The sequence below is a fragment of the Pelodiscus sinensis genome, chromosome 24, assembly GCF_052426305.1.
Source record: "Pelodiscus sinensis isolate ZL-2025 chromosome 24, ASM5242630v1, whole genome shotgun sequence".
Lineage (NCBI taxonomy): Eukaryota > Metazoa > Chordata > Testudines > Trionychidae > Pelodiscus > Pelodiscus sinensis.
Window position 1 is genome coordinate 10,296,847 of NC_143075.1, and position 52,932 is coordinate 10,349,778.

At 42.9% G+C, this 52,932-nt stretch overlaps 2 protein-coding genes across 5 annotated transcripts; one reads left to right on the forward strand and one right to left on the reverse strand.

Annotated features, from left to right (window-relative positions):
• Positions 1–225: 225 nt before the first annotated feature.
• B3GALT6 (beta-1,3-galactosyltransferase 6) lies at positions 226–4,351 on the reverse strand. Its single transcript, XM_006127141.5, has one exon. It carries the CDS (start codon positions 3,860–3,862, stop codon positions 2,822–2,824), a length of 1,041 nt encoding a protein of 346 aa, XP_006127203.3. The 5' UTR covers positions 3,863–4,351; the 3' UTR covers positions 226–2,821.
• Positions 4,352–7,517: 3,166 nt separating this feature from the next.
• Positions 7,518–52,285, forward strand: SDF4 (stromal cell derived factor 4). Of its 4 annotated transcripts, none has more exons than XM_075906596.2 (7): positions 7,518–7,693; positions 13,239–13,604; positions 25,474–25,610; positions 30,274–30,387; positions 41,296–41,454; positions 44,625–44,800; positions 50,647–52,285. In XM_075906596.2, the coding sequence occupies exons 2-7, from the start codon at positions 13,297–13,299 to the stop codon at positions 50,821–50,823; spliced, it is 1,071 nt and encodes a 356-aa protein (XP_075762711.1). In that variant the 5' UTR covers positions 7,518–7,693; positions 13,239–13,296; the 3' UTR covers positions 50,824–52,285. The 4 variants fall into 4 exon arrangements, with proteins under 4 accessions (XP_075762711.1, XP_075762710.1, XP_075762709.1 ...); XM_075906595.2 differs by lacking the exon at positions 7,518–7,693 and adding an exon at positions 7,732–7,924; XM_075906594.2 differs by lacking the exon at positions 7,518–7,693 and adding an exon at positions 7,918–8,053.
• Positions 52,286–52,932: the final 647 nt, after the last annotated feature.

The window sequence follows — 52,932 nt, forward strand, 5'->3', positions numbered from 1 at the left end:
ACTCAGATGTTTAAGAAAGTGTTTTGCAGGATGAAGATCTATATTCTTGAAACTCAGGGACATGCAAGGAGCTCAGCATTCTACAAAAATGCTAATCAGTATATGTGTATATGCACATGTGTGTTTTCTATGAGGCAGATGTCACATGGAATATGACAATTTTTCATTCTGAAGCTCAAATCCCTTCAAAAAACAAAAAAAAAGAAAAAGAAGCGACAATGCCCGTGACTTACATAAACATTGATATTTAGACAAATGGGTGATTAGTACATTCTTATCAGGTTAAGAGTCATGCAGCAGATTTTTGGATCTACAACTCAGACCCTGATTATTTAAATTATGAACTGTACATCAAGAAATTCAAGCATTTGACAAATACTTGTGAAATTTAACACTTTCTTAAATAGTTTTAAAATAAGATGACAGCTATCTTAAATGTTTAACAATACATAGTACATTTACAATATTTAAATAAATAAATAATCACAATTACAAACACCAAATGTTATATGTACAATACTCATTTACCCCAAGACTAAAAGAGACATACAGACTTTAAAAGTATTACTGAAGCCACTATAATTTCTCACAACCAGGTGAAGTCAAACCTTTTATTAATCAGGAATATATTCCACTGAAGGGCATACCTGCAGTAAGCATCACTATGTCAAGGTGCAATAGACTGGATGCATCAGATCAGATAAGTTACTTTTTTGATATCTTAATTTTGTTTTTAGAAGGAAAGTTACAGAATATATTGTTGAAATACTCAATGTAAATAAGGAGTTATTTTCCTTTCCAAAGAAGTCTTTCCCCCCGACTTAATACTCTCAAGATGTTATTTAAAAGTACAGATCAGGATTTCAAGAGAAAAAATGCACTTGATTTCTTTGAAATGAATTACTAAATTGTGTTTGAAAAGCAAAAAGCTTTGTCTACACTGCCGCTTGAATGACAAACTTGTGTCACTCACGGGTGCTTAAAAAAAGCTTCCCTTCCTCCCTGACCCTTCTCCCCTCAAAGACAAAAGTTGTGCTATGGGAAGTGGCAGTGTCAACAGCTACTTGTGGGCAAAAGAACTCTCCTGTCAAAAAGGCAAATCCTGCTTGTAAGGGGTGGAAGCATTTTGCTGGCAAACAGAGTTTACACTACAAGACTTTTAGCAACTCGGACATGTTGCCTAAAACAGTGCAGTGTAGACAAAGCCTAACAGTTATTATGATTGCACCTGCTCTTATTATGTAAAGTTTAATGTCTCCCTCCAACATGAGGTGTACCATCCACAGAAAAAGAAATACAGTAATAACAACAACAACATGAAAGTGCACTGTGCAACAAACAATAAGCAAGATTGAAGAGTGTGGACATGCCCTTTAGGCATCAACTTTAAAGCTCTGTCTTTACTAGAAAAGCAATCTGTTGCTGACAAGGGTTTTCAGAAATGAGTCCCCCAGAACCAGCATGGACAAAGATGCAATTGTGCACACAGATGGAACCATTTTCAACACTATTATAGGATTATTCAAAATCACACAGCTAAAAGTTTTCACAGAAAATGCTAGAATACATTAAGCTCTCAAATAATTATATTGTTGTGCTAAAAGTGGCACATTTATATTCTTGGTTAAACATTCCTGGTAACTTTTGTCAGCAATGGAGTCCTCTAGTGTAGACAGGACAATAGAAAAGTGAAAAAATAAACCTCAGTCATTTATACGCCATATTAGTGTCTGAAATAGCCTATTAAGATTTTTTTTTTACAGAATTACTACTTTTTATTTTAAAAATCTAATCCAGATAATTTAATGTAGTTTTGTACTTCTAGTTTGAGACATTATAGGTCCAATCCTGCTCTTACTAATGTAAGTAGTCCTATCGTTTGCATAATCAGAGTATTACTTCTCAGTGGGATCATTTTTTGTAAAAAATTAGGAAGATTTCTTTATACACAATGCACTTGAAGAATACAAGAGCAGCATCTAATCCCAATAACTGAGTGCTAGGAGTATAGCATAAATGTTTGCTTCCAAATCAAGATACAGTAGTTGAGAACCTACCCTAATATTGCAATATGGCATAACACATACACCTTCCTAAATTCAGACCTATTTAGTAGCTGCCAGATAATCCAGATTACACAATACATTACAAATTATTTAAAGATTATTGAAGATTTAAATTCAGAGATATTACCCAAGACCTTTTACAATTAAATCAGAATACTTTCCAAAGACTAGACACTCCTTCTCCCCCTTCAGTGGGAATATAAAGTAACAAGTGCAAAAATCCAACACTTTCCTTCATTTAGATGCCAGTAGTTCTAAGGAGCCACTTATTCCTACTGACACAAGCAACTGATTTGCTAGCTCTTTATTACAATCTTCAAAACTTGCCAACATGGTTCGCCAAAGTGATATTTTTCCCTGCAAAAATTGAACAGCAGACATTTTCACAATTTTGGGGATGGCGTGAAGACATGACACGTTCTTAACCAAGCTCTTGAATTTGAGACATCTTCCAACCTGCTCTTCATCCAAATTATTTTAAAAAGTTTGTTTTTTCCCCCTTTGCACTAAGTTCCATCATATAATTTTTCTCATTTCCCCCCTTTATTCCTGTATGTTTTGTATCTGTAGACAAATCACAGCACTTCAGTAACTCTTCTGAATTATGGTGCTATGCTGATCCTGCACAGTCTTGACACACAAATCGTGCAAAATCTCAGAATTTTTAAACCCTATTTACAGGGAGTGTGCCCATACGATACTAATCCAGCTCAGAGTTCTCCTTTCACACTTTGCCCTTTCTCTTCCCTCAGCGTTCAGGGGATGCCATCTTTCCTTTGGCAGCACTGTGAAGGAGGCACTCCCCAGTCATACATGTAAGACAGCCTGAGCTTAACCTCCTCCTTGCAGAGCTTCCCTTCTTTGGCCAAAGTCTGATGCTTTTCTAACATGTCCTCAATGCTCTGCTTGTGAGTGACGATATACTTATTGTTGCAGCCCCGTGACTTATATTCAGTGTCAAAACGTGGGTCATGCACCCTCTTCACATCCACAGGAGCCAACCAAGCACCCAAAGAGACATCCTCACTCTGCCACATGTTGAAATAGTCTTGGCTGAGTTGCAGATAATGCACCAGATCTGCAGAGAGTACATAGCCACCACCCAGAGCGTAAGGCAAGTAGTAGTCACATAGAAGCCAAGTGCTCTCTTTCCACTTGCCACCTGACTTCACTCGGCCACGACCAGAAAAGAAGCCCCAGTAAAGACGACGTGGCTCTTTGGCCCTTAGCTCTTCCACAAGTACATCCAGACGTACAAAGGTGTCATCATCTGCCTTGAGGACAAATCGGAAGTCCAAGTGCAGATCAAGCCAGACATACATTGCCAGGACCTTGGCAGTCAGGTTCTCATATGAGTCACGAAGCTCGGGCAGCAACAGCAAGTCCCGGTGACGGCTCTGCTCCAACTCTAAGCTGTGAAGCTCCTCCCCAGTTAGACCACCTGTGCCTATCACAAAACGACACCAGATGTCATCCTGAGGGGGCCGGCCCGCCCCAGAGAGCCAGGTGCTGCGGATGATGCTGCGGCGTTCCGTGTACTTGGGGCCGCTGGCAACGAGGACGGCCAGAAAAGCCTTCTCCTCCGGGGGTGGTGGGGCTGCCGGTGGGGGTGGCCCAGCACCTGCTCCGCCATGGGGCGGCCGCAGGAGCTGGTGGTGGGGCAGGCCCCTCCCCGGCAAGGGCCTGAGGCTCTCAGAGGTGCACTTGGCCAGATAGAGCAGAACCACAGCGAAGAGCACCAGGCCCCCCAGGCCCAGCGCCGTCTTGTGGCGGCACAGGAGTCGCAGCAGCTTCATGGTGGCAGGGAGAGAAGCTGACGGGCAGCAGGCCCCAGGCAGCTGAGAGCAGCCCCTCCTTAGGGCAGCTCCAAAGCAGGCCCAGCCCTCACCCCTTCCTCCTCTTGGGTGGGCAGCGCAGGTTTGGGCGCCAGCCCCTCAGCCACACCCACCCTCAGCGCCTCGCACAGCCCTGAAGATTAGGCGGGAATCGAAGCGACCCCGCCCCTTTCCCACAGAATGTCCCGGATGGAAACGGCTACGGGTCGCGGGCTGGGACACAATTCCCCTGCTGGCTCAGTGAAGAGAGCGCCGCGACTCCCCTCAGCGGCGGCTTCATGCCCCGGTCCCTCCGCTGCTTTCTCTTCGATGGCGGAGCCGCGGCGACAGAGCAGATCCGTCGCTGCCGAGTCAGCGTGATCAGCACCCGCAGCTGTCGGCCGCCCGGCCCTGTGCAAGAGACACAGAAGGGGGAGGGGGCTGAGACTAGCGTCACGTGACTACACAGTTCGTCCTCCTGGACTCAGCCCCCATATCGCGCCAGGGCAAGCGAGGCTGAAAGAGTCGCCATCTTGTGTGAGGTCAACCGGCCGGTGGGAGGAGGTCCGAAAGGACGCCATATTGGATCTTGGCAAACTAGGTCGATCAGCAGCCATCTTGTGTGAGGGCAAGCGGGGGGAGAGGAGGAGAGATCGCCATATTGGATCAAGGCAAAGGAAGTCGAATCAACCTCCATTTTGAATTAGGGCAGGTTGGGGGTGCCCTTGGCTCAGGTTAAGTGTCACAGAGCTATTTAAGTGCCTTAGGGTACTACACAGCATGCTTATTTCGAAATAAGCGATTTGGGATTTTTATTTCCAAACTAAAGTATTTCAAAATTGCATGTCTACACTACAGCAAAGCCTCAAAATTAGTCCGAGGCAGGCTTCCCTAATGTGGATGTGCTACCTCGATTTAGAGCCCCAGGAGGCACTGAGGAGTAATGACTTTGAATGGCCCCGGGGGAGGAGCTATTTTGAAATAGAAGCAGTGGAGTGTCCACGCGACTGCTATTCCGAAATAGCTATTTCTAAACAAGTATTATTCCTCATGCAATTAAGGTTTGCAGATTTTGAAATAATATATGTTATTTCAGAATAACGGAATTGCTGTAGACACTTGTATTGTTATTTCAAAATAACTGCTGTGTAGATGCACCCTTACTGCAGCTTATGCACATTGCAGCACATATGGGAGTGAAGGGCACAAGCACAATGCACAAGCATTGTGTAAGTTCTAGGGATGTAAAATCACGTTTAAAATGTTAACCATTTAAACTGTATGTTTAACCAGTTAACCAGCCCACAGCACAGTGCACCTAAGATAGGGGGGCTGCTCCAGCCAGGCCAGGCACTGGTTAACTGTTTACCTCAGTAAGCATGCCAGTACATCCATAGAAACTACTGCGTTACTTTACTTAGTAATCTTTACGTCTCTAGTAACTACTGAGAACCTCAGGCCCTCCCCTAGAGGAACCCTGGCATGAGTAACCCCAGCCCTACATTGAACAGCCAAAGCTATCTCAGCTGTGAGCAGGGGTACACAGCCCCAGCTGCAGACCCTGCTGCAAGGAGGGGACTCAGGGCTGAGGCAGGAATCTGGGGCATTGAAACGAGTCCTGAGAGAGTTTGGGTGTGGAAGAGGCTCAGGGTTGGGGATTAGGACGTGGGAGGGAGTGCATGCTCCAGGTGGCACTTACTTCAGGTGCCTTCTCAAGAAGCAGTGACATCTTCCCCTGGGTCTTTGGCGGAGGTGTCACCACCACAATTCCCATTGACCGCAGTTCCTGGCCAATAGGGGATGGACAGCTAGCACTCATGGTGGGAGTATGCATGCAGTGTCCTCTTGGCCATCTCTGTGTCAAAGAGCCAGCCAGATAAAGATGTTGCTGTTTCCAAGTAGCTGCACAGAACAAAGTAGAGCGCTTGCCAGCTTTGTGTCAAATATCTGGGCAAATGGCATCCTAATCATGCATTGGTCAGGATGTGGGACAATGAGTTAATTATCAAAAGAGTTTCAATTTTATAGGGACATCTGGTCACCCTATCTGAGTCTGCTTCTGGGCCCTTTTCATAAAAGACCAATGTAAAAACTCACAGACTCTGTTGCTGGGGCTGTCTTGGTGGAAGAAGGGCATGAAGCTGGGTGCTGACGTAGGGCCTTTATATATAGGTTAATCTGAACGCCAAGGACCAGATCCTCAAAGATACTGAGGTGCCTAACTCCCATTCCCATAGACATCAGCGGAAATTAGGCATGTCAGGACCCATGTGACATAAGTTAGAAACGATTAGCTTGCTCTTCCCAGTCAGGGCTTTATGGTGGCTCGGTGGAATAGCAATTTTTTGGAGACTTCCATGTTATACTTCAGAAACTAAACTTTTTTTTAATTAACCCTCTTGTCCTTATACAGGCAAAGATTACCTATACATTGTGAACTAAGCATGACACAGTGAGGTTTACCTGGCTCAGTAGACAACCTATACAATAACTCTGAGAACTGACCAAGGCCTGGAGAATGGTGTAACTTTGTTAAGGTACCAATTTAATAGAAAAGTTGTCACATTCTTGCAAAACAAAGATTTGATTGTATTATATTTATGTATTCTATTGAGATTCCATACTATTTTAACTTTTTAGTATCATAAGTAGTAAACAACTATTTATATGATCAGAGTGGTAGCTGAGTTAGTCTGTAACTAGAAAAACTTAAACAACAACGAATAGTCTGGCAGCACCTTAAAGACTAACAAAACATGTAGATGGTATCACGAGCTTTCGTGGATACAACCCACTTCTTCAGATGAAGACTCGAACCCATGAAAGCTCATGATACCATCTACATGTTTTGTTAGTCTTTAAGGTGCTGCTAGACTATTCATTGTTTTTTAAGTTTTTCTATTTATATTATGGTAGCCTTTAAGTCCCTATCTGGGATTGAGGTCTGATTGCACTGCACATAAATAAGAGAGGCTGTGTCTAGACTGGACAGTTTTTCCGGAAAATCAGTTGCTTTTCCAGAAAAACTTGCCAGCTGTCTACACTGGCCGCTTGAATTTCTGCAAAAGCACTGACTTCCTACTGTAAGAAATCAGTGCTTTTTGCGGAAATACTATGTTACTCCCGTTTGGGCAAAAGTCCCTTTTGCGCAAAACTTCTGCGCAAAAGGACCAATGTAGACAGCTGAGATTTGTTTTCCGCAAAAAAGCCCCGATCGCAAAAATGGAGATTGGGGCTTTTTTGCGGAAAAGCGCGTCTAGATTGGCACGGACGCTTTTCTGCAAAAAGTGCTTTTGCGGAAAAGCGTCCGTGCCAATCTAGGCGCTCTGTTCCGAAAATGCTTTTAACGGATAACTTTTCCATTAAAAGCATTTCCGGAAAATCATGCCAGTCTAGGTCGCCAGACTGTTTTAAAGAAACAGAGCAGACAAGAGGTAAAGGGTGGGGCTATCACATGGAAATAAATTAATAAAAGAGTTTTGTAAATGCCTCTGCTGTTTTGTTGTTACTTTGGGGTAGAGGAAGGATGAGGAGCAGTAGGAATGGGGATGTTACAGAGAGTAAGGGAACTGGTAAATTCCATTTCTTAATATTTCTATTTTATATAGTTAACATCTCAGCTTGAGCAGTGTCACCTAGTAGTCGCCTGGAGGATACTCTGGTCCTAATCAAGGGTGGCTGCCAACAGTATCCAGGTAACATTTGCTTCTCCGCCCCAATCAAAGATGGCCACCCACGGCCACCAAACGAAATAGGTACTAGCTATAGCGGGCTCTTTGCCCCACACAAAGATGGCCGCCTACTACAGCCAAGGTAAATATGGCGCACTCTCTCTTCCCTCATCCAAGATGGCCTCTCGCTCTGCGGTCCCCTTTTCGTAGGCAGGCTGGCGGTGCCTGCTTTGACCTCACGCTTTCTTCCCGCTGCTCGGGTGTCCGTTCCTCCCAGCAGCGAGACGTCTCTGTGCGTTTGGTCCCCGCCCCTGCGCTGTGGCTCCTTTCCGCCACTCAGGCGGTCGGGAAGCCCCGGGGCCTGGCGTTAGTGGTGAGTGGCACTTCCGGTTTCCTGTCACCCCTCAGCGGCTGCTGCCGAGGGGCTTTCGGAGAAGCGCCGGGAGGGGGCGGGGGCCAGCGGCGCGGAGGGGCATGAGGAGCCTGGCCTTATCCCGCAGAGGTACTGCCCGGAGATGCCTACCGCGAAGCGGGGGGGAGCCGCGCCCTTCTACCCCTCGTCTGGGCTTCGGGCGCGCGGGAGGGGCACAGGCGAGACCCCCCCACCTGTGCTTGGAGGCGCCGGGGGGGGGGGATGAGGGGTACAGCCGAGACCCTCACCTGGGCTTGTGGGCACTGGGCGGAGGAGCCTAGACACTGGGGCAGAGCTGGGAACTTGACACAGCTGGTGGGCGGAGGGAGGCTTGAGAGTCTGGAGCTGGCTATGTGAGTTGGAGGTGGGGGGCACTATGGGACCAGGAGTTGTCAGGGGGTTACTTTCCCCCCCCTTGTTGCTTGACCAGCCTCGTCCATTCCTTTCAGCTCCCTGTCCCCAGGTTCTTATTCTCTCTCACACTGACACTCACACTCTCTGTCTCTCACTCTGCATGTGGCTGTCACCCCTGGGGGAATTCTGTGACAAAGCAATTAAAAATTCCCTGTACTCTTAAATCCTGCTCATTTTATTTGTCAAATGAACACTATAATCACACCAGTTTGAATTGTGTTGGTAATTTATTTCAAAATACTTGTCACCATACAGATGACAAAAAAATTCCCCCAGGAGTATAGCGTTAAAACTCTACAACAGCCCAGTTCCTGTTTCTCTGGCCTTTCTCACCTAGAGCAGCTGGACACGCAGTGCTTAATTTGTAATGAATGAGGTGCCAAAGCTCAAGCAATTTTTTTACTTTCATAACTGATGCTGCAAGCTCAGAGGTATGAGTGACTATATTAGGGATGTTAAATATTAGTTAATAGAATAGTCGATTAACCTTATTGTTTGTTTGACTATTCCATAGTCCTTGTGAGTGGGACCAGCAGCACCCTGCCACTCTGTGCTGCTGCCTCTGTACCCGGCATGAGCTGGAACTGAGCTGGACAGACTGACTGCCTGCCTGGCTCCTAATACACTTTAAATGCAGAGCCATAGCAGGGGTAGGTCCTGGACCCAGTGCAAGCCAGGAGTGAGATGGCCTGCTGGCCAGCCTGCTAAAAAATTTGCTCTCAGAGGGTGGGGGTGGAAATGCATGTACAGGCAGTCCCCGGGTTACGTACAAGATAGGGACTGTAGGTTTGTTCTTAAGTTGAATCTGTATGTAAGTCGGAACTGGCGTCCAGATTCAGACACTGCTGAAACTGACCGCCAGTTCTGACTTACATACAGAATCAACTTAAGAACCCCAGGCGTCCCCAAGTCAGCTGCTGCTGAAACTGATCAGCAGCTGATTCCAGGAAGCCCGGGGCACAGCAACTCTGCCTGGGGCTTCCTGTAGTCAGCGCTGGTCAGTTTCAGCAGAAGCTGACTTGGGGACGCCTGGGGCAGAGCAGCTGGGGTGCTGCCGGGTTGGTCCAGTAGTGCCCAGAGCGGCGCTGCAGGACCAATCGGCAGCACCCCAGCTGCTCTGCCCCAGAGTCCAAAACAAAAGCCTGGTCTGCTGGGGGGGGGGAAGCACACTAGCTGCGCCCCCCCCCCCCAGCAGACCAGGGACACGGGGAGCAGAGCCGCAGCGGCAGCGGGGTGCTGCGCCTCTGAGGCTTTGCTCTGGCAAAGCCTCAGAGGCGCGGGACCCCCCCGCGGCTGCGGCTTCAGTCCGGGTGCCTGTGGTCTGCTGGGGATGGTCCCCAGCAGACCACAGGCACCCAGACTGAAGCGGCAGCAGCGGCGGTTCCCCGCGCTTCTGAGGCTTTGCTCTGGCAAAGCCTCAGAAGCGCGGGAACCCGCCCGGTGCCCCTGGTCTGCTGGAGATGGTCTCCAGCAGACCAGGGGCACCGGAGCAGCTTACGAACGGGGCTTTCTCGCCCCGACCTCCGGGGCGAGAAAGCCCCGTTCGTAAGTGCGGATCCGAGGTAAGTCGGATCCGCGTAAGTCGGGGACTGCCTGTAGTTGTTCCCAACCTTTTTCATAGTGAGGACCACCAACTCACTCAAAAACAGTTGGTGGACCTGCACTTAAACATTTGCATATTCATTTTGATAATTTACATATTCAATACAGTAATTTTAAATACTTCTTATTTTTATAAGAATAGAGAACTAAACATTTCTGCTAAAATAGAAATATTCCTCCAGCTGGAATACTAGTCAATTCACACCTTAGTAAAGATTCTTTGAGCTTTTAAGAGCTGCATGTGAAGATAATGAAGGATAACAGTGCTTTGCGTGGTAAATCTTGGTTTCTCTTTGGCTAGGTGATTAAGAGTTAATGATTTCTTAGTAATTCATTTTGGGTAAAAGTTGTTTGTGGTGATTTATATTAAATAGCTTAAGCCAGCACATTTGCTTCAGTTTCACTTATTAATGCATGAATGTAAGTTTCAGCATACTTCAGTATTTTTAAAGTGGGTAGTGAGGAGAACGGGATTTTGGGGGCAGCCACTTTCCCCCTGGTGCTTGGCCCTGCTGGTCGAGGCAGCTGCTTTCCCCCGGCACTTGGCCCCGCTGGCTGGGCACATAGCGGCCACTGGAGCTGGAACTGGGGCCACAGTGAGGCTGCCCCAGTAGGAACAGCCTCACCAGGTCCTGGCTCCAGTCGCAGCACACCCAGCTGCCACCTTACCACTCACTCTGCTGCTGCCTGGGGATGTGGGTGGGAAGGGAATTCCCTGGAAACCCCCCCAGGGGGCAGGACTAAAAAAAAAAGCTGGGGGCGTGGCCTACTAGACGGGTTCAAAGCCTGCCGCTGGTCTTTGGCATTAACCTATAAACTTTTGCTTATTGGTGAATCGACATCTCTATAAACCACCAAGTCTACATGTGCAGAATTCCCCCAGGAGTAGGTGGCTGTGTATGTTAGAAAAGGTGATCCAGAGGCGGATGGAGTAGATGGGCTTCTTTATTGCTGACTCTTACTTTTCCTCAGACCTCCCCCCGCCCCCAACCCTGATCCAAGTGAGCAATAAATTAACCACAGGTTCATTCTTTTATCTATTACAACTTCCCTTAACGCCTTATTTAGTAATATATAACACCCATATAATGAATAGTAATAACTGTAATGAATATAATTATTCCTGGCCCTGTTTACAGCACTTTTAGTTGAAGCATGCAATTCTCACACTACAAACTTCCTTAATCAGCAATTTACAGCAGAGAGCAGGAGGGTTGGGAATGTGACCCTGAATATATATTTTATGTGTCTGGAAAGGGGAAGATAACATTACTTTTACACACAGAGTATTCATTAGAAAGTTACATTTCTTGTACAGCTGCATGCTCTTATCAACCCTAACTAGCAGGAAGGGAAAGGGTAGTAAATGTTGTCTATCAAGTAGAAGAAATACCATGGTAACACTAACCTCAGTTAACCCTTACATACTTACAGCTTTTCCTCAAGTTGCTGCTGTACAGTTGAGCTATGGGTGAGTAAGATAGGGAAGGCAAACGTTCAGAGTTCGATAGAACGTGGTGTTAGCTTACAAAAAGGGAAACTTGAAATGAACTTGTTCAGTTCAGCCTTGTAAAAATTATAATGAAAATGTATCAGCCCAAACAGAATTTGATTAAATTTACCATGATGATGGGACTATCTGGTAGGGATGTAAAAGGTTAACCGGTAAGAGCTGGATCAGCTCCCTACCCATCCCAGTTACATGAATACATTTTGGAATGCATTTTACATCCCTGCTATCTGGTAAGGTTTTTTCATTTTTGACTAAAAAAAGAGTGCCCTCTAAGTAGCTTTCCCGTGTAGATAGCTATATTCTTAAATCCTCCCTCAGTGGCGACTACTGTGCGTTTCATAGATGCTGTATAATGTTCCTCCACCACTTATCCCTTTAAAAAAATCTTTTGCATCATATTTGCTAAAACTTTTAATACTGTTACAACTCTACCAGGATTCTGTCTGAAACTTCATTTAGTAATTGGCTAAATCTCCTTTTACCATGATGCTCTAGTAAAGACAGATTTAAAATGCGGTATTAGTCTGAAAAATTACTTAATGCATTATGATAATCCTTCTTTGTTTCCAACTAATTCTTTCTGCTACCCCTAGAAATATTTTTTGGTAATTTGGTCATGCGTTGCCCTCAAAAAGTCTTGAAATCTGTTGGCACACACCCTAGGTTTAGAATCAGTACTCTCTTTCAGTGCTGAACTGAATTGAGAATGCTAACTGAAATAGGAAGGAATAAAACCTTAATTTAGGTCCTGATTTTACAAATACTTGTCCATTGAAGCACTTCTGACTGTTTGAAGCTGGGAGAGAATGATAGGGAATGGACCACTTGGTGGAGATTGGATCATCGGTCTGATACTGAGGCCCTTCTTACGTTGCATATACATGTGTTTGCAAGATTGGGACCTTAGGCCGTAGTTCTTCAGTGAGTTTTATGCCCGTGCAGTGCCTCATTTGACTGCAAGTGATGTTCTGTGCAAACACAAACATCTGCCTATATCAGCATTCCTCAAAGTGAGCCATAGGCCTGCTTTGGGAAAGCTGCAAACGAGCCCGCACCACTTTGTTTACCATTAGGGTCCGTAGCCAGGGAGCCTTGTGACTCCTATGGGCTCCAGTTTGCCATTTCCAGCCAAGGGGAGCTGTGGGAAGAAGCACATCATGGCCAGTGCAAGATAGGGAGGAGGCGGGGGAGCTTAGAGGCAAGCTGTCGAGACTCTCTATCAAGGAATGAGATCTCTTAAAAAGACAATTTTCAGAGCAAAACCAAATGTTAGAACTGTTTTCTCTGGTTGTAGAATGTAGCTTCATATTTCCCTAAACTTGTCTGATGTATGCTAGAATTATGCTGGTAATGTAACATTTTTGCCTCAGCCTTTGTCATCTGATCCTTGCATGTGCTCTTGTGAAATAGATGCATGTATATTGAACTTCATGACATTCCCTACAATCAGATTTTACTCTCCTCCCTTTTTTCTTTTAATAGCTGGAACTGCTTTTGCACTAAATTGCACTAAACTTCTTTGCTAAACTCTAGTTACTTTTAGAGTTACTTTCATACTCTAGTTACTTTTAGAATAAGTTGAATTTTGTAAGTGCAAAACAGCTTTGTCTTTTTTAAGATAAGCTTTTAAATGTTGACCAACAGAATATGCTGGGTTTTTACTTTTAGAATGGCGCTTAAAGTAAAATTGTGACTTTACAATGTTGGGTTCCTTATTTCTACTTCTTTCCCTCCCCCTATCTCCAGGTCATTTAATCTTTCACCATAATTTAACTTGTTAATATTTTGGACAAGAAGAACAACAATGATGTCAAAGCAGGCATTCCTCTGCAGTTTGGGTTCTCTCTATTTGTCCCTCCTGCTTGTGTTCCTGCTGATGGATGTCTATGCCAGGCCTGCAAACAATTCTGCCTTAAAAGAGAAAGTGGTTGACAGCAAAGATGAGAATGAAATCTTGCCTCCAGACCACCTAAATGGGGTCAAAATGGAGATGGATGGACATCTTAACAAGGAGTTTCATCAAGAGGTTTTTCTAGGAAAAGAGATGGAAGAGTTTGATGAAGATTCTGAGCCAAGAAGGAACAGAAGGAAGCTTATGGCCATATTTTCAAAGTAAGTTATGTCATAGAAGGACTGATGCACATTGTTCTTGACAGACTGTGTTCATTTTTTTTGACTCTATAATTCTTTCTCTACCTTCATTACACTTCTTTGAAAGGGTTTTTTTTTGGGGGGGGAGGGAGATCACAGTAAGAGGAATGATCAAATTTGCCTAAAGCATTACATACAACTAACTTAAGTCCCAACCCTTTAAACTAAACAGTGGGACTTAACGTGTGAGGTTCTCCCCACCTCCAGTGCCTGTGCAGAACCACATTAATCAGCTTTCAGGATTGGAGCATTAGATTGTTAGTAAAATCCCCCACAGAAAATGAAATTCTCACGTGTAAACACATACTGTTGAATAACTGCTTGGATTACTAAAATTTGAAAGATTTAGGAGTGTTTTTTCCCCCTTCCAAGCTTCTTTACTTTTTGAGTGCTTTGGGTATAGTCAGGCTCACTTTCTCCTTTCATGCATTAGTGCAGCACAGCTTTCCAAAGGACAGGGCACTTTAAATTGGAAAATGTGAGTTCTGTTCTAGATTCCGCACCTGGAGCTGCATTGTGGCTGTGGGCAATTCAGTTCATTTTTTGTGTTGCTCAGTTTGTTTAGAGCTGCTATTGGGCCTGGACATACTTCCCTTCAGATATGATCCACAGAAATACTAGCAAGGGAAAAGAAAATATTGCTGATAAAATCTGGACAAAAAAGATGAACTCCACAAAAAGCTCACTTTTCCATTGCACATGGTCACTTTCTGTTCAAAAGCCCTTGAGTTGATAGTATGTCAAACTCTATTTAAATATATAAAAGAAAAAAAAAACCTTAAATTACTCCTGACACCTTAGTATCTTGGTCTATCCCCAAGCCTTTAAAAATTGAAATCATTTCTCAATTTTTTTTTCATTCTTCATGTGTTCTGGGAGAGTGTACAGAATTCTGTTGCTGCAGCAGTTAAATATATGTTGTACACAATGTCCGACAGCTTAAAAAGGGAAGTATAAGGAAAGAGAAGGTATAACATTTAATTTGTGACATACTAAATATCCGTACTTCAAGTTTCTCAGAGTAGTTGAACATTTGTTCTAATATAACAATTCCCCCTCTCCCATGTTAAACATAAAATTTGCCCACTTTTTGTATATGTTTAAAAAGCACCTTTTGTTCTGTTAGGAGAAACTTCTTCAAATCAATAATTAGATAAATTCTTATTTTAGCAGACCAGGAAATCAGTGAATTTAAATGCACTTGTGTGAATTTTAAGACTAGAACATACGAAGAATAAAAACACAGTGAATTGTCATAACCACTAGGTGGTAGAGTTGCTTCTCTTTTTGTTTTGCATCCCTGGTTTTATTGATTATAACACTGTAGACTGAGTTGGTACTTCTAACTTTATTCTAATGGCAGTAAAAAAAGATCTTGAATGTGATTCTCCCCCCCCCCCCCCCCCATTGGTTTCTTCTAAGGTATTCATTTAGCATTCACTTCCCTAACCAAACAGCATCTACTCATGAAATGTCTGATTTGTAGTTGTTGGGGGCAGGATAATTCTGTGGTGTGTTGTAACAACACCATGCCTATTATTAGAGCCCTGGACAGATGAAAATTTTTTATCCACAGCTGAGCTAAAAAAATGGCCTGCAAAACTTTGTCTCTTTAGCCACTGCAACACACTCAGCTCTGAAAACATAACTTACTAATGAAAAACACTGGAATATCTTATTTATTTTCAACATCAGTTGTCAAAGGGTTAAAACAAAGTGTATTTTTCAAATACTAACAAATTTATGTAGTTATGGTAGTTACCGTGGCTTATCCTTCTATACTTAAACTAAAATAATTTGCTAATCTGTTGTCCAATCCTTCTCTCCACTTAGTTTGTTTACAAAGTAAGGATTTATTGTTGACTGTATTAAATAACTGGCAATAATGAAACTGAAAGTTGATTAGTACATTCAGTTGTTGATCAGTGATTCATGCAAGTCACAAATTGCAGTCTCCTTTTGGTTTTATCTGTTTGTTGTAATGAAGGCTGCCTTGGCAGGTCAAAAAACAGTTTGACTGCCATTGTCCTGAGCTTAGAAATGATTGACCTAATTAAAGTTCTTTTCCAGTGTTCCCTCATGAGATCAGAGTAGAAGCTTCGCCAAATTCTTTGGGGAATTAAGAAGCAGCTTGTCTTCTGGATGTACTCCTAAAGATTGTTTTATAAAAATGACCTTCCTTTATCCACTGGTAAAGAGACATTGAGGAGAAGGAAAATGCCTCTGTTAAAGATGTCTAAAAAATGCATTTCTCTTTTAATGAGCAGCAGCTAAGATTCCGGGATCTGTTTACATGTCACTTGAAATGATGCCTTCAAAGTGTAGTGTATTATCTAGTAAGGTGATTAGGAAAAAAGGTGAGACACTACAGGTTGAACCTCTCTAGTCTGGATCCCGCGGGACCTGACCAGTTCTGAATGAGAGAATTTTCTGGACCATGGGAGGTCAATATTATAAGCAGTGGAAGCTGCTAGACTGTACTGTTAGAGGTCATTTAGGGGTAAATTAGAGCTAAATAACAGCACAAAACACTGAGAGCAAGGACTGGTGGACATAAACAGACTTTATGGGATTGTGGGAAACTTGGCCACGCCCACAAAAAGTGGACATCCAGCTAACTAAAATCATTCTGGATGACGCATGTTTCTGGATGAGAGAGTTCTGAATTAGAGGTTCAACCTGTACTCCTTTACTTGAAAAGGCAACTCAGAGTTAGAGATTTTTATTCTGTCCACATTCTTCTGGATAAATTAGTAACTATTGGATCTTTTAAGCCCTTATCAAAATGGGCATGTTTTTAAACCTAAAGTCTGAGATAGAAATTTGAAACTCTGAGACAAATGAGTAAAAGCAGTTGCTGTACGAGGGAGTAGTCTTGTATAGGTCCAGTCTTACATGGAGATTAGGAGTACTTTAATTCCCCCCGTCCCATCTCTTGTACGATTGGGGGATGTTGTCTTTTTAAATAGATAACTTGACCCAGTAGCCAGATATTTAACTAGTGTTGCCCTTGAACAACAACAGGGCTGAAATGACCAGAGGTCAGGGAAATAGAAATTTTTTTCTTCAACTTTGAGCCTGGAATTTCTTGTATCTTACAAAGTACTACTAAAGCCCCTTTAATGGACTGGTGTTTAGAGTAAACTTAGCCAAAGCAGATCTGCCAAATGTATTCTGCAGACAACTCTTGTTAAATCTGTTAAAATAATTGTTATATTGTCATGTTTTACATGATTTTTCCCATCTCAGAAAATTTGGTTAGCCTTGTTTCAATTATTCTCTAGTGTTACTCTTCTCAAAGTGTGCTTTGTCAAGTTAATAAGGGAAGCAGCCTTTCTTTCATACAAAAGAGTAGCTGACATTTTTGTGGTCTGTAATTAATGTGTTTTTGATCAAGTCCAGTTTGTCTTGTGAGGTAAGCTCAATGATGTAATGAGCTGAGTATCTCTAATTGGAATTTAAAATGTAACTTTCACTTTTGAAATGATTTTGCACATCAGTCATCAAATAGACCTAGGGAGTAAGAAATTGTGCCTAGGCAATATCTGTTGAAACATTCATACATTATATAACCATTACAAATTATGGGGACAAGAGGCAAAATATGGTAAGTTCTGTGTTCAATGCAGCACAGCCCTTTTTGTTCCATTGTATTTTAACAATTCCTCAGCTCATGTTAGCCTGTACAGCCTTCTAAAGCTGTGTTCCGTACTATACAGTTTACATTTCCTTGAATTGTATTCATAAACTTCTTTTTCTTCTCTAAGATTTTAGAAATCCTGAAATAAATAAGATTGTGTAATTGTCAAGAGTAGGGGTCATATACAAAGTGGAAACTCAGTCAAATTACAAGTGTTGACTATAAGCAAACAACACAGGCAGGAGTGGCTCCAGGAGAACTGCTGGCAACTGGCGCCTTGGGCGGAATGTGCGTTCGGCACCCCCGCCTCCATAGCCCTCAATGCCGTGATGTCATCATTGGGCACCGCGTTAAATGTGGCGGCCTAGGCAACTGTCGAGGTTGCCTACATTTACGGGCTGCCCCTGAACACAGGTATGTAGGGGCAAGATTAGAAAGGTAAAGGCACAAAATAAGCTAATCTAAGTAGAGACATAAAGGGTAACAAGATATTCTACAAGTATATTAGAAGCAAGAGGAAGACTAAGGAAGGGTAGGCCCATTGCTCAGTGAAGAGGGAGAAACAATAACAGGAAACTTGGAAATGGCAGAGGTGCTTAATGATTTCTTAGTTTTGGTTTTCGTCAAGAAGATGGATGGTGACAGGATGTCTAACATAGTGAATGTTAGTGGAAATGGGGTAGATTTAGAAGTTAAAATAAAAAAGTTAAAAATTACTTAGAAAAGTCAGATGTCTTCAAGTCACCAGGGTCTAATGAAGTGCATCCTAGAATACTCAAGGAGCTGATAGAGGAGGTATCTGAGTCTTTAGTTATCTTTGAAAAATCATGGAAGTCAGGAGAGATTCCAGTAGACTGGAAAAGGACAAATATAGTGTCCATCTATAAAAAGGGAAATAAGAACAACCCAGGAAACTACAGACTAGTTAGTTACTTCTATGCTAGGGAAGATAATGGAGTGAATAATTAAGGAATCTATCTGTGAACACCTGGAAGATAATAAGGTGACAGCCAGAATGAATTTGTAAAGAACAAATCATGTCAAACCAATCTGATAGTTTTCTTTGATAGGATATCAAGCTTTGTGGATAAGGGACAAGCGGTGGACATGTTATACCTAGACTTTAGTAAGGCATCTGACATGGTCTTACATGACCTACTTATCAGTAAACTAGGGAAATGCAACCTAGATGGGGGCTACTAGAAAGTGAGTGCATAACTGACTGGGTAACCATTCTCAGAGACTAGTTATTAACGGTTCACAATCATGCTGGAAGGACATAACAATTGGGATTGCGCAGGGGTCTCGTTTTGGACCAGTTCTGTTCAATATCTTCATCAGTGATTTAGATGGCAGCAAGTACACATATTAAGTTTGCAGATGATACCAAGTTCCTTGGGGTTGCAAGTGTTTTGGAGGATAGGGTCAAAATTGAAAATGATCTGAACAAACTAGAGAAATGGTCTGGACCACAAGCTAAATATGAGTCAACAGTGTGACACTGTTTCAAAAAAAAAGTTGGGTTGTCAATTAATGGGCATTAACGCCTGCGATTAACGCAGGGTAGAATTAACCCGTTAAAAAAATTAATGCACATTAATCGCAGAGGGTGGCAAACCAGCATGAGCTGCTCTGGAGACCATCTCTGATAAGGCGCAGTAATGCAAACCAGAGGGCGCATGGAAAAAAGAAGTGTCGAGAGAGGGAAAAAAACCTGAAGGTGTCCCAACTCCAATGGAGAAGTAAACAAAAAGTAAAAACCCTGACACCTGTCCCTCTCCCCTCCCAGGTGACCATATTTTTTTGAAATAAAACAGCCTGGAGGGGCTTGTCAGGGTGTTGCAAAGAGGAGGGAGAAAAATGGTTTTCTTTGACTTCTGATGGTAGGACAAGAAGCAATGGGCTTAAATTGCAGCAAGAGAGGGTTTAGGTTGGATATTAGGAAAAACTTCCTAACTATCACGGTGGTTAAACACTGGGATAAATTGCCTAGGGAGGTTGTGGAATCTCCATCACTAATGATGTTTAAGAGCAGGTTGGATAGACAACTACCAAGGATGATCTAGGTGGTGCTTGGCCCCGCCATGAGGGCAGTGAACTGGACTCAGTGACCTCTCAAGGTCCCTTCCAGTTCTGACTCTAGGGTACTTGTCATAATCTTGGATTCTGTTTGATGCTAATCTCACTTAGTGGAGACAAGATAAACCTCCAGCATAAAACCATTCTAAATGTACTGACTAAATAGGTATTAAATAGACCATTCCAGTACTTTTACACTGGGTGGTGGGGGTTATTGGGTTTTTTTGGTTTTGGGGGATGTTGGATATGGTGCTAAGGTATTAAAGATTCTTTTCTCTTTTCTGTCCAGTTATTGAGAGAGGAAACAGAGGTGCAGCAAACTTCAGTTTCTCCCTGTGATAAGAGCAAAATTATTTTTAATTGTGATTAAAAATGAAGTTTATCAGGTTCTACGGGGGAATTAACTAATAATTTATGATCTTCAAGCTTCAGACTAGGGATGTTAAAATGCACATGAGCCACTGCTGAAAATTTCAGCTGTTACTCATGGGGTGTTGGGTGCCTCCCCAGTAGCCAGTGCACGTGCGGAGACAGCTTTTTAAGACTGCTCTCCATGCATACTGGCTCCCACCTGCTCCCCCGCGCTGCTGCATCAGATACTGACGCAGGGCAGCAGGCAGCTCTCCGAGAGCCATTGAGTGCTGGGAGCCTGTGTGTATCCGTGAACGTTAACCGATGAGCTCAGGCTCATCAGTTAACCATATACACATTTACATTTTCACATCCCTAATTCAGATACTCCAATGGGTTAATTGTTTTAAACAGTAAATTGCCTATTGTAAAAACTTGAGGTTTTCATGAACTCTGAGAGCTGGTTGCTAAATGAAATCTTTCTTTTAACAAACTACTTTAATTTTTTGTTATGGAAAACGTATGCTAAATTGAATTTCTGTGTTAAAGCCAAAAACCCCATATTTGTTTCTCTAAAACAAAAGTAAAAAAAAAATCCCTGAACTGTGTCCTGGTAGAATTATACTAGGATACGGGTTAATTTTGTCATGACATCTGTCACTGGACTCTTGGCCAAAATGATCACTTTATGCAAAAATTCGTGATGCATATCTAGTTATTTTTTAATATTTCCTTTGAGAAGGTGAGTATTTTTGCACGTGATGGGCCAAAAAGTGTGTTAAGATATATGCAGTATGTAATATGTGGCCATACCATGAATTATTATAGAGGGCCAGGGTTTTCAAAATTCTGACAACAACAAATTACTACATGACCCTCAGAAGTAGGGACTGAAAAATGAGCCTGTCAGAACCCCACTACCCTAAGGGGCAGGGAGTGGCCAAAGCCCAACCCCCATCACCTTGGTTGCAGGGGTGTAAAGCCATGGATTTCAGCCCCAGGTTGGGGGCCTACAACCTGAACCCCACCCTCCAACTTCAACATCGGGGATGATCCAGTAACTTTGACATCAGGTGGTGGGTCTTGGGCTTTGAATTTGGCTTTTGGACCAGACCCCAGCAAGTCTAAAGCCAGCCCAGGCAGCCCCATTAAAATGGGGTCCCGACCCACAGTTAAGAGAACTGCCATAGACTAGACTGCTAAAATTGAAACCACAAATCTCAGTTGTGAAGGGTGGGATTTCTTGGTTAATTAAAAACTAAATCTGTTTGAATTTAATAATTCCATTTCATTATTGTAGTACATGTGGTTTCCAGTCAGGATGTCTTTGTGGTAATGGACCTCCCACTACGTGTGTGTCTGAAAAATGAGTATTTAGCTTCTAGCTGCTCAAATTTTGCTAATATTTCCTGCCCATTTATATGCACACACAGTTGGCAATTGAGTGCAAATCCTTGACAAATTGTTCATGAGGTGACTAGCCAGAGCACTTTCATCCTGTTTGCTTTTAGTGTAGGGGTCAGGTTTTCTCTTTCTCCTGTGAAACACCTGAGCTAGATCCTTTTCGAGGCAGAGCAAATGGGGTTCTTCCAAGCACTAAAAGAGTAAAGGCTGAATGCCAGTGATGCTTTAAACCTGGCATTTGATATTATTTTTGTCATGCAGAATAGTAGTGCAGTGATTATGTTGGCGGATTGCCAAACGCAAAGGAGTGTTTTGATATACTAATGAAAAGGAGCATAGTTTGGGAATAATGTTGAAGTAATTCTAATATACCAAAGTACAGTTTTCACTTAGAATACCATCACTTATCCTTTATGCAAGGGAAGGCAGATGAGACTGTCCATAGCAGTGGTAGATGTTGACAATTATACCAGTGGTTCTCAAACTTTTTGGCCCATGGCCCCACTTAGTTCAATGCAAACCTTTCTGGTGACCACCAGTTGCGAATGTAAACTCACTGTTAATTACACCCGAGCCATTTTGCTAGTGCTGCAACTAGGGAGAACAGTTTAATTTACCAGTAAGAAAGGAAATATTAATTTAAATAATTAAATAGATTAAGCACTTTAACTTTCTCATGTTAGTTTATCAAACTTAATTTTAAATAAAGTAAAATATTAATTTATGTCCAAAACAAAATGTTCCCATATTTTCTTTACTTATGGCTGGGGTGGGAAACCCTTTTTGGGATCGGGGCTACTGACCCACAGAAAAATCAGTTGGGGACCATACCATCTTCCCCCCCTCCAAAAATCCCCAAACCTCATGGATGTGGCCCCCAACTGAGATTCTTCACTTCCCTGGCACTCTAGTTCTACTCAGGGATGGGGAGGAACAGGGAGGATTGAGATTCAGGGCTTCCCATAGGCCAGATTACCTCTTCTGGGGTTCCAGGGTTAGGGATTTTGTGGACCTTCTGGGGTTGGGACAAAAATGAGGGTTTCGGTGAGCAGGAAAGGGCTGCCAGTGAGAGGGATGAGGGTGCAGGATCTGGGCAAGAGGTAGGATGCAGGAGGGGCTGAAGTTGTGAGGTCTGGATGGGAGGTAGAGTATCTCACCGGGGGAGGGGATAAGAGCAAGGGAAGGTGCAGTATATGGCCAGGAAGGGAAGGGTGGAGGAGCGAGCTGAGGGTAGGATGTCTGGCTGGGAGGGACGGTGGAGGAGCAGGCTGGGAGTAGGGTGTCTGGCCAGAGCAGAGGGTGCAGGAGCAGGCTGGGGGTACGGGATCTCAGAGGGGGGAGGAGGGTACAGGAGGGAGCTAGACATGGGAGAGCACTTACTTGACTTCGCGCCCCACACTGGTCTAAGGCACCGTGTAACATGGTCTCCCGCTGCTCCCACTGGCTGAGGGAGGGGGAGCGCTTCTCCATGAGACAGATTGCACAACAAGGCTTGGGGCCCCTAACCCCCTCCCCTCCCTACACCCTCCCTCTTCCACCCAGCAAGAAGCTGGCACTGGTGCTCCAACCTCGCAGGGGAGGGAGGGTGAGGCTGGAGCACCAGCACAGGCTCCCTGCTCTGGGGAAATAGGGGTGGGGGCTGAGCTCAGGCTGCAGATCACTAGTAGTCACCAAACTGCAGTTTGAGAACCACTAAATTATACTAAAAGTGGAATGAAGCTCATGGAACATGTTAGCTTGCTTGTTGTTATCAAGTTAGATTTTTTTAGATTTGATGGATTGTTTAGTTAAAAACCTTACCTACCTCAATAGCTGTGTCCTATTTTTCATGATCTGTGCTACACATGCTACTTCTAGAAATTGTAAAAAGTTGTCTATCCAACTCTTCTATATCAATTTAACTGTAAATAAATTTCTAGGTTTTTTTTTTATTCTCCTTTCGCTGAACAATCTGCTGTCTTAGAACTTTGAGCAAAACTTTCCATATTATTATTTAAATATTCATGAATTGTAGACTGTACTAGCTTCATTTGTCAGCATTGTTTGTACAGATTTACGTAAATCTGCTACCTAAATAAGATATCTATACACGCTATTATTTTGATGGTCCTTTCTGCCTCTTAGGGTACGTCTAGACTACATGCCTCTGTCATCAGAGGCATGTAGATTAGGCTACCAGACATAGGAAAATGAAGCGGTGATTTAAATAATCGCCGCTTCATTTACATTTACATGGCTGCCGCGCTGAGCCGACAAACAGCTGATCAGCGGCAGCCATGTAAATGTAAATGAAGCAGTGATTATTTAAATCGCCGCTTCATTTTCCTATGTCTGGTAGCCTAATCTACATGCCTCTGGCGACAGAGGCATGTAGTCTAGACGTACCCTTAGATTATAAGCTTAGAGCAAGGACTAGGTCTTGTTCTATAGAGTTGTAAATGCACTGTTTACTTTAAAAAATATGCTTTTGACATCCATAAAGGAACATGGCCAGCCTTACCACTGCTCATCCCAAATTCATTATATCAATGCATCTGGATGATTCTTGGGAACCACAGTGGTGAAGAAGAGCAATACCATATTGAGGACTGAGGAATGGGTTACTGGTCCATTTACAATCACTACATGGACAATCTTATTTGGGAACCATTATTACATTTCTGTAGCGAATAGAGGTCATGTGAATTGACTAGAGGCTTCTCATCTGATTTGGTCTTTCTAAAGCAAGTGAGAAATGTCAAAGTTATGTTACTTATTCAGTCCCAAAATATCACAATGTGCTAATTACTCAGAAAACTTAACTATAAAGCACGTACATGTACAATAAACATATTTTACTAGGTGTGCTGTAGATCACTGCTTGCCACAGCATCTATTAATGTGTGCATGTACTTACATTGTGAAAACTCAGTCCAGTACTTAAAAACGTTAATGTTGCACTTTTTAATACAGTGAACATTTAAAAAAGATAAGATGTTTTGATTGTTCTAAAGCTAACATTTGAGTTGACATTTAAAGGTGGAGGAACATATTTAATCTAAGTTTCAATGGTAAAATTTCAGACGTCTTGAGAGAGTGATGCAAACAGATCGAAAGATGAAGTGAAGCTTGTGTCTGAATACTGCTCTTAAAAATTTTAACATGGGTGGTTTTGGTATACTTTAAATCAGTTCTTAAATGTCAGCAAAATGACTCTTCTATTTTTGCTCACTTGATGTGATGTTCAGAAAAGGGACTCTAAACATGACATTTGGGTGATCATATGTATTCTTATTTCATGATATTCATATTAAATTTGTTCAACTGAAATATGATTGAACTGCCAATGGTGTAGACTCATCTGTTCTCTAAAATATGAGTAAACTTCTTGTTCTCTTATCCATCATTGCCAAAGTTGGCACATACCTTGCAATTTGATCATTGAGATAGAATGTATAGGTTATGGTTCTGAACATAAAATATCTTGTCTTTGTCCGAGAAAAGAGAAAGAGATATGACGGGCAGGATGGGGAGCAGGTGTCCATTATCTCAGTTTTAGTTTTTGTAAGATTGCTTTTCAGTCAACCATCCTTTAAATATGTAGAAACAATGGCCCCTTTCACAGATCATGGGGTAAAATAATCATTGGACGACAAAGCAGGAAAGGGAGAAGTGCTAGATCCTGAAAGCCAAACAGGTGGAAGGAAGAAATGATGAGTTATATACAGTCATGAAAGGCTGCAATAGCAAGCAAACTGAAAAATCAGAAACAATAATTAAGCCTTAAGTTCAGGAAAACTAGAGTTAATATAGTGTGGACTGTGCAACGTACTATTGTCTGTGCTTTCTTTATTTAAGAAAACAAGTTGCAGTTTTTAAAAAATGAGTAGATGTTGGAAATAACCAACTTACAGGATAATGAATGGTAATCAAGCATCTTACTTCAGTGGGCACTGGGCAGTCCCACTAATATTATTTCTTCGCTTGAGAAGAGCAGAAAGGGTGCTGTAACTCAAGGAAAGCCATGTGGTGTACTTAGAACATGTCTGTGCTGAACAGTTAAACAGTCTGAAAGTGCAAATAACTGATCCTTTTAAGGGAGTTTGTCTTACTCTGCCCACTCATTTATTCAGATTTCATGTTGAGCCATTTTTAATTACCCAAGTAACTTTGTAACTGTCTCTGAAATATTTGCTTTTCATTCCATTGTTTGGCATTACTTCATTACTCAAGTAGTGAGCAATTTACTTTTTTTCTGTAATTAAACTTCACCACCTCATTTCTGTCGTCTGTGCTTGTTAGTGGGCAGTGAAGAGGCATGTCTAGTGTTCTGTGGTATTTTTGGACTTTTAAGTGATCTCATATCTTCCCCTCTAGGGTAGATATTAATAGGGACAAAAGAATAAGTGCGAAGGAGATGCAGCGTTGGATCATGGAAAAGACAGAAGAGCATTTCCAGGAAGCTGTGGAAGAGAACAAAATGCACTTCCGAGCTGTGGATCCTGATGGTGATGGTAGGAGAACAACATTTGTCTTGTGAAATAGTCATTCTGGGCTTCTAAAAACATCGTAGCTAGAGGCCAAACTGACTATGGGCTACATTTAATTGCTCTGAAGTGTTCTCCTAAGCAAATCCTAGACCCTTTGAAGTTCATGAGACCTGTTTCATCCTTACATTTGTATCCTTTGGGGAGGACAGCAGAGGATTCTTCTCTGAAGACTTGACTACACTAGGGGAAACTTGGAATATTGTCTATGATTGCTATCTCTGCTTCAGCTTTACCAACATTAGTAATGTTGGGAACTCTAATGGAGAGATGTCATTTGCTCCCACAGTCACTTTCAACACTACATATATTAGGTAACCCTGCTCAGGAGAGGTCTAATTGACTTAGGCATGTTTGTGACTAATCGACTATCGGATAAGCAAATACTGTTGGATAGTCAATTAGCAACTCAACTCGTCCTCCTCTCCCCTTCCTCCCCCCCGCTGCCTCTATCAGAGAGTAGTAGCAAGTGTGGGGGGGAGCGGAGCAGGAGGCGGTGCTGGGGGGAATTGGCTCTAAGCGGAGGCACAGTGGGGAAAACAGCATGAGCAGAGACTGCTTCAGTGCCCGCTCTCGCCGTTCCCACTGTGGGTACTTCTGCTTTTGAAATGTACAAAGAGCCTTCCGGGGTTCTTGAATATTTCAAAATCAGAAGTGCCGCAGGCAGCATGGGGGAAGCGGGGAGTCAAATAATCCCTGCTCGCAGTGTGCTCTCTGTGGCACCTCCCACCCCCACTGCCTCTCTGAGAGGCACCAAGTGGGGGGGACAAGAGCCAGCACTGGGGGAGAGCTGGCTTAAAAGCCAGTTCCCCCCCAGCCCTGTCTCCGAAGGGCTGCCTGCCTCTATCAGAGGCAGGGAGCTGGGCTCCCTTGCGGACATAGGTTGCCACCAAGCAGCCCCTGTTCGTGGCAGCCAGTGCTGTCTGCTGTGAAGAGTGGCTGCTGGACTCAGCACGAACTGAGACTGAGCAATCCTGGGTCACGCTGATCATTTCACCTCTTCATTTTAAATGAGCCCAGCAGCTCTTATTACATTTAAAATGCACAGCCACAGCATGGGTGGCTCTGGAGCCTGCATGAGCCAGGACTGTTCATTTCTGGCTGGAGTCAGCTCCTAGAGCTACCCCCGCTGCAACTCTGCATAGCAGCACTTATTGCCTAATTGTATAGTCGATACAAACTGTATCAACTCTACAATTAGCCAGATAATCGCATTTTAACATCTTTAAATTTACTTCATTTAAAAATGAATATCAGTATTGAGGCTTCCAACATTAGTAACGCTGGCTGAGAAATGCTAGTGCTGGCAGCTGTTGGAAGTTTTAAAAAATTCCCCACAGTTGCCAGGGTTGATCTTTTATTGACTTTAAGGAAATCAAAGAGCAGATTCAGTGATAATGTTGTAAGGCAAAAGCAGTATAGTTAACCAGACAAATGTAGCTATTAGATCTTTGATCACTCTCTGGGAAGCTGCTTAGTCTGTAGTACAAAAGGCTTATGCAGGGATGGGGAATTTTTTTTTCCGTTGGGGCCACTGACCCACAGGAAAATGAAACAACGTGAGAAACAAACAAAAAAAAAAACCAGAACAAAACATATGCCTCACTCACTCAACTTGGTACTTGCCACACTCCAGCTCCACCTGGAGGGGCACCAAGCCTGCAGGCTTCTGGCTCGTGGCAGAGATTGGCTGCAGGCTGTATTAAATTAAGCCAGGCGCCAGATCTGGCTTGAAGGCCATACATTCCCTACTAATGACTTAAAGGAACAAGAAATTTAACATGGCAGCCATTAGGGTTGTGAAAGGTTAACAGGTAAGCCTAAATGGTTAATGCTTACCAGTTCCAGTTAGGGTGGGTGGGAAGCTGCTCCAGCCCTGCAGAGCCTACTGCAAGCAGGGGCTGCTCCGGCTGGTCAAAGGAGCCCCTGTCAATTGCAGGCCTGGCTAGTCCCCTATCTCCGCTGCAGGTTTACACACTGGCTCCTGGGAGGGGCCAGCACCCTTTGCTGGCTGCAGCAGCAAAGCCTCTTCCCCAGGAGCAGGGCTGGCAGCACTTACCAGTTTTGTAGGTTGCCAGGTAGTTTCAGAAAAAATACTGAACAGCAGCAACAAAAAACCCGCCAGTTAAGCAAAAAAAAAAAAAAAAAAAAGAAAGAAAGAAAGAAAAGTGGCCCCTTTAAAAACCGTGTGATGAGGCTTTTTGGCCCTAACAGGCGGTCACCTGCCGTCTTGCCTCCCTGCGCCAGGCCGGACAGCTCCACACGGAACCCGGTCATCACTAGGGTTGCCTGGCTGACTTCGTATTGAGCTGGACAGCCCAGGATTTTCACCTTCTGGCTGGGGGAAAAAAATCAGAAAGTATCGGACATTTTAGGTGTCCGGTATTTTCTGAATTTTTTACCAGACAGGAGGTGAAAATAGAGGACTGTGTGGTTCAATACCAGACACCTGGCAACCCTATGGTTTTGTGCCCCAGGAGGTGGCTTCACTGCCGCAGTGAAGCTTCCTTGGGAGGGGAGGGATTGGCAGGGGCTGGTAGCCCTGCTCCAGGGGAGGCTTTTCTGCAGACGCTGCAATATAAAGTTTACTTAATAGTGCAGAGCCCACAGCATGTAATCACTAGCATTTTTAGCAGTTATCGGGGTGGGAACAATTTTTTTGAGGTGGCCCCTGGGGCGGGGCCTCAAACAGATGTGGCGGGGCCAGGATGCTTCTGGGCTTCCCCACCTACAGACCATGATAGGTCTGGGGATGGGGGAGCCCCTTTGCCTCCCCTTCTTACTAAGCTCCATGCCCCTGGTGGTGGGAGGCGACTTCCGGTGCTCCCCCACCCCCAAGGCCATTCAGGGTCTGGGAGCGCATGAAGTCTCCTCCCGCCCTGCCAGGAGCACGTGGCACTTCTAAGTGCTGCATGCTCCTCGCAAGGCAGGGGTAGGGCGGAGGAAACTTTGTGCACACCTCCTGCCCCCAGCCCCTGATTGACCTGGAGGTAGAAGGAGCCCATAAAGTTTTTTCCACCCTACCCTTACCTTGCAAGGAGCACACAGCGCTTTGAAGTGCCGCATGCTCTTTGCAGTGCAGAGGAAACTTTGTGTGCTTCCCTCTGCCCCCGGCCCTAATTGGCCTAGGAACAGGGGGAGCGGCCGGGCCCCTGCTGGCCGGATCAAGCCACTTGGCGGACCGGATCCATCCCGCGGAGGTCCTTTTGCGTACCCCTGAGTTATATGGTTATCTTTTTAAATGCATTCTTACATCCCTAGTTGTCATTCAGTCAGATTGAATTCTTAGGTTGCCCTGCTCATTAAAAATAATATAGGGACCAAATTCTGCCCTTGCCAAAGCAGACTGTGAAGAAAGATCTCACAAAACTAAGTGATTAGGCAACAAAATGGCAAATGAAATTTAATGTGGATAAATGTAAAGAATGCACATTGGAAAAAATAGCCCCAACTCTACATACAACATGATGGGGGCTAATTTAGCTACAAGTAATCAGGAAAGAGATCTTGGAGTCATCGTGGATAGTTCTCTGGAGACGTCCACTCAGTGTGCAGCGGCAGTCAAAAAAGCAAACAGCATGTTAGGAATCATTAAAAAAGGGATAGAGAATAAGACAGAGAATATCTTATTGCCCTTATATAAAACCATGGCACACCCACATCTTGTATACTGCGTACAGATGTGGTCTTCTCATCTCAAAAAAGATATACTGGCATTAGAAAAGGTCCAGAAAAGGGCAACTAAAATGATTAGTGTTTGGAACGGGTCCCATCTGAGGAGTGATTAGAGAAACTAGGATTTTTCAGCTTGGAAAAGAGGAGACTAAGGGGGGATATAATAGAGGTCTATAAAATCATAAGTGGTGTGGAGAAAGTGAACAAGGAAAAGTTATTTACTTGTTCCCATAATATAAGAACTTAATATAAAAACATATATTAATTCCACCAAATAAAATTAACAGGCAGCAGGTTTAAAACAAATAAAAGGAAATTCTTCACACAGCGCAGTCAACCTGTGGAACTCCTTGCCTGAGGAGGTTGTGAAGGCTAGGACTTTGACAGGGTTTAAAAAAGAACTAGATAAATTCATGGAGATTAGGTCCATTAATGGCTATTAGCCAGGATGGGTAAGGAATGGTGTCCCTAGCCTCTGTTTGTCAGAGGGTGGAGATGGATGGCAGGAGAGAGATTGCTTGATCATTACCTCTTCGGTTGACTTCCTCTGGGGCACCTGGCATTGGCCCCTGTTGGCACAAAGGATACTGGGCTGGATGGCCCTTTGGTCTGACCCAGTATAGCCGTTCTTATGTTATGGTAATACATTTGAGCTCCTGTTTAGGAGCAAAGATATAATTTTGACAGTTGACGTGGACAATCATAGGAATATCTCAGGCCTTACCTTTGTGGAAAGGAAACTTAGCCAACTTTGAGGAGTGGTTGGGAGGTGTTATTGCCACATCCCTGTTCATAGTTATGCACAGGTGTTGGATAGTTATTAGTAAATGTGAATGGATGTGGCTCTTGCAGATGTGAGATGTGATTTCACAAATGATTTCAAAGGAAACAAGACCAAAATTGGATATTGAAGTGTTATAATTTGTCACATCTGAGATATGACTCTGTCTTTCAGGTCACGTATCCTGGGATGAGTATAAAATAAAGTTTTTGGCAAGCAAGGGCTTTAATGAAAAAGAGGTTGCAGAGAAGATAAAAAACAATGAAGAACTAAAAATTGATGAAGAAAGTAAGTATTTTCGGTTGCTGGTACCAGCATTTTCCCCCTAAGAAAAGCACTGTACTGCTCCAGTGCTGTGACCAGCAGTAAATTGACTGAACTAGCAGCTTAGAAATCAAGACTCAGTACTGAATTATTGTTCCAGCTGTATAATTGCATCTATTTTGGCTTTGAAAGGAGACAAAAGTGAAATGCCACAGTAGGAGCTGCCAAGAATGAAGAGAAGAAAGGAGTTGAACATTAAACACTACTTTTAGGCTACGTCTACACTGTGGGTGTTTTGCGGAAGAGGAAATGCAAATGGAATGCTCATTTGCATATCTCACTATTATTTGCATATCTTCCCATGATTTTTGCAGAAGAGGTTTTTGTGATTAAAAGCCCTGTGTAGACGGGGCCATTTGTCGGGAAAAAAAACATTTTGCGCAAGATCCCTTATTCCTCAAAAAATGAGATTTACAGGCTCTTGCGCAAAAGTGTTTCTTCTGACAAATGGTCTGTCTACACAGGGCTTTTTATCACAAAAACCTCTTCCGCAAAAAAGATCAGAAGATATGCAAATGAATGCTGCATTTGCATTTCCTCTTCCGTAAAACACCCACAGTGTAGACGTAGCCTTAATGATTAGGTCCTTGAGAAGCCCTCTAGTCCTATAGAGAGTTGACCCTAAATTTTTAGGATGAGTGGATTTCTGTTTTGCAATGATCACCTTTCTAGCTGTGGGAAATCACTTCTCAATAGAATGCCAAGATGAAAAAAGAAAAGGCAGACTAAATTAGTTATACATAAATGTTAGCCCGATACATTTTACAGCAAGTGCAGATTAGCTCATCTCACAGTTTACTTTGAGAAGTAGGAATGATCATGCGAAAAAAGAAATACAGCAGAGCCCCATATCCGATGTAATTGGGATTGATGCGATTGGATAATCTGAAGACTGGGAAAGTGCAAGGTTGCAGCGCCATCTAGCAGCCACCAGAGGGATTGCCTGCTTCTGCATCTGTGTGAGTGATGGGTAGAGGGTCAGACAGAGTTCTACTGAGAGTTCTTGTTACTGCCCTGGGCTCCTGTGTGTTGAGTTGGTAGAATAGCTTTTCATTTCTGAAGATTTACAGTGAAATTTACAGCCCAAAGTGAAAGTTAGTTAGGCAGTTTCAACTTGGTCTTCATTCAGCCAGTGTGCCCTGCAATGCTAGCAAACTAGGGACCAGCTCGTGTCAAGTGTATAGGTGTCATCTGAATATTGACAAGTTCATAGCTGGAAGCCTGATCAGATCACCTATACTTTGCCTCCTCCCAACCTTTGACTAGGGATGTAAAATCCCATTTAATTAGTTAACCAATTAAACAGGGCAGGCTGGGATACCCCCTGCCAGTGGCAGGCCCCCTGGGACTGGAGCAGCTCCTTGTCTGTGAAGGATGAGGGGCTACTCCAGCTGCCACCATAATTGGTAAGCCTCGCCCTGGCTCAGGGTGAGGCTTACCAGTTAACCATTAACATCCCTACCCTTGACTCAACATATCAGGAATTCATCAGCAGGTTCCAAAACTGTGGAAGGTTGTCTCGAAGGGCTGTCTTCACCTCCTCTGTAACTACCCATAATAACTTCTCCTGCACCATCAGATCAGTTTTTCATAGTCACCTTCAACCCTGACCCTATTATCCATTTTTTAAAATAAAATTACACATTTTATGTGCATATTCGATATAGGTGATACTGTCAAATACTTTAAGATTTCTAAACTTCAAAGCAATAGGACACAGGTGTGATCTTAAACCTTTTCAATACTTTTTCTTTATATGCATCTTAGCATCACCCTCCTGTATGATTTAAAACTCATCTTGACTTTTCAGTTAGTTAATCTGATCAAGAGGATTGATATCCACTTATCCTCTTGAACCTTGTGGATACCATACAGTGTCTCAGAGATGGGCAGGAACTCTATACAGTCAGTTTCTTGATAAATTAGTCAGGCTTTCTCCCTGTGTAGGGTATACCCACTAGCCCAAGGTATTTTGCTGCTCCACTATTTTGAGTTGTAATGTGCAAGCTTCCATCTATTTTTGGTGTGTGTTAGGGATGTAAGCGAGTAGTCAAGAAGTCTGCTCGCTTCCCCCCCACCCTACTTGCTGTCTCTGTATCAGAGCACAGACATCCCAGCTCTTTATACATTTAAACTGCAGAGGCACAGCAAGGGTAGCTCCTGGACCCGGCGCGAGCCAGGAAACCTTCTCTTATTGACTGTGTAGCTGATAAAAATTTTATTGACTACACTATTCGTGGATTACCCACCTCTTAACATTCTTAGTGTGTGCTCTCCTCCACTTCTAGCTCCATGCATTCTTCAATGAGCTTTCTCCTCTACCTCCTAGGTTTTTCTTTTCCTTTATCTGCAATTCCACCATCATTCTCTGGTGCTCACATTCTTCTTGGGCTGGTCAGAGCTTCAGCCATACCAGTCTGCATGTAGGGCAGAGGGAATTCATGCCCCGCCAATTCCTTTCCATGCTGACAGGTCAAAACTTATGCCCAAAGCTCTGTTCTAGATTTGTAGCTATCTCTACAAAATTTAAGGGGAGTGTGGGGAGAAAATCCCAAGTGAAGGGAAATCTCCCTGGCCTCTCAGATGTATTTCTAGACTCTTCTTCTCCCTTAACCTAACACCAACTTTAATAAAAAACTCAAGGGATCCTAGATGTTAAGGCCCAATACCCTAAGGCAGTCTGCCACGCTGCAGACTCCGGTGTGTTGAAATCAGGCTGAGCATCTACAAAGAGCAGTGGAATGCAGGTATACTAGCCCTAGAATGATAAAAGCTCTTTTCCCTATAAGCTGAATAGAGATTACCTCTGCTCAGCTAGGGACACCTGGGTCCAGTTAAGGGCTGCCTGAGACCTTTAAAAACACCTCCTCTTGAGAGAAGATGAGAGACTAGCTGCTGCAGAGCTGGTGGGAGTCAGGAGAAAGACTTCTTCAGGGTAGGAGGTTGCTCTCCTTCCTACAGGGGAAGCTACCTAATATCCCTTCTTGGGGAAGGACCAGCACTTTGGGACAAACAGTTAGACCACCTCACCCCCAGAGAGGGGTTAGTAAAAAGTATCCACTTGTTTTGTGTTATAAATGTGTTTCTTTTATGTGTAGAGGAGTTTTCCTTGGGCCTTCCCTGGGCATATCTGGAAAATATTGACAATAAACCCCAACTGGTAAAATAAACACCATGCAGAGTGGGGCTGATTTTACTCTATGCCTTCCCCTCCACCATCAGGGAAGCAAAGCACTGAGCCTGGTAAGGTGGAGGAGGTGCCTTGCCCCACCAGCCATATAATACCAAGTTACCCAAAACTCAAGATCATCCCACCTTTTGCACTTCTAACCCTCTGTTTTAGTGCCACAACTGATGCCCTGGGGACAGCAGTAGAGAAGGAAGAAGAGCCAGTGAGCAATGTTAGGACTGAGTCTGGGAGATGTAGTGAAAAATGTATTAAAGATGCTAAGGTAAATGTCATAGATTATAAGTCTGGGAGGGGGACGGTATCCCCAAGTCACTTTAGTTAAGAAGAGTTTAGTGAGAGGAAGACAAAACTCGATGTAAGAGTTAGCTTTGAGTTCTCTGTGGCTGTGCTCTGGCTAAGATCTATCTGGAGCAGAAAGGTTTTAAGGGTCAGATTGTTGTAGCTTCAGGAGTTTGTTTCCTACTGATATTTTAATAGGTAGTAACATTGTAGCCATATCTAAACAGGTAAATGTTATAACCTGCAGGCAAGAGAGTGTTCCTCTGGTCCACAGATAAAATAGATGAGTCAACAGGGAGGACTAGAAATGGGCGGGGCATAGGGAATGCCACTGCAGCTGGGAGCCTTGGGTCTTTCAAATTCCCTCTGGAGTTCTGGACTCCCAGCTGCTGGCCATAAAACATTGGTGGGGGAAAGGAAGGGTTCTGCCCCAGCCTTTCCCTTTCTGCCCAAGGCACGGCCTGGTTCAGGGCACACTGGTAAGTCCCAGCATCTACTTTCAGCCCTGTCTGAGTGTCTGTAGGGGCTATGTCTAGACTGCAAGCCTCTTTCGAAAAAGAGCGTCTAGACTGCAAGCGGAACTTTCGAAAAAGCAAGCCACTTTTTCGAAAGAAAGCAGTGAGTGAGTCTGGATGCTCTCTTTCTAAAAAGCCCTGTTGGCATTCAAGAACGCCTTTTTTCGAAAGAGCACTTTCGAAAAAAGGCGTTCTTCCTCGTGAAATGAGGTTTACCGCCGTCGAAAGAAAAGCCGCGTTCTTTCAATTTAATTTTGAAAGAACGCGGCTCTAGTCTAGACGCAGGTGAAGTTTTTTCGAGAAAAGGCTACTTTTTTTGAAAAAAACCCTGAGTCTGGACACAGCCTTGGTGTCGTAATACCCCTCACAAAACCTTTCAGCACTGACAAGAAATATATACTTGGCAGAATCCACCAGGGTACCCTGAAGCCACAGTATTAGCTAATACCAAAGCTGAGATGGTAGCCACTGCCTTATTCACCATTTTTACCAAGCAGGATTTCCTAGAGAAATTGTCACAGAAGTGTATGTCTGAAGGGCACCCTCAGAATTTTTTTTCCGAATGTCCAGCCTACATTTGCTTTGGTGCAGTTTATGCCTATTGCTTCTTGTCCTCTGAGGATCTCTGAACCTTTTTTGGGTCAGGGACCACTGGCCCACAGAAAAATCAATTGGAGGGCACACACATGTGAGGAGGGGGTAAAAATCCATCACTGAGGTGGCCCCCAAGAGAAGCAGGAAAAAAGACTCCCCTCACTCTTGCAACTCAGGGTTCTCCTTGTCCTCCAGCTCTGCAGGAAAGAGGGTCTGAAGCTCTGGGCTCTTCCTGGGGCTGGACTAACTCTTTTGAGGGCCTGGGACAAGCAGATTTTGTGCCCTCACCCTAGTGTTCTGGTGTAAAGCCAAAAATTAGGGGGTTCAGTGTGCAAGAGGTGACTGCTGGGGTGCAGGGTGGGGGTGCTAGTTCTGGGCAGGAGGTAAGGTGCAAGACTGAGGGGATTTAGGATCAGGGAGGAAAGATGGGGTGGGGCAGGTGATTGGGACACTTACCTGGCTCAGCTCCCATTTGGTGCAGAGCTCAGGTGGCTCCATGCTGCCCTCTGCTTGCAGGCATTTTGCCCCCATGGCTCCCATTGGCCAGGATTCCTGACCAGTGGGAGTGTTGGGGGTGGAGCTTCCCTGTGCTGTCATTTCCCCCCCAACCCGGAGGAAGGGGGAATGGCAGCACATTCAGCTGCCCCCTGCCAGGCAGAGCTGCCATGCAGGGACTTGAGCACCAGCCTCCTGCTGCTTCCCCCCACATCAGAGACCTAGCACTTGCATTCCAGCCACCTGGGAGACAAGAATGCTTGCCAGATCAAGGCAAACTGTAGGTTCCTGATTTAAAGGCTATTTCCTGTCATCCAGAAATTAATGGTCTGGGGGAGAGGTTTAATGAAACTTTGAAAACTGATGAAAATATGTCACCGGTGAGAGGATGAGTGGGATGTGTATGCTATGTCTATACAGCAGGGTTATTTTGGAATAATTGACATTATTCCAAAATAACATAATCCGCTTCTATACGGCAAGCAGTTATTTCAATATAATATCAAAATAATGTCGAGCTGGATGATATTCTAGGAGGGGTGGGTAAGATTCCGTGGCCTGTACTGTGCAGGGGGTCAGACTAGATGATCATAATGGTCCCTTCTGACCTTAAAGTCTGAGACTTCTTACTCTGACTCCTGTAACCCTTATTTTACAAGGAGTAAGGGAAGTTGGAGGATGAGTGCTCTAACTTGGACTTCCTGCTGTGTAGACAGCGCCAAAAGCCAAAATAAGCTATTTTGACTTAAGCTACGTAACTTGAGCCACATCAGCTGTGTAGCTTATTTCCGTTTTAGCCCTCTAGTGTAGACGTGCCTTTATTTATTGTTTGCATATAGCTGTTTCCCAGTAGAATCTACGGGTTTTGCCCTTTTTGATCTCTGGTATGGGAGACCGGTTAGGGCTCATATAGTTTTAATTTGAGACTCTTTGGAGGGTATTGCAGAGGAGACAGCAGACAACCTGTATGGGAATTTACAAGATAGATCTATTGCAACAGAAAAAGTCCGAAATCACAGACGGCTCATTACAGTAGGCATGCTGAAGAAGTTCATGTGATCTTTGTGATTTGTGCTAAGGGAATGTTTACTGATCCTTTAATGGTTTTGTTCAGGGAGAGCAAGGAAGAGACTGTTTTTGAGAACACTGAGATGTGGCTCTGAAAAGCCCCAACACGAGAAATGTTAGTTGCTTTAAAGCAGGCATATCAATCTCGAAGTCTACTGAGGGCTGCACAAACGAAAACGGATAGCTTTCAGGGCCACCAAAGAAAATGTACTTCTATCAGAAAGTCATAATTATTTATTATTATTAGATTGTTTTAGGTATATTTTATAATATTTTTTCGGGTCTTGTTTGAATATAATACAATCATTTGATGTGTAATATTTTTATTTGCATCCTTGAAGACTTTGAGTCTAAGATGCTTTAGCACCCATTGCTCTTCCCCTCCTGCACAGCCAGGCACTTCCAGCCTCCCTGCTCTAACCCAATTCCCTTCCTTTCCCCCAAAGCTGGGCACCTCCTGTTTCTCTCTCCCCCCCCCCCCAACCCAATTCCCCTCCCCTCCCCCAGAGCCAAGTATCCCCCCCCCCCCCCCCCCCCCCACTCTAACCTAATGCCTGGGCTCCAGAGCTTCTGCCACAAGCTTCTCCATCCAGGCACTGGGACTTGTGCGCAGAGTGGCTGGCTGTGAGCAGTCTGGGCACACGGCTCAGAACCAGCAGGAGTTGCATTTCTTTAATCAAAGAGCTGTGGGTTGGCCACTCCTTTTATAAATAATATAACCAGGCGGGCTGCACTTAGTAATTTATAAAGATGTAATCGCAGACCGCAAAAAAATTAGATTGGGCCGCATGTTTGACATGACTGCTTTAAAGCATCACAGGCATGTATTTTCCAACTACCAGGTTTAATTGATAGATTGGCACTCACAGCATGCCAGACAGTGTGACATGCTCTTCCTTCCTTCCTTCCCCCCCCCCAAAAAAAAGGTCCCACTGCAGTTTTTGCATAGTGAGTGGTCTTTTCTTAGGAGATACAGAAGCCTGGAATAACAGATGTGTCGAAGCTGTTAGGATAGTGGTGGGTTTGAACTATCCTTCATACTAGCCAACCATGTTGAGTCTCTCACTCTCCTGAGGACTAAGTTGAGAAAATATTCTCTAGCTTGGTTCTGAATGCCTTGATTGCTCTTCTGTTCTTGTGGACAAATAAATAACATAACAAGCTGATGAGTTAACAAAACAGTGTACCATTTCAGTCCTATTGTTGATTTTTATTAGAATGCTGAGGAGGAGGGATTCATAATTTGCAGAACTTTTTCATTTATATATAAACCCAAAATACATTCAGGAAACTGTCCGAAGTATGTACTGTCTTCCTACTACTCAATGAATACTACATATAGAGCAGCAAAACCAGATCATTCAAAGCCATCTAATTTCCATATTATGCAAAAAGAGAGTCTTCATTTTAGTGAGATTGAATATTGCTCTGTGTCACTCTGCAGTTTTGTGTTGAACCACACCTGTTGTACTTCTAAACAAGGTGACTCTATTAAGGAGCAATTTCTTTCCCTGTCTCAAAAATATTAAATTTACTGTTAATTTTTCCTTGCAGGAATTAGTCATGTGAAAGTGGGTTATGTTTCCATTTATCAAAAGGCAACTAAAATGCAAATAGGCCTTTGATTTTTATGCAATACAGGTGTTTTCCCTGCCATTTCTTATGGCATTGTGGTTAACTACAGTTTACGGGAATGCTGATCAGATAAAAATGTTTAAGATCTGCCGAATAAGGAAATTGTGTATGTAGTTAATTATAGTACCCAGGCAACAGACAATTGAGCTTTGTTTGGGAAAATCACACTAATTGTCTACCACTTCCTGAGGATGAGGACAGACAGAATTAGTTTCTCACTACAGCATCTCATAGTGATTAGTCTAGATAAAATATTCATCATGTTTCTCCCAATATCTAGGAACGTGTAAGGATGGCATTCTTATTCTCAACAATGGAGCATATGTAACTTAGGGTTGCTCTGCAACATTCCTGCATTTCTGATACTGACATATCCAGGGTAGAAAGGCACTGGGTGGTAGTTTGGTGCAGCAAACTAGATTGAAACTATAATTTTACTTCATTTGTGACTAAAATACTCATAGGAGAAGGATACTTTTGATTTATGGATATTTAGGGTTGACAAAGATAAGCCAATGTAAGCTAATTTTGCAGCTACTTTAAGTGATACCTATGAGCAGCCACGTGCATCTCAGTCTGTTTTCAAAATGTATTGAAATCAGTGGGAAGTCCTTTCGTGATTTTTTTCAGTAGGCATTGGATCAGGTCTTTACTGAGAGGGAAAATGTTGCCAAGGAAACCTGGATTGTCTAGTTCTTATTTTAAAAATATGCATTGGAACTTCAAACTCCTTTCTGTATGGCTCCTGATAATGCTCTGACTAGCATGTTCTGTATATGAAAGGAGAACTTGTAAGAGATGGGCAGATGGCATTTCAGTTTAAAAAAAATAGCATTAACTGTACTTTGTTTCCAAACCTGCCCCATAGTTGGAGCACACTAAGACCACCTAAAAGATTCTTCGATCTGTGTACAATTAACCATATCCTAAATTCTAGGGGAAGATAATTAATTATGAAATGCTGCTAGAAATATGGAGGCAACTGATGCTTTTTTTCCTTATGTATAATTTAACACCTGAAAGCATGTTAGACACATTGCAAAAGAGATAAAACATGATCCCTGTCGCTAGGGTTGATGGAGATTAACCATTTAACCCGATAAGCTAAAACTTATCCGTTAATGGTCTCAGTTACATTTACCCAGCTCCCAGGGAGGCAGCTTTTCTGCTGCAGGGCAACAAATCCACCTTGGTTCCTGGGAGTTGGGTGGTCCGGGGGTGGTGGCCCCAATCCCAGGGCGGCTTCATTGCGGGCTCTGCAGTATAAAGCTAAGATTTTCAGCAGCTATTTGGTTAGCTATTACATGATTTTTAACACAAGAAGTTAACCACCTGTCACAAAGAGTTAATTTTGGACATGTAACACAGGATTATATAGAATGTTGTTGGGTCTTGCTAAATAAGTGTGTGTGAGAGGCTGGACTTTCAAGTGTTTGTCATTAAACAAGATATATGGGGGGAAACTATGTATTTAATCCTTTCAAATTCAGTTTCAATCCCAAACTGCCTAGGTGTGTATTGTAAACCTGGATGCTTTATATTGCAGATTAAAAAACAACTCTGTAGTATACTTTCAGTGGAAACTATTATTCGGATAGTAATTTTTTCAGTCAGTCAAATTCAGGAAAACATCCGTGTTTAAAAAAAAAAATGCTTGTCAGACATGACACATACGAAAAAAATGAAAGAAACAGAAGCGTAAGTTGGCTTTTTTGTTCCAATGTAAGTCTATGCATGTGTGGTTAAATTTGCATCTGCTTCTTGCGGCAAAAATGTTCCACTTACTAGATTCTGTCCAAAACTGAAGAATTTGCAAGGTTTGGGTCTATAATACAACCAATTTTTAAAATAAAATATTCTGATATACAATACTTGGCGAGAAACTCTAAACTTGCTAAAATGTAAATTTAGTTTTTATTTTGCAGCTGTAGTGATGACTATGGTTAAGGTTGCAACAGTATTTCCAGTGTAAGCAGTAACTTCAAGTCTCTTACGTTTCCAAAACTTTCATCTGTTGGGGTTAAATCGCTCAAGTTTTCTCTTTGGCCCGGGTCAGATGATGGTGTTCTTCTCTCCCCCCCCTCCCCCCGCCCCTTTGGAGTTTTCTTGTTTTTGTGTTTTTAAGACTGAGTCAAAAATGATTCAGACATTTGGTACAAATAATGGGGAGGTGGGGGAAAACCTACCCTATTTTTTCTAAAACCAACTGTAAGTACTGTTCTAGCTGTTCTAAATTGATAGGATTTAGAAACTAGCAAGAAACAGCTCTACGCTGAGAAATTCTTTTTAGTCTCTTCATAGATTTTGAGGGCTCGTTTACGGGCACATCTCAGGCCACAGAATTTTATCCACCCTTTCTGGTTGAGTTCCTGAGGTCCTCAAATCTTGATATAAAGATTATAGTAGTACCAATAACTTAACTCAGTAGATACTCTGAAATATCTATAACAGCAGATCAAGTACAGAGAAGTCTGTTTGGATGAGGGATATTCAGTGAACACTGAAGCAGTGTAGTGTATTTATGGTTTTTTTTAATCAGATGATAGACTTTTTGTGTGTTCTGAACCAGTTACCAACATGGTGATAGGGCACATTGTGCCACTAAAGAATTTTTTTTAAGATAAACCATAAAAATATTGAGTCGCAACAAATTGTTGCTGTTAAAGATACAATGACTCCTCCCTTGCCCCCAAACATAGAAGTGTTAACCCCAGTGTTTTGGCCATGTTCGAGGCGAATTAAATTCCTCTCGCAATACTCTCCATGTCCTGTATTAAAGTATTTTATACTATTAGCGTTTGCTAAAAGTTTTTTGTCCCAAAGGTAACTATATTTTAGTGGCATGTGAAATGATTCATTTGTGTAATTTGGGATATCCAGTGAAACACTCCATAATTATAAGAGATTATTACTTAATTAGTACTCTGAATCACTGAACCAGGTTTCTAGCTAACAAGTCAGTCTGTCTTACATACATTCATTCATGAAACAGCGTTGTATTTCTAGTACTGTAAATAAAGTGTATATTCTCCAAATACAGAATATTTGACTGCTAGTATGATTACAGGGCTGATGATTACAATTTTTTATTTTTAGCACAGGAAGTTTTAGATAACCTGAAAGACCGTTGGTACCAAGCTGACAATCCACCAGCCGACCTATTACTGAATGAGGAAGAGTTTTTGTCTTTTCTTCATCCAGAACACAGTAGGGGGATGCTGAAGTTTATGGTCAAAGAAATCGTTCGTGATCTAGGTATGTCTATTTAAACTGTTTACTTGGGGCCTATCTACTCTCCAAAACCTACTCTCAGGGAACTGTGTTATTGCAAGGTCACTCAACCCAGTTGATTGTAGCATAAATAGACTCAGTGTGTGTTCTACTTATTTTGTGATTTAGTGGTATGAAGAACTGTCACAAGGTAACACTGGCCCTATAAGGGGAAAGATGCTAGTGCACCTGTAATTGGTGGGTTGACTCCCATTGGTCTTAAAAGAGCACTGGGCACTAAAGAGGGAGACAGAGCAGGAGAGAGGAGACTGGTGGAGTTTCCAGAAGGAAGCTGTAGGTGGCTCCAGGGAGAAGGCTGAAAGCAAGAGAGCAGCAGTGGGAGTTCTCTTCTGACTTCTAAACCTAAGAATCAAAGCTGAGGGCCAGATGGCTGAAGCAAGGGTGCAGCGGACTGATTTACACAATGATAACTCCACACCAGAAAGAAGGAGCCAGGAAAACAACCAAGATAAACAGAACAGGGGGTGTGATGGATGCTGCCAAGAGGAGGATAAATTCCCATTAGAGAAGCTGGAACAGGGTGCTGCTCAGCTGGGAAGAGTGGGGTTGCATTTTAGCTGAAGAGGTGGGGTGCCTGTCCTGGTTCAAAGACAGGAGAGGACTTATGAAGAACCTGAGTGTGGGAGAAGATGGGGGAAGACCTAGAACGTGGTATGTGCTATTTTGATGGCCGCAATTCTCAAACTGAGACCCTCTTTGAATGGACTTGCCAGAGCAAGCATAAATGTGCCAAGGCCCAGGAGTGGAACCCAGGCACCACTGCCCAGGGCCAAAGCCCTAGGACTTCAGCTTTGGCCCCTCCTTCCCCAAGTGATGGAGCTCAGGCTTTGCCCCTTCCACCTGGGGCAAAGCTCAGGCTTCAGTTGCCCCTCCTGGGGTCGTAAAGTAACTTTTTTTTTTTTTTTTTTGTCGGAAGAGGGTTGCAATGCAGTGAATTTTGAGAACCCCTGCACTAGAGGATCTGAAGCTGAAGAAATGGACCATGTTTGGGACAGCTGTTATGGATTATTTGATCTATGTTTTAATATTAAACCAGCACCAAAGAGAATATAGTGAGTCAAGACAGCTCATGTAGAGCTACAGGAGAACCAGAAAGAAGGAAACTGAGGCCTTTGCTGCTGTGTCCTGCCACAGGATGGTGCTCCAGGCTTGGTTGCCCTATGACAAGAGCACTGAATAAACTAATTACTTTGCCCTTTCCAGGTACCACTAGGCAGTTGTCCAGAATCAAAATTTTTGTACCTGTTAAAGTAGGAAATAGTCGCTATTTCTAAGAACTTAATGCCTCATCAGGTGCTCATGACCACAAAATCAGTGCTGCTTTTTTTAAACTTGTTAATAGTTCAACAAAACAACTTCCCAGCTTGTTGGAATGTAAAAAATGTTTTTAAGTGCAAAAGTTTTGTGTCGATTCTGGAATATATCTTGAAAGCTTGATGGATGTTCCTATTTATCTAGGACAGGCATGCCCAGAATTGATTATTCTCATTGCTTCTTTAGTTATCGCAAACAAATCAACTTTCAAAGTTATAAATAAACCATTCACAAACATTAAATACATAAAATAAAATTGTGATCTCTCATTGGACTGCTAATGGAGTCGGGTTCATACATTTATACTTTCCGCTGTAATTTATTTTAATAAGAATGATTGATGTATTTTTCTAATAGTGTTAGAACAATTCATTATTTTAAAAATAAATTCATAACTACACTTTGTCGGTAGTACAGCTTACAAAATATTACTGGTAATCCTTCTATAAGTTTTTTCTAATGACATTTTTGAAGTGTTATGTGCTATATCAAGAAAATATTGTTTCAAACATTGACAAGAAACACCTGCCACATATATAAGAATCCCTAAAGCAAAGGTGAGAACCTACAGCCCACAAGCTACAAGGATTGCTTTGATCCAGGCCATAAGGCTCAGGGCCCAGTCCCCTCACCTCCCGCAGTATGGTAAGCTGTGGCTGGAATGCTGGAGACAGCTCCCTGCAGAAGGAAAAGGAAACCCTGAGTTTCATGGGCCTGATCAAGATAAGCTGGGGCTCAACTGGTGGGCTCTGCCAGGCAGGGAGGAGGAAGTGGCTCTGCGCACAGCAGGGAAGTGCTCCGTGAAGGCACTGCCCACCATTTATCCCATTGGCCAGGAATCTCAGCCAATGGGAATGGTGGGAGAGGGGAGGCAGTGCCCTAATATTTGAGGTTTACAGGATCTTTCAAAAAAGCGCCCCATTTTGAAAGAACCGAATCTAGACTGCGGTTTCAATTTTGAAATAGCGCTTTTTCGAAAGAGTGCCATTATGTGATTACAAAAATGAAGCGTGGGATATTTAAATCCTGGCTTCATTTACATCCCTCTGCTGACAGAAGGCTGTAGTCTAGACGTAGCCACAAAGTGTGGAAGGAACCAGTTGTGTTCTGCATATAGCCAGACTCACTGACCAGCTGATGCAAAAAGCCCTCTACTCAGCATTCCATAGTGAGCTGTTAATCTGACAGTATATTGCATGTCTGGGTGTGGATTTTTTTTTTTTTAACTTTGGCTGGAAACATGAAATAACTAGCAAACCAAGATTTCTCAGTTGGATCTTTGTTAAAGCATTTTAGTTTTTTGGCCTAATATCCTCTTAGTATCCTTTTAAAAACTGATTCCTTTTAAAAACTGCAGTGTAAGCAGTATATGGTTCTTTTTTTTTTCTTTTTTTCTGCTGCTCTACTTCAGATAAGAGATGACATGGATCAACCCTAGGCATAAGCAATTTGACCAGAATGAACTACAGAACTCTTTGCACCTAGAGAGTTGGTGTTGTGCTTACAACCTGAAGCTGAACACCGAAACACAGGGCTTTTCTCACCTAATCAGCCATTTTCTTGGCTAATCATTTCCTATTTTAAGTGGAAAACATAACTTAGATGGGATAAAATTGGTATAAGGAACCAAGGAAATCAGTTTTCTAATATCCTCACTTACACGTGTGCTGAAACCACAGGGCTGTGTTACCAAGAGCTTTGAACTCTAGAAATTGTTCATGTCCTACCTCTCAGTGGACACTGGGACACTTATAAGTAAATAGACTCTTCACTTTAGGTTTTTTGTTGTTTTGTTTTTGTTTTTTTGTCTTGCATTACAGATCAAGATGGAGATAAGAAGCTTACCCTTTCAGAGTTCATTTCCTTGCCTGTTGGTACAGTAGAGAACCAGCAAGCTCAGGATATTGATGATGATTGGGTGAAAGATAGAAAAAAGGAATTTGAGGAAGTGATTGATGCCAACCACGATGGCATTGTCACCATGGAGGAGCTGGAGGTGGGTCACTCTGAAATCATTTTATTTATATACAACACTGTTCAAAATGTGACAGCACTTTCTAAACCCTGGCCTCGGATGAAGGGTGATGTCAATGACTCAACTCTCAAGCTTATGTTTTAGCCCCTAATATAGCCAAGAACAAATCTAGTAGATGTAGAAGGATGCTAGAATAACTGTAGGGAAAAAGTTTTCTCTTTATACCAAATAGTCTGGTAGCACTTTAAAGACTAACAAAACATGTAGATGGTATCATGAGCTTTCATGGTCATCTGAAGAAGTGGGCTGTGCTCACGAAAGCTCATGATACCATCTATGTTTTGTTAGTCTTTAAAGTGCTACCAAACTGTTTGTTTTTTAAGTTTATCCTGTACAGACTAACTCAGCTACCCTTCTGAAGCTCTTTATACCAGTTCTTCAGGGTTGGTTTGGAGGGGTTTTTTGGAGTGAGTTTGTTTTGTTTTTTGTTTCTTTTGCTTTTGTATATTGCCCTGTGTAGGAATTTTTAAATGTGTAGTGCACAAAACTAAATTGTTGGTAAGAGTAGCAGCATAACTTATTGGGAGAATGAATGAATCATATTTCCGATCTGAGAGTGAGTAACTGGCAACCCATGTATTCAAATTCATTTTAAAAAAGTAAGAACCGTGATTTATGCACATTGGATTTTTTCTTCCCAAAAAATAATTTAGTGGTAAGAGTTGCCAAGTAGACGTGCCATCGACTGCACAACATGCACCCATTTTTTGTTAAGAGTTTTTGATTCTGAAAAATTGGATTGTTAAAAACATTAGAGCTAGAAATGAATCCATTTAGGCCAGCTGTGGCCAACCAGCGGCTCATGAGCCGCATGCGATTCTTGGTCCTGCCCCCCCCATGTCCCCCTCCAAAAAAAAAAAAAAAAAAAAAACCAACCTGTGGCTCTCAAAGCTGCTCCTACAGCCCCCGACCTCCGGCTCCCCTGTGCTCACCTGGTCGGCGATCAAAATGATGCACAAGATGGTAGCTGTCGATGGGTGCCTGATATGGCCAAAAAGACTAAGCTTGCTTGCTCCTTAAAGGGGCAGCCTCCTTTTTTGTTGTTGTTGCTTAACAATTCTGGGGGGGGATGGGGGGGACGACTTTTTTTTTTTTTTTTTTTTTTTTTTTTTTTTTTTTGCTTGATGATTCTGGTGCAGCTCTTCGCATTTTTTCCACCGCTGTTTCGGCTCTCTTAGTTAAATGGATTGGCCACTCCTGATTTAGGCATACTGTACTCTGTCTGTGAAGGAGTCATGGAGTTAGTCTTTTCTCATTGATTCTCCAATCTAAGGGAGGATACTTATGTGTGAGGGGGAGGGGAGTAAAATGATTAAGCTATAAGAGGACAGAATTCCAGAAAGGAAATGCATAGAGTTCTCCGTTTCAAAATCTAAATTTGCAATAGTGGGGAGAGAAGGGGGTGGAATGAGAAATTATGTTGAGTTAATGTGTTGTGAGGTAAGTAAAAGTAATATAGAGATAATAAAATCTCCTATGGAGGGGAACATGGTTTCTGTTCAGCAGTGCAACGCAGCATTTCCTAAGTGTTTACTTCATAGTAGTGCCTGAATTAGAATGTGTCCTGGATGGTGGGATTAATGCTTCTAATTCTTTTTCAAGTACCGTCTCTGAGATCTCCACAACAATCTTTTTTTTTTTTTTTCCCAGCAGTGTCAGAGAGTATTCACCTGCTCTCTAGATACCCTTATGCTCCAGGGCGAGAGTGCAGATTTCAATTATGTTGTTCTACAATCCCTACTGAATCCTTCTCTTCAGCACCCTCTTCCATACTGCTTAGGAATCTCCTGACATGGAACGTCCATAGGGACATTACTCGAAGGAGAGGTTGCTTACTTTACGCAGTAGCATCTTTGTGATGTGTCCCCTGATGGGTGCTTCGTATCTCATCCTCTTTCCATTCTGTCTTGATGTCTTTCACTGGACTTTTGAGAAGAAACCTGGCAGACAAGAAGCAGAGCACAAACCCCTCATTGGTTGAGAGGTCTATGCTTAGCCTTTTTTAAAACTATCAAGTGTAAACAACTCAGGCATGCTAACAGAATTAACTGGAATCACAGGAAATTCCCTTAGTTATTTTGATCTATCTTACCACGCCCTGGAAAGCTTGCCTTGTGATAGATGGTCTCTTGCACTACACATCACAACAATATTAAGATTATTTCCAGTCTTAAAGCCACAGCAGGCACTTACCTCAGGTCAACTGCCCCTGAGGTTTCACATCAAAGATGATGCTTGTAACCAATCCCAATCATAAGCTATTTGAAGATTTATTGTACAGGAAAAGGATAGGAAAAAGAAGTAAGTTATTTACAGTGTTAACAGGCAAACATATATACACACAGATGGAATGCAGCTTGTCTCTTCAAAAAGTAATAGAAGCATATATGAAAAGCAAACTCTGTATGTCCTTAAGGCTAATCTTGGCTAAGTAATTGGGAATCTTTTGTTTATCTTGGTAATGCTTGCCCTTCAGTGTCTGAACAAAAAAAAAAATTATATACAGTGGAAGGAATTCAATAACTTGCATGCCTTTTCTTTATAAGGGAACCCTAGCAGTGGGGTGGGAAAAGCAATCACCGAAGACCTTTGCCCTGTGAGGTTGTATTTGATCTTCTGATGTTGATGAGCCTTTTCTTTTGCATAGGACCTAACACTTGCTGTTGGAAGCTAGCATTTTGCATTAATTCAGATCTCTTTCCTGTCTGATTTATACAGGTACAGAGGCTCACAATACAAACACTTACATATCACCTTATAACATGGAGTACAGATGTTATATGGGAGGTTAATACCTGCAGAAGTTTACAAGTGTTCAATAAAGTCTAAACACTAAGCACAATTTGCTTCTTAACAATACATTTACACGGGTGAGCCAGACTGATTCCACTTATGTACTTGTCAGTATCCAAGTGGGGCATGGAGGCTTTGGCGTAAATTATCTTGCTAGTGTCACAGTATTGCATGTACGTTTTTTGACTGTAGGTTTGGAGAAGGCTGTTTAGCTCAAAATCCTTCAGAAATCCTTGTTTTCTGATATATTTGTAACTCTCAAATTTTAAATATTCTGATTTGTTCATTTCACCTGTCTCAAGTCCTAAATGCATATAAAGCAATGTCTCCTAAAAGTGCCCCATAATGCCCACACCCATACAATTTTCAAGGAAACAGACCTCATGCAACTTTAATCTTTTTGAATAAGTTAAAAAAAAAAAAGTGTTGCGGAAACTTCTGTAATTTGTTTCCGTTTTTTTTAAGTGCCAAAGATGTTGTGGTGTTGATTCTTGTGTGAAACTAAGTCATCACAGAAAACCTTAGCAATCTTATCGAACAGGTGATCACATTTAGTTGATGTGTTTTTTTGTTTCTGGTTTAGTCATTGTGAGATGGTTTAATGTGAATCTTTCTAGTTTCCATTAAAAAAAAATCTGCTAGACTGACAGTAAGTCATAGAAACCATTGGCACCTTGAAATCATTATGGCAGAACTTTTTGCTCTTTTATCTGACTTGAAGAGCTTTACGTATATCATGAATGGAATCCTTTTTTTTTCTCTCTGTAGTATATTTTGAGTTCAGAATGCCCTTGTATTTTTACTTTCCACATGTGTAGTGTCTGAAAAGTCTATTCAACTGAAAAAAATCAGGTTTTGTCTTTTAAAAGACAAAACTAATCTTCCTTTATCATGAAAATCTACATTGTTGGAGTCTAAAAGAGGAGGTCATGGTTTTGTCCTCTGTCTGAGTTTTGCGACTGTTTTGTCATGGCAGAGATGCCTTTAAAACAGTATCACCAGAATACATAGTGTGTGTATCTGTCTGACTCATGCATATGTTCATAGAATTTATTAGTGTGTGGTAAGTGAAGTAACTTTAAAAATGGATACATGGCTTCCATCAGAGACTTATTGATCACATTTGTTCAGGTTCAAAGATACTGTTTTACCACCATTGCAGGCTCAATCTTCTTTCTAAAAATCTAGCTGTGTTCTTAATGTTTCCTGCAGTTCATGATAGGGTTGTTAACAGCTAGTTGGCTCACCGTTTAAACGATAAGTGATTATCAGTTAACAATCCTGGCTAACCACAACAAACCCCCCTCCCTGCTTGTGCTCTGCATTTAAAATTCAGACCAGCAGTCCCACCAGTCCGAGTTTTCAGTGAAGAGCATGTAGGGGAGCTGCCAACTCCTCCATGCTGCTACTTCTGTATGAGGGAGCCATTCTGTGCTGCTGCCTCTGTATCAGAGGCAGCAGTGCAGGGCAGCAGCAGCCCCTGTCTGTGGGGAGCCTGAGTTCCCCACGGTCAGAGACTGCTCTATTGGACGCCAGGGCAGCCCTTGTCCACGTCAGGTAGCCTCTGTCTGTGGGGAGCTCGGGTTCCTCGCGGACAGGGGCTGCTGCCGCCTATGCCTCTTTTTAAACCAGCTCCCTCACAGACCAGCTTCCGCCTGCTGCTTCCTCTGATACAGAGGCAGCAGCACGGGGTGGCAGGGAACTTCTTAAAAGTGGAGCTGGGAGCACACTGGCTGCTGGCCCTGCCCCTGGGGGGGCATCAAGTAACTGTGTAACCGCTAAGAAATGTAGCAATCACACAATTATTAAAATAACCACTTCCTAACATCCCTAGTTCATGAACAGCTATGTAGCAGGCATCTGCATCTCCTGGCAATTTAGTAAATAAAGTGGAATTTCTCATCAATGATTTGAGGTTTCTTGTAAAAGTATTATTCAAAAAGATTGAAGGTTAGATTATCAAAGGGATCCTAGCTCAGCCTCTCAACTTGCAGGTATAATTTTCCTCTGAAAAAGAAATGAGGAGGAAACAAAAGAGATTTCCAAAGTTGTCTCGGGGGGGCCAAAGCAACCGCTACTTTTATTTCATATGGGATCTTTCCTTGCCTGATTCTAGATCTAATCTGATGTCTGGAAACTTCTGTCACTAACCGCTGGGAGGCCAATTTACATATCAAACAAATCACTGAAATACTATAGATTGTACCTCCCTTATCCGGGACTCTCTGGTGTGGCAACATCAATGCTCTGGCATGACCATGGATATTCCTGGACCACAGAGCCCAAGAACAGGGAGGTCTGGCAGCAGAGCAGTAGCACAGTAGTGGGGACTCAGTTGGAAGCTCAGTGTTGGAGGGAAGAGGGACGTTGCATGGTGCGGAGTTCTAACCCCAGCACCAGGGAGCTTTGGCAATGGCGCTTCGGTTGCAGCCAGGGAGCTGCAACCTCATCAACAACTGTGGAGCTCTGGCTCCAGCCCCAGCTGGGGCCATGGAGTTCCAGCTGTGGAGCCAAGCAACCGCAGAGCTCCTGGCCCTGGCCGTGGAGCTAAGTGGCTGCAGAGCTCTGGCCCTGTCAGCAGATAGCAGGCCCCAGAGGGATGGAGCCCTAGTCTAAGGGCAGCATGGGCCAGGAGAAGAAGAACGTCCCCTGGTTCGGCAAATCCTCTCCTTCGGAACCGTCAGGTCCCATGGGTGCCAGACAAGGAGGTCCAACCTGTAGTTGCAGTGAGCTACCAGCTAACATCAGAGAAGTTTTGGACTTTTGGTTAGAACCAAGGAGATGGTGGGTGGAGGAATCTTTGAGAGGAAAGTTATTGACGATGCAGACTGACTTTTTTCCCCTCTTTTTGTGCTTTCTACCATTTATTTTAGTTTTTGGGTTAAATACTCATGGTCTCAGTATTTTCTCACAGTCAGGGCTGAGGGCTCCAAATTTTGGCTTGGAGACGTGTGCTATACTGTGCTATAATGTATCCAATGACAGAAGTTGATGATCTTTCTTATCTGTTGTAGGAATACATGGATCCTATGAATGAGTACAATGCTCTAAATGAAGCCAAGCAGATGATAGCTGTGGCAGATGAAAATCAAAACCATCACTTGGAGCTGGAGGAGATCCTTAAATACAGCGAATATTTCACTGGCAGCAAGCTTATGGACTATGCACGTAATGTTCACGAGGAGTTCTGATCATGCTCATCTCTTCAGAGCTCTGAAGCACCTTCTTGCTTTCCAAAAACAAAAAGAAAGTTACCTTGCTGCTATATGTGTTGTATATATGATGTGTTGTCCTAGACTTAAAAAAACCCGTCCATATAGAAGAACTGCAGTTCTCCTTTTGCCTTCAGCATACAGAGGGAAATGGCTGAAAGTAACGTATCTGCATCTGGACTAATTCAGTTCATACTATCTTGTGCAGTTATAGTAGCTGAAAGTTCAGCCTGGGCCTTGTGAAGACATCTTTAAATACCTATCTTCTGTTGCCTACAAAACTGCTAAGCTATGAAAATCATCATTAACATTGGAGGATCTTAGTTTTTTATAAGAGAGGAGGGTCATTTCAGATGTTTCCTTTCTGACAGCAAGGGATTAATTGGCCTAAATGCAGCCCTGGTTTTGCTCAGCACAGGATCCTTTATATTTAGGAGTATGATTATGTATTTTTCAGCTTCAAAACATTAGCTGTAAATTTAATCAGAGGTGCACTTTCTCAATGCAGGTGGGATGATTAGGTTGTATTTCTCAGTTGTCTTTCTTGTAAATTCACCTCACTCAATTCTATTTGTACTAGACTGGCCTCTAAGAGAGTGAAGAAAAAAAAACATGTAAATAACTCTGAATATTCAAATTTTCACTCTAAGTGAAAGGCTCTATTAAAAAAAGTTATTTAGCGTCTAGAGAACTATGTGCAACTGATAAGAGACAATATGAATATGGCTTCATGATTATCCATTTATCACTTCCTTTTTATTTTCCCCTTAGAATCTTTTCAGTCTAGTAGTTTTATGAAATCTGCCAACTTAGGAGGAAGCTTTTGTTCAAAATTTACAATCAGGAATAGCCAACCAAACTGTATGAATGGCTCCAAGTGATTTCTGTTACTCTTGGCTCTATTTAGTATATATTAAAAGACTTAAAGTGCACTAAACACTGCCCTACATGGCTTGTAACATCCAGTCAACCCTGGTGATTCTTTTTTTAATGCACATGTTACAAACAGAAATATTTACAAAGGTAGAAGAGACATTTTCTTAGAACAGTATTTACAGTGAATCCTTAAGAAGTTACAGGATTCCTCTGAAGCCCTGGATAGTCCTCTGTAGGCCTTTTTCTGCTTTCGCTGCTTCTCACATCTCCCTTCTCTGGTCTGGACACCAGGCTGTTTGTAATGTTTTGTGTGTGAAGAGATGTTGCTATTCGTAGATTTATTCAGGATCGTGTTTTCTTTTCTCTCTCCTTCCCCCCTCCCCCCAAGGTTTCAGTCTTCCTCTGTGTGGTTGATATCCAAGTGGCCTTGACAGACTTGTTTTCAGATTAAATGCTGGCTTCCTGGTACTTCTCGGTTCTACTGGCTGAGCTGCAACCTTGAATGGTGTAACAGCATTAGGCTGGTCTTTGATTTAGTCATCTCATGGTTTATTGTACTTCCCTTGGTGCTCTTTCTAATTGTGGGTTTGCCAGTTTTCTGGATATCAGGTGTACAGATCTCCAAGAATGGAGACTTTGTAGATGGAGTCTTGGTAAGGGAGCCCTTGTGTTTATTACCTCATGAACTAAGACAGCTGAAGACCTTATTGATATTCACCATTGCTTTTGGCTGGACAGAGTTGGCCTCCATTGCATTCCATTATACAAATGAGAAACCTGCTATATCTGAGTCTGATTTGGGCAGAGTAAATATTTTTCTTTTAGCACAGGCACTAAGGATGTGAATGAGTAGTCGAGCAGATTATTATAATATTCTCTACTACTCACATTCTCCCTCCCACCACCTCCTCCCCCACCCCCCGCCTTTGCTGCCTCTGTATCAGAGGGGAACAGTGGAAGCAGGAGCTGGTGCTGGGTGGAGCTGGCTTAAAAGTCAGTGCTACTCCAGCACCGGCTTTGTGGTGCCACCTCCCCCTCCTTCCCCCCACTCTCCCAGGCGCTGGTGCTTCTATCAGAAGCAGCAGCAGCCCCTGTTGGGGGGGGGGCAGTGGGGGTCCAAACTCCCCATTAACAGGGACTACTGCTGGAGCACCCTCTGTCAGGGCTAGCCTGGGTCCGCGGACAGAGGCTGCTTTCCGGCAGCAGCCCCTG

Bases quoted from the DNA above. Each gene is read 5' to 3' on its own strand.
- B3GALT6 (XM_006127141.5), bottom strand. From the start codon at position 3,862: ATGAAGCTGCTGCGACTCCTGTGCCGCCACAAGACGGCGCTGGGCCTG.
- SDF4 (XM_075906596.2), top strand. From the start codon at position 13,297: ATGATGTCAAAGCAGGCATTCCTCTGCAGTTTGGGTTCTCTCTATTTG. The intron at 13,605-25,473 runs GTAAGTTATGTC...CTTCCCCTCTAG, and splicing joins CTTATGGCCATATTTTCAAA to GGTAGATATTAATAGGGACA. The intron at 25,611-30,273 runs GTAGGAGAACAA...TCTGTCTTTCAG, and splicing joins TGTGGATCCTGATGGTGATG to GTCACGTATCCTGGGATGAG.